Source organism: Sus scrofa, chromosome 1 (genome assembly GCF_000003025.6).
Source record: "Sus scrofa isolate TJ Tabasco breed Duroc chromosome 1, Sscrofa11.1, whole genome shotgun sequence".
Lineage (NCBI taxonomy): Eukaryota > Metazoa > Chordata > Mammalia > Artiodactyla > Suidae > Sus > Sus scrofa.
Window position 1 is genome coordinate 242,335,509 of NC_010443.5, and position 60,948 is coordinate 242,396,456.

General features: G+C 39.3%; 1 long non-coding RNA gene across 1 annotated transcript; it reads right to left on the bottom strand.

Moving 5' to 3' along the window:
* LOC110255983 lies at positions 34,375-41,520 on the bottom strand. The gene is made up of 3 exons (XR_002337058.1): positions 40,622-41,520; positions 40,214-40,292; positions 34,375-34,460 (listed from the first exon to the last, which is right to left on the bottom strand). It is a non-coding gene; the product is annotated as an uncharacterized LOC110255983 (long non-coding RNA).

Sequence of the window (60,948 nt, forward strand, 5' to 3'; positions counted from 1 at the left end):
CTTGGAAGGGTACTCAATTTTCAAGAATATGCCAAAGTTAAGAGAAAAGTGTAATGAATGCTTATGTCTCACCACCAGCCTTAACAGCCATTAATCTTTTTGTTAGTAACATTTCATTGATTTTATCCCTTTTCTGGAGTATTGTAAAGCAAATCCTAGATACGATACCACAGCTCTGGTCCACAGCTCTAATTGATAAAGACTTTAAAATATATATCTATTATATTTATGTAACATATATGTTATATTTATATACCACATGGCACTATCACACCTAAAAAAAAATCCCCATATCATCTAATTCACAGTCCTTATTCAAATTTCCCTACTTGTCTTAAAAATGTCTATTTATTTACAAGTATTGGTCAAATGAGGACCAGATAAGCTTATACGGGTAGGAGAGTCCTTCTTTTTTTCCTTTTTCTCCTATTCCAGCTTCTCCTCCTTCCTCACTTTCTCTTTTTTTCTTTTTGGGCCACCCTGCAGCATACAGAGTTCCTGGGCCAGGAATCAGATTTGAGCCTCATTTGCTGCCTACACTGCAGCTGTGGCAACACCAAATCCTTTAACCTACTGTGTGGATGAGGGATTGAACCTGTGTCTTGATGCTACAGAGATACTGCCTATCCTCTTGTGCCACAGCAGGAACTCCCTTTGCTTTCTCTTTTGAAATACAACTTTTACCATTTATTTAGAAGTCTGCACACAGGAAAAAGTGAAGGGAGCCACCATAGTCAAAACCTAGTTGTCTTAAATCATGAGTTTTCCAGGTTACCTTTAATTCATGATCCCTGCCACCTCCATCCTTTCCAGAAGTTGTTTTAGGATTCACTGAGGAGGGAATCTTTGTACTCATAAGAATGATTATATAGCATACATTCAAAAAATGCTTTTAGCTGACTGTGAAAATGGGGAAAAAATGACAAACAGGATGAAGTATATATTTGAATGGAATACAAATATACCTTTTGAAAAATAAGGGAAGTCATAGTAAACAAGATTAAATATACATCAAAGGAAATTCAGACATATATTTGAAAAGAAGTCACAATATTCCTATGGTTTATAATTTTTAAGATAAGAGCTTTAAAACTCTTTCACTTATGGCCATACTGATTATCTCCTCATTTTTTCCCTGTAAGATCCACTCTGCATACTAATAGTTATATATTTGTTGGGCTATAATTACAGTCAGAGACACTTCAGGAGGTTATGATGCTTTAACTGTTCTCCCACATTGATTCTGATCACTGCTTTCTGCCATTTCTACCTCACAGCCAAAGTGATTTTTTTCTTTTTAGGGTAAGTGATCTAATCACTTCTCATTAGTGGTTTCCCATTGAAGAATAAAACCAACATTTTTTAGCTTGGCTTTTAAGGTCTTGGATGGTCTATTCCCTGCCTGTTTCCCATACTTTATTTTGGACCATTCTCCTTTTCGTTCTTTTGCTTCAGGCACAATGTTCTCTCAGTTTCTACACAATGTCATGATCCCTCCTGCTACAAGCCTTTGCCCAGGCCATATTTTCTGAGCAGAATACTCTCTCCATCACCTTCCGTCTGAGTTGGGTATCTTGTTTTGGTAAGAGAAACATGTTCTTGCCAATCCCAGTTTGTGGTTGTTAATTCATTAATGTGACATTTGGTTACATCTCTATTCCCCGTTAAAGTTGTGCATTATACTACTTCTATGAATGGTGGCCTTTCCCTGCTAGAACACAAACTTCCAGAAAGTCAGGACAGTGTCTTTATTCATGTACCGCTTTATACCCAGTACATAGAAGAACTCAATATACATTCGCTGATTGAATAAATGAATAGCTACCAAAGATGTCTCTTATTCAGTTTCATTTCTATAGCTGAAAAGAATCAAAGTTTCTAAAGTTTCTTTGACTCATTTATATATATAATCTGCTCTTGTTATCTGATGGTAGTTTCTTCTATAGGGGGGCCTGGAACACTGAATAACTGAGAACTGCACAGTTGCTCCTAAGGGAAGTATAGGGTTAGATTCCTGAGAGCCTCTGGTCACAATATTTTTGTCAGTTGATCAATATATAACATTATGTTATGGGTGTTTCTATTTAAAGACACTTTATTTAATATCATTGTTGATTTACTAATATTGAACTCATAGCTAGCAGCACTATAACTCATGCTGAAGGAAGCTTATCTAACCTAAGTATTTTTTCTGTCAGGCATATCAGAGCCTTCTTGGACTTAGAAACTTTAGATGGCTCTCTAGCACTATGCTTGGGGCTCACATGATAACACCAATTAAAATCACAAAAATGTGAGAAACATGGCACAAAATAAACCATGAAAAGGACATTTGTCTACAGTTGGAGAGCTGAAGTAAGAAGAGGGAATGTTGCTTTGTTCAAATGCATCTGAGAAAGAGGGCATTGGGCAACTCAAAATTTTCCCTGCTTTTCAAATGTCACTGAATGAGACTACAAGAGTGTCATGATTATCGATTTGGGGTTACAAATAAATTTGGGCAAATAGACACATTTGCAAATATGAAATATAAGAATAATGAAGATCAACTACATATATAATCAAATATACTATATAAGTGCATTTCACATATATTTATATTTTATATGTAAATAAATAATATATAAAAATATAATAACACAATTGCTACTGTCTTACACATAGTGTGGCACTGCTTGGCAATATATCACATGCATGTCAATAAACATTTGCGAATATATTCCAAATTGTGTTTCTCAGACCGGTGTTAAATGTGTGTTGGGTAATAAGGATTCTATGAAAAGTCAGTTTGCGAAATAATGATTGTGTCTGTGGCATTTGAAAAAAGTCAGGGCCTCAGATTCTTATAGTTAGGCTTTGGCAGGAACAGGGTCACATGTGCCAAAATAGAGGCTAGATGCTCTGTGTGTGTGTGTGTATGTATGTGTATATATATATATTATAAATGTATAGTTTGGCTGTGCCCCTAGCATGCAAAAGTTCCTGAGCCAGGTATCAAACCAAGCCACAGTGGTAACCAGAGCCACAGCAGTGACAATGGCGTATCTTTAACCTGCTGAGCCACCAAGAAACTCCTACAGTTGTATATTTTGACCGTCTTTTGTTACCTCACTTTTCCAAGCTCTCATACATAGGTCATTATACTGTATCCTAATGGATGGACACAATCTGATCTTTTTGACAAACATTGATAAACATGATTAAGCAAAATTAGGGCTGCCTGTTTTTCTCATATTTAACATGAAACTTTCACCTGAAAAGGTACAATGTAAAAGTTCAGTAAATACCTTGGTTTAGTCAGTGCCTCAGCATCAGTTCATTAAATCTTGGATTCCTGCAGATCTTGTTCTGGGCTTCCTCTAGGCATCTAACAGGAACTTAATTCACCAAGAAGCCATGGCCATCCTCAATTGGAATAATTTCGAATTCTCTCATCACACGGCTCTTTTGGATATGTCAACAATTTCTAAACTGTCAACACTACAATATAAACAATGCTATATACACTGTTAGTCATGGAAGTAATTTCTGGTTTCAATAAAACAGACCCCAGGGAAGTTTGCTGTGGTGACATATTTTTCACTTGAGGTTGCTAAAGACTCAACTACAGCTGGTGTCTGTTCACAGCCTGGCTTTGAATTGTCTCATTTCTTCAGACCTAAGCATTGTAGATTACATCTGGCATGTTAAAACATAATTTGATAATGGGTGCAATATCATTTCAACTACACACAACTTCTGCCAGTGAATATAATTTTTGCTTTTAGAATTTCTATTCTCTTCCTGCTCCCATATTTTTTCTTTTGAATTGGGAAAAAGTCCAACCATTCTAGTTGAGAGAATATTTTCATGGTATGGTTTTTATGTGTTTTATTTAATATTCTGTAGTTATTAAAAATTGAAATCTGGAGTTCCTGTCATGGCGCAGTGGAAACGAATCCGACTAGGAACCATGAGGTTGCGGGTTCCATCCCTGGCCTTGCTCAGTGGGTTAAGGATCTGGCGTTGATGTGAGCTGTGGTGTAGGTTATAGACGCCACTTGGATCTGGCATGGCTGTGGCTGTGGTGTAAGCCGGCAGCAACAGCTCCAACTAGACCTCTGGCCTGGGAACCTCCATATGCCGCGGGTACGGCCCTCAAAAGACAAAAAAATTTGCAACCTAACAGGTAATGTGAATGGCAATCATGCTCTCCTGATTTTACTTTTTCTTATATATTTATATACTAAATCCAGATACTATGAAAAACAAATTGCAGATGCAAACATTGAGAAGATAATGATGAGAAAAATCTCTGTAACAGCTGTAGGATATGACCAAAACTAGAATCAGAGATGAATCCATAGCCCTCATGTTTTCATTATTAAAAGAGAGTGAATGTAAATAAACCTAAGCAGAATTAAAAGGTAAATAACAGCCTCTATAAAGAGCTCTTATAAATCAATATGTAAAAAATACAGTAAGAAAAATGGGTGAAAGAAGGGCTGTCAAGAAGAAAGCCCATGTGCAAAAAATTTTTGGGTCCCCAGAAAGGGAAGACAAGCTAAAAAATTTTTGGATGGTATTATTTGGATGAGGTAATCGAGAGGATGTGACTACCAGTTGACCTGTGGGCTGGACCTGGGCCATTAGAGGCTCCTCACCCCGTCCCCTGTCCTTGAAATGTACATTCTCCCCACCATTCCCACAGCGGGACCGTGTTCAAGGCTGTAGCCCTAGGAGAGCCATGTGTTGCTGAGACCATCTGGTCAGCATACATGGCTGAACCCCAAGGCTTCCATATAAACTTTAAGATTCTGGCTGGCAGTGCTGACATCTGCTAATTTTGTAGCCACCCAAGACGAGTCTCATGAGTAAGTTCCCTTGCTTTTTTAGTTCTATATATTATATATAGTTATATATATTATTTTATTAAAGTATAGTTGATTTGCAATGTTGTGCCAATTTCTTCTGTACAGCAAAGTGACCTGGTCATACATATATATACAGTCCCTTTCTTGTATTATCCTCTATCATGGTTTATCTCAAGAGACTGGATTTAGTTCCCTGTGCTGTACAGTAGGACCTCATGTAATTTCCCTTGCTTTTTAAACCTGCCACTACCACTCTGGAGTGTGGAGCCTCTTTCTTTGGTCTCTGCTTGCTTTCCATGTTTGGGGCCAGTTGGCAAACCAGCGTGTACTTGCCTTGGGGCCCTTGACCACCAGGACTTCGTGATTTGCCAGTTTGCCTCCCTCTCTTCTGCTCTGGTAAAAGAAAAAGGCAGATACAATATAGAAAAAATTCTTTCATTATTATTATCATAGATCTGATAAAAGTTCATAATTAATAAATAAAATGCAAAGTAAATATAATACTGATTTGCCATTCTGTCCTGCCAGATTGGCAAAACTATAAAAGGATGATATTCAGCTGGACAAAGGTGTAGGGTTTTTGGATGTGTAAGCTGATTTAGCTTATGCAAAGGACCGTGGGCCCTGTGTGTCATAAATCTCTTTTGGCCCATCAATTTCATGTGCAAGATTTTATCCTAAATAGGGATGTGTATAAAGGTAGATAAACAAGGATTTTTTCTTTTCTTTTCTTTGATCTTTTTAGGGCCGCACCCTAAAAAGGTTCCCAGGCTAGGGGTTCAATCGGAGCCATAGCCTACAACACAGCTTACACCACAGCCACAGCAATGCCAGATCTGAGCCACGTCTGCGACCTACACCACAGCTCACATCAACGCCGGATCCTTAACCCACTGAGCAAGGCCAGGGATCCAACCTGCATCCTCATGGACACTAGTCAGATTTGTTTCCGCTGAGCCATGGCAGGAACTCCACAAGGAGTTTTCTTGCAGCATTTATAAGATGAAAAAATAGGTTACTATTCAGTCATTAAACATATTCATTGCTATCCTTATCAATATTTCCTAGATCCACAGCATTGTACTAAGCAAACAGAATATCCCACCACTGGGGTCAATATTTAAAAAAAAATTGTAGCATAACAAGGTTATAATAATTTATCAAAGGTAATGTGGTTAAGAATTAATAAAATTTAAATGAAACCTTAGTCTTAACTACTATAATTAATGTCCTCTATCATGAACGAGTGACATAAGAAGATAACATAAAGAAATGTTTCTATAGTACAGTGCTGTATGAAAAAATTCAGGCTATACTTGGTTTCTCTAATGGATATAGGACTATGCAGATTTTCTGATGCTTTTGCTAAGTTATGTTTTTCTAGGAATTATCATTTATCATTTAATTTATAATTTCAAATTTATCATTTCAAATACATTAGCATAAAGTTGTTAATAATACTTACTTTATATTTTAATATCTGTAGACACTGTAGTTGATGTCCTTTTTTAATCCTGTTTTTTGCCATTTTTCTTGGTCCTAGCAGGGGTTTGTTGATTTTATTATGTCTTTCAAGGAACCAACCTTTTGCTTTGTTGATCCTCTCATATGGTTATTTTTTATTTAATTTATTTCTGATCTTATCTTTATTTTTTCCTCTCTTCAGTTTTCTTTGGATTTAATTTGACGTTGTTTTCTTTTTCCAGTTTCTTATGATGAATGCTGAGATAATTGATTTTTAGCCTCTCTTTCTCTCTCTCCCTCTCTTTTGGCTGTACCCACGACATATGGAAGTTCCTGGGCCAGGGATCAAATCTGATCCGCAGCTGTGACCTATGCCACAACTGCGGCACTGCAAGATCCTTAACCTGCTGTGCCACAGTGGGAATGCTAGCCTTTCTCATTTTTAAACTATGCACATTGAAGACCATAAATGTACTTCTAAGTGTGGCTCTAGTTCTTCACCTGCAAAAATGCATATATAGTTTTAAAGAAATTATTGTCATTCACTTCAAATATTTCTCATTTTCATTATCTTCTTTAGCCCATGAAATATTTAGAAGAGTATTGTTATTTTCCAAACATAGGGGGATTTTTTTAGTTATATTTTTGGTATTAATTATTAATTCCACTGTGGTTAGTTGGGACATAACCTATATTATTTAAATCTTTTGAAATGTATTGAAACTTGATTTTTGGCTCAGATTTTGGACAACTTGGTAAATGTTCTGTGGTATTTGAAAAAAATGTATATTTGACACAATAGGTGCACTGTTCTATATCTGTCCATTAGGGTCATTTGCAAATCTATATCCTTACTGATGATGTATTTGTTTTTTCTCTTAATTACTGAGAAAGATGTGTTAGAGTCTCTAAGTATGGGAGTTACCATCAAGGCTCAGCGATAACAAACCCGACTAGCATCCATGAGGATATGTGTTCAAACCCTGGCCTCAATCAGTGGGTTAAAGATGTTATTGCCATGAGCTGTGGTGTAAGTCGCGGATGTGACTCAGATCATGCGTTGCTGTGCCTGTGGAGTAGACCAGCAGCTGCAGCTCTAATTCGACCCCTAGCCTGGGAACCTCCATTTGCTGCAGGTGCGGCCCTGAAAAACAAAACAAAAGTCTCTAAGTATGATGTGAATTTTTCTATTTCCTTTTTTATTTTTGTCAGTTTTTTGTTTTGTATATTTTTAAGATAATGTTCTTAGATTCATACAAATTTAGGCTTATTGTAGAACTACTCTTCTGTCATCATAAAATGTTCCCTTTTTATGTCTGTCTAGTAATACTTTCTGTCTTAAAATCTGCTTTGTCTCATAGAAGTGAAGGCACACCAGCTTTCTATTGGTTAGTGTTTGCATGGCATATATGATTTTTCCATCCATCCTTTTACTCTTCAACCTCATTTGTTTAGGGTGAATTTTTCTATGTGATTAAGTTGCTTTTTTTTTTTCTTTCTCCTTTTTAGGGCCACACCTGTGGCATATGGAAGTTCCTAGGCTAGAGGTCGAATCGGAGCTGCAGCTGCTGGCCTACACCACAGCCATAGCAATGAATGATCTGAGTCACATCTGTGAACTACACGACAGCTCACGGCAACACTGGATTCTTAACCCTCTGAGCAAGGCCAGGGATCGAATGTGTGTCCTCATGGATACTAGTCAGATTTGTTTCCACTGAGCCATGACAGGAACTCTTGCACTTTGCATTTTGATAGCAATTCCAAATTGCCATTTGAATGCCTTGTGTGATTCCCACCACTGCCCCCACCTTCAGCAGGAGTTTTAATCTCCCACCAAACTCATCAAGACTTAATATTATCAAACATTTGAATTCCTGCATTCTGATACATGAAAAATGTTATTGTTTAATCTGATTTTTCTGATTATTCAATGTAGTATTACCATTATCTTCTTTTTTGCATTCCTTTTGATTAATCAAATACTTTAATTAAAGTATTATATATCTTACTACCTTTACTAGTTCTGGAAAATACAAAAATGGTAGAGCAGCCCCTTCCTGCCTTATGTGCTCTGAATGTCAAGGATATTAGTGATATATTTCAAACTCCATATGACATTATTTTGTAGTTGACTTTATGTAAAATAACCAACATATATACCCTTTTCTTTGTTCTACAGTCTAGTCTGCCTCTTGGCACTTCTTTCTGAGATTGTTTTCCTTTCTCTTGAATTGTATGTCCACGAGTATATTTCTGCTGACCACACATCCTCTCAGTTTTTGTTTAAATGTATTTTACCTTAAATTTTGAAGAATATTTTTGATGGATATAGAATTCTATGTTGGGAAGTGTTTTCTTTTAGCATGTTGAAGACATTATTCTGTTATCTTCTTGCTTTTTTTTCTTTCCTGTTGAGAAATCAGCTGATGGTTTTAGTACTTACTGTTCTTTCAAAGGTAATATATCTCTTTTCCTCTGGATGACTTTAACGACTTCTCTTTGTCTTAGTTTCTTAGCAGTTTGACCATGATGAGTCTAGGTGTGGTTTTCTTTGTATTTGTTCCTCTTAGAGTTTGCAGTACTTCTTGGTGTTTTGGTCATGTTATGGGAAATTTCTGGCAGGACTCTTCAAATATTGCTTCTGGTGTATTCTACTCTCTTATTCTTGAACTTTCACCATATCTCATGTGAATTTTATGTTCATTTCTGTATTTTTTCCTTTTGATTCTCCATGTTCAGCCTATATGTTTTTTTCTGATGTTTTACCCCACTAGTTGTCTTTTCAGTTGTATGTAAACTCCTATTAAATACCTCTCTTGTTAGTTTACATTGTTTTGTTTTTTTCAGCTATAGTCTTTCATTTATTTTCTGCTTTCCAGTTCTTCGCTGAAATTCTCCATAGGACATTAAAATGAGTATATGTAATAAGATACTACTAGCAGAATTTATCTGTTATTGTTTAGAAATATTATTGTTATTAGTAAAAGATATATAAACCAGAACATAACCCATAATCCCCTCACTAAACTTACCTTTTTCATTGTCCACACTGTGCCTTTATTTCATGTACGGGTGAAAGAGTGCACATGTTAGGTGACTGTTCATAGCATTGAATTTTAATGATACACTTTGTAAAAAAATAACCTCCCCATGTTTTTTTTTTCTAATTCCACATTTCTAATTCTGGTCTAATCTCTCTCTCTCTTTTTTGTTTTTTTGCTTTTTAGGGCCACACCCACAGCATATGGAGGTTTCCAGGCTAGGGGTCAAATTGGACCTACAGCTGCCAGCCTACACCACAACCACAGCAATGCCAGATCCAAGCCGCATCTACAGCCTACACCACAGCTCACGGTAATGCCAGATCCTTAACCCACTGCGTGAGGCTAGGGATTGAACTCACATCCTCATGGATACTTGTTGGGTTTGTTAACCACTGAGCCATGATGGGAACTCCCTTTTTTAAAAAAATTTTTTTAACATCTCATCATTCTTCTCCTAGAATTATAAAAATTGGAAATGGTATAGATTTCTTGTTCTATCTACTAGGTATATCGTTAAAATGCCACATAAAATGGTTAAAAAGATTAACATCATCAGAAGATGTATATGGTATCTTTCTACAGATATTTTTCCTTTCCAATCAGAAGGGGCCTAGGAGAATTTTGCTTCTCAAATTCAAATACTACATTTGACTTTGCCTGCCTTTGAAATCTTTCTTTCAATCTGGATAGATTAGTTTCCACTCTTCTCTATTTAAAATCCATTTATCAAACTCCAGATGTATTTCCCTTCCCAGAACAATGCCTATATGTCATTAATGGTGACAGTATCTTTAATAATTCTTAGACTCTGATGACTTGAAATCTTTTGATGATATCTCTATTATCATATATAAACTTTAAAAAGCCAAATTTTTTAGTAGATTCACATTAATATTGGTACATTTATAGGCTTCTTAATGAAATTTACTACAATATAAGAGAAAGTTTAATTTCGATTGATGATTGCCCTTAAAATGGAAGGATTCAAGATTTTAGGTAGTCAGCTAATATTAAGTAGATGAAAATAGGAAATAAAATGGGCTTGTTCTTGGAAGTAAAAAGTTTTAAACATTAGTGAACTGAAAGACAGTTTTCTCTCTGAAGGTGGTACTAATAATTCTTTTTTTTATCTTTTTATAGCCACATCTGCAGCAGGCTAGGGGTCGAATTGGAGCTGCAACTGTAGGCCTGCACCACAGCCAGGGCAATTCTGGATCTGAGTCACAACTGTGACCTATGCGTAACTTGCAGCAATGCCACATCCTTAATCCAATTAGCAAGGCCAGGGATGGAATCCACATCCTCACAGACACTATGTTGGGTTCTTAACTTGCTGAGCCACAGCAGAAACTCTGATAAAACATCAGTCATATTATGGAAAAAAAAAGGTATTAATATAGGGCAGATACCTACTCCCTTGAAGGCAGGATGACTATAAATTATGTAGGTGAATCTCATTTCTATGAAAGGCTCCAGTAAGGAGCTCATATAAAATGCCAGCTTTGGACACTTAGAGGTCATAGAACCTTAGCTACTCATTTTCTAGTTAAGACTCAAGGGGTTATTTCAGACATCAGATTTTTGGGCAATTTCATGAAAATGCTTGTTGTAGTAGTTGGCCTAGAGCATGTTCTATAAATGTTAGTTTCTTTTCCTTTTTTCCCTAGAACACAGAAACCTAGTTCCCCCATTCTTGGGATCATTAAGATTTGTTTGTTGCATTAACCATCTAACCTGTGATTAAAAAAAAAAACCCCAAATTTTAGTAGTGAACAACAACAAAGATTGTTGTCTTTGTCTCATTGTACGTACTCTGTGGATGGGCTGAAGATCTCCCACCTTGCTGCAGGTTGCCTGCAGGTAGCCTGCAGGTGCAGCTGTGGCTGGGGCTCTGTTCCAAATGGCTGTTTTCCATGAGGCTTCATGTTGGAATCCAGGCTAATGGGGCATCCCATCTAGGATATGTTGTTCTTCAGTTACAGATGAAAACACAAGTGCAACCCTCTTCAAGAAGGTCCTGCTTGGAGTAAGCACACTTTCATTTCTGCCAATGTTCATTGGCCAGTCCAGTCCATGGCCAAGTGGGACAATATGCAGCAAGATGTGTTCCTCTTGCAGGAGTCATGGCACACAGCGAAGATGTGTAATTGTCTTGCAGGGTAGGGAACAAATAATTGTCAACATTAATATGAGAAGCTATGCAATTGACAACTATTTTAACGTGGTATCTTTATTTTATTTATTTATTTATTTATTTACTTACTTACTTATTTTTGGTCTTTTTTGCCTTTTCTAGGGCCGCTCCCGCGGCATATGGAGGGTCCCAGGCTAGGGGTCTATTCAGAGCTGTAGCAGCCAGCCTATACCAGAGCCACAGCAATGCGGGATCTGAGCCATGTCTTCAACCTACACCACAGCTCACGGCAACACCAGATCCCTAACCCACTGAGCAAGGCCAGGGATTGAACCTACAACCTCATGGTTCCTAGTCAGATTCGTTAAATGTGGTATCTTTATTGGGTCTAATATTCCTTCTCAATTCCAGCTTGGCAAAAATGCAAGATATCAGCTCTTGCTTAATATTGGCAGTTTCTATGGTTGAGCTGTATTCTCATTTTTTCACATTAGACTCACAACGCAGATCACTTTGGCTACTCAGGAAGAATGTTTTCAAAGCTGCAACAGAATTTGAGGACCAATTGATTTTCCTTTGAATCAAATTGTTCTTACTAAACTTGAAGATGTTTACCTTAAAAAATGCTTGATGGGAGGGGGATATTGTGTGCAGGAGACTGCTGTCTTTTATCTTCTGAAAGAAGGTTTGCAAGGCCTTCAACTTAGTCCTTGGAGAAAGTTTAAACTTTAGGTGGTTAAGAATTTGCAGTGGCACGCATATAAAGATGAAAAGCCATGAGAAGAAAGGCTGTGTTTCCACAAATTCTTTTAAAAATGTTTTTAAAAACTCAATTTAATAATCAATAGGGTTTTGACTATCCCTTTTAAAAATGTATTTTTAAGGAGAGGAAGGCTCTGTGTAAAGTATGCAAAATGAGTGGGGAAGAGAAGTGAATCTAGAGTTTACTGTACTTCTCTTACAATTCAGCCATGCATTTGAACTTCACAACAATACTTTAATGGGTGGTGGGTTGAAAACAGGAGTGACAGTAAGAGAAGGGGAGAAGGGTCATCTTCCTCTGGCCAGAGAATTGCATGATCTTTTCAAATTCTCATGAATACAGTCTGTCCAACTATCAGGTGTCTACTGAGTGCTGAATACCTTCACTTGTAAATTCTTTTTTTTTTTTTTTTTTTTTTTTTGTTGTTGTTGTTGTTGTTGTTGCTATTTCTTGGGCCGCTCCCATGGCATATGGAGGTTCCCAGGCTAGGGGCCGAATCGGAGCTGTAGCCACCGGCCTACGCCAGAGCCACAGCAATGCGGGATCCAAGCCGCGTCTGCAACCTACACCACAGCTGCCAGATTGTTAACCCACTGAGCAAGGGCAGGGATCGAACCCGCAACCTCATGGTTCCTAGTCGGATTTGTTAACCACTGCGCCACGATGGGAACTCCCCACTTGTAAATTCTTTTCTGAGAAAGGAAAGAACAGAAGTTCAGACAATGTAAAGGGGAAACCACGGAGAAGTCTTCTTGCCAAGGTTCCACCAGCCAACTAGTTCCCTTCCAGGGAGGCAATCTGTGTTGTTTATTTCTAGAGTATTTTAGGGCCTTTACAAATAAATACTTTTGGATAGATATTTCTTCCTTTTGTGTACAAAATATACCACTTATCTTTCACTTAATATATTTTGGAGATCACTTCATGTAATTATACAAGTCCCCTCCCCATACCCTCATGTCCTTTTTTTTTTTTTTAAAGGCATCATATGTCTTAACTTTGTAAAAGTACACCATCAGCTACTAAATGGTAGTGTGCCTCTCCTTTCTGGAAATATGTGTTGTCTTCTCTGTCCCCAGAATAGAGCCACCCAGAGGACACTTACTAGGGGACCTCAGGAGGCTTAGCAATTTGTAACTTGCACGTATTTGTTCCTGTGGCCAGTTCCTGCTTGTTTCCCCAGAGTGATGAACAGCAAGACCTTCAAGAATGCTCCCTGGGCTTCCTTTGTGAGATTACACCCAAGGAAAGGAGAAGGACCCAGGGAATGGAGCTCTGGACTATGGTGCAAGGGGAGACGCTCCCCGAGCAGTGGTCTGGTGGTAGCAGTAGTTCTAAAATGGAAAGGATAGCAGGTGAAGCCCTGACATGGAGGTGAAATGGGCTTCTAGAGGAGGAGAGGAGAGGGTGGAGGAGAGAGGGTTGAGTGAGAACAGGACAGGCAGCTAAGACCAGAGGTCCCTGTGGTCCCTAGAAGCTTCCCTTTACTGCATATGTGAGCATTAGTGTTCGTCCTTCAGAAGAGCTGCACTGGGGAAAAGAGCGTGTTGTGATTTTGAATGTAAATGGGAAACGTGCATCTGTTCAGAGTGCTGTTAGAGGGAGAATCACATCAAATTACAGGGTATGAAATGGTAAGTCATTTGAGTGAATTACCTGTTAAATGTCAGCCATGACCTAATAATATGCTTTCCTTCATGTACAAAGGCAGTGACTCTTCTCTGCTATTGGTAGGGCTATTTCCTCCCTCTATCTTGCTTTGTTCCCCTTGCCGCAAGCTGGGATGAGGGGTCAGGTGGAAGTCATAAAACCCAGTGTCCCTGAAGAGCCTTCCTGAGAACCGATCCCTGGCCATGGCTTCATTAGCACCTTGTCTGGTGTTCTCCTGAGGTTAATCAGCCTCAGGCAATACTCTGATAGTTTAATAATTACATAATGCGGAGTTCCCATCGTGGCGCAGTGGTTAACGAATCCGGCTAGGAACCATGAGGTTGCGGGTTCGGTCCCTGGCCTCACTCAGTGGGTTAATGATCCAGCATTGCCGTGAGCTGTGGTGTAGGTCGCAGACGCGGCTCGGATCCCATGTTGCTGTGGCTCTCGTGTAGGCTGGTGGCTACAGCTCCGATTCGACCCCTAGCCTGGGAACCTCCATATGCCATGGCAGCGGCCCAAGAAATAGCAAAAAAAAAAAAAAAAAAAGACAAAAAAAATTACATAATGTATGGAAATAAGAACATGGGTTATTAGGAAAAAATGTGTACAGTTTTTTTTTCTCTTAATTGTTCTAGGTAGGACTTTTATAGATGGCACAGAGTGGTATTGACAGTTAACATGAGATTTCCAAGTCTGAATAACATTCAGTTCAGATGAAAGAATTTTACTCTCTCTTCTTTAGTCTGAGTTTTTGAAAATATCTTTTCTTTAGAAGAGGTTGCATCTGCTAGTAAGTGGGCACAAGTGTCCTTTGCATTTGTTGGTTCGGATCATCTATCTACTTAACAACTTAAAAGGACCACTCAGGTGCTCAATTGCCAAACCACCTTTAGCTTCTCATGCTTGCAGCTCGACAGACCTTCTTCTGAGCTTGTCTTCTGGGTAAAATCCAGAAAGTATACACTTTGCAGAGCTGTGTTCTCCAGACCTATGCCGTGGCATTTTCAAATACCACGGCACTCTGTGAAAATACTTATTTCCTCATCCTATGAAGAGCGTGCACTACGTGGTGGGCTTCAGCATATGGGTAAACTCAGTGTAACCATACTGGCTTCTGAGCTTTCCCGTCTGCCCCACCCCAGATTCTCTGACTTTACTTTCTCCCTTAACTTCCTGCAGCTGGACTCCAGAAAGCCCAGGACTGTTCTAGCTCCCCAGCCTGTTCCAGTGGGGGTGGAGGAAGCAGCTGCCTTGGCCTCTGTTTTGTGTAACTTAGAGTTAAATGCTGCTTCAGACGGGACCTTGGCTGTATCTTTCCAGAGGTGGGTTTCTGCAGCAGCTTATCTATCTACTTGCATTTTATATCCAAGTGCACGAGGGACCTCAGGATCTCAGTCTAGTCCCTTTCCTTGTTGGCCTTGTGTTGTTACTGTTGCTTCATGCCTGAGCCTGAGTGCTTTGACATTTTCGTTGTGACTGCAATGCAGCCTAATGGATAAGAGTTTGGGTGGTGGGGTCTAAGGATGACATGATTTTAAATTCTGGTTCTACAATTTACTGGCAGAGTGATCATGGGCACGTTGTCAATCTCTATACGTGTCGGCTTTCTCATCTGTGAAATGGGGCTAACAATAGTACCTCCCTCAGGGTAGTTTGAAGATTACGTAATGTGCGTCAAACGCTCCTGATGAGTTTCCAGTAAGCATTAGCTGTTATCATTCTGACTAGGACCTTGACTGTTTTCCCCAACCAGCACGGGGAGCTGTGACTCTGGAGCTTCTTACCGGTGGAGACTATGAGAGGTCCAACTGGCATTTTAGTTCATACTTGTTAAACCAGTAAATCATGGGAATGCTCCTTTTATGTAGTTAGTTAGCTTGGAAATTAGAGGCTGCACTAAACATGAGCTCGTAATTGAAATGTACAAAACATGCATGGAAAAAACTCACCTAGAGTCAGGGTCACCAGAAACAACAATTAGCAGAATTAGAACTTTGAAATATGCATGATATAGTTATTGGTTACAAAATAAAACCTATGATGCTTTTTAAAAAAAGGGTGGAATAGAAACAAGATGTGATGATAGTGTAGTAATTTTCTACAATCTTCTTTCTCCCCCTGTAAGATTTCCTGGCAATCATTTTACAGTTAATTCTGTTTAAAATTTTTAAAATTTTAATATTTTTATTTTTAAAACTTTGTCGAAGTATAGTTGATTTATAGTGTTGTGCCAGTGTATACTGTACATGTATATATATAGTACTTATATTCCTTCAAGTTCTATCCCAAGAGTTTGCATATAGTTCCCTGTAACACAGGATATTGAATATCATTCCCTGTGATATAGAGTAGGACCTTGTTGTTTTTCCATCATATACATACTAGCTTGCCTCCACTGACCCCAAACTCCCAATCCTTCCCCCCCTACTTCCGAAATCACTTTATCATCCTAAGAGAGCACATGACCAGGATATAGTCAGCTTATCACTTCAGCATCATATGCAAGAGAAAGGAGAGAGAAAGCACACTCATATGCTGACCATTTTATGCATGGTGGCTCTGCCCACTAGCAAATGTGGTCTGATCTGTGTCCAGGAATATAACTTAGATTTTCCCCTCTTTGGAGACAGTGGGGGTGGGGATGGGGTTCACAGCAGGAGTGTGTGAGGACGGTAGGGGAAGTGAGAGAGAAGCCTTAAAAAGTATGTCTAATAAAAGACTGCAACATCAGAGAGTATGTTTAGAGAAAAAAATTTCATTGAATTGTTTAATTTTAATGAATTTATTCTCGCTGTTTATATTGTAATTATGTTAATTAAAAAACAATTTCAAAATGCATTTCAGTAATGAAGACCCTTGACCCGTTTATGTGATGATTAAAAATTAAATTATCTATAATCCCCACTCAGAGAAGTCCTTAGGAGTGCTCAGTTTGTGAGCTGATAATAATGAATGTTTGCCAGCTTGTGGCAACATGAGAACACTCCATGTGTGAACATTACAGATCATCGGCTGTGTGTTCTTTCCAGCCTAGGGCTTCTGCTCATCCTCTCCCGTGCTGCTAACTTGGCTTTTGATCCCTGCAAAGAGAAAAGGCACTGCTCCATGGGCATGGGCATTTCTCTCTGAATGGAGATTTAGGAAAGCTCCCTCATCCCTTAGGAGTTCCGAAGCGTGCTGGCTTCTTCCTGCCGAGGTCTTTTCTGCTTCTTCACGTGGCTCTCTTGGACAAGATCTAAGAAGACCTGTGCTAGTCCTGTGCATGATCTCCATCTGGTCCACAGGAAATAATCACATATCCTTTGTTCCACAGACTCTGGGGACATAGGCTGCCCCTACCAGGTGCCTCATTTTAACTTTTCTATCAAACCCATTAGCAGCTGATAGTTCTTGTTAGATTTTTCAGGTGGGAGTCATTCTATATATCCCCATCTCTAAGAAGCCAAACATCAAACTCTCTAAGTTGTCTCTTTAAAGTCCCTCTGTTTTGATTTGTAGGCATGGGGGAAACATCCCTTAGTTTACTATCTTGGGAGCAAGGTCAGATCTCTTGGTACACCAACAGCTTTCTCCGAAAATCTCCTGATCTCTGACTTATGACCCTTTTATGTACTGAAATAGCTGAGGGCATAGGAGACATGTAATTTTTAAAAAATTTTAACCTTTTTATTTTGACATAGTTAATAAATTCACATGCAGTTGTAAGAACTAATTCACAGAGATCCCATGTACTCTTTATCTAGTTTTCCCCAAAACTGTAATATAATATCACAACCAGGATTCTGACATGACTTGCAGTCAAGATGCAGTCAAGTCCCATCCTTAGAAGGTCCTTTGGCTAGAGAGCAAAGGCTGTTGGGGAGCTTCTTACTCTGTGCCCATTGGTGTTTCTGGGTTGCTGGCTTCTTCAGCTCCTCCTCTGGGATTTATGAGGCAAAAAGAAAAGCCAGGAAACTCACCTCTGTGTTACTCTCTAGCTGGTCTATCAGTGTCTCTCTACCTTTCAGAGTCTTCTTTCATTTGTTTTATATATAATGTCCAGATGTTTAGTCATACTTACTGGAAAGGACAGGGAAAATATGTCAACTCCATCCTCCCAGAAGTGGAAGTCTGTGCACTGTTTTTTGATCATCTGTTTTACAAGTTCTCAGCATAGCTTTGTATTTGGAATGTGACATTCATTATCTTGGTGCCTCAGCCAAAGTTTCCTATTAGCATTTAGTCATAGACCTATGAAGAAGAAAGGGTTACAAAATACATTCTCGACAATCATGATTATGAAAAGCACCTGGATTTTCATTGTTTTAGTAACATCACAAAAGCATGTTGCTAGATGATCTTTCTTATGGCTTCAGGGAGAACATTCTGGAGAGGTAGATCTTATGACCTATGAAAGAAATGACTAAACTCCATTTTTAAAAAAATGAAAATTATTATTATGCATTCTCCTTCACTTGTTATAACTAAATAGCTATTTGTTACTTCTAGTAAAGTGGTAGCCAGCATATAGTATAGATAGTGGTGGGATGGAGTCAGCTAGGACCAGCTGTGAGAGGTGATTTTTTTTTTTTTTTTGGAATTCTGCAAGGCAATAAGCATAGTGATTATTAAAAATTAAATTATATAAAATTTCAGGAGTTACCGTCGTGGCTCAGCAGAAACAAATCTGACTAGTATCCATGAGGATGAAGGTTCAATCCCTGGCCTAGCTTAGTGGGTTAAGGATCTGGTGCTGCCATGAATTGTGTTGTAGGTCTCAGATGCGACTTCAATCTGGCATTGCTGTGGCTGTAGTGTAGGCCAGCAGCTACAGCTCTGATTCAACCCTTAGCCTGGGAACCTCCATACACCATGGGTGTGGCCCTAAAAAAAGACACACAAAATCAATAAATTGCATTAAAATCAAAGGTAACAAATCCTCAAAATTCATCACTTTCTAGTAATTTTACTATTATCTATACTATTGTATGTGGGGTAGGAGTACTGTTTAATGGTTTCCTATGGTAGATTTCTTTCCAACTTGGTGTTCAGTGATGTTGTATTGGTAGCTTGAAATCAGTCATGGTGAGAAGATTTACACCACAGAAATTGGAAAATATTATAAATCCAGGTTTTCCCCTGAAGAGCCTGTTAAACATTTTTTAGAAGACCCAATGTGTATGAGCCATTTTCTCAGGTTCTCCCTATCCCTGAAGATAATTGTTCTTGTTCTGCAATAACAACATTCTCCTATCTCAGGAGCTTTTGAATCTCCAGGGCTAAATTGCTTGCATTTTATATAATGCCATAGCAAGATAAGAGCAAGTATTTCTTCAACACTCACAATCCACAGTGGGAAACAGATATGTTTCCCATTATTCTGCCTTTTGAGAAGCTTGATGATGGAGCTGATGCTGTGTTCAGATTAACTACGTGAGCAGAAGAGGTGGGGGAAGGGGGAAGACAAATGACTTGTTTTTTCAATACAGCTGCTCCAGCTATTGTCTTTAATTACACTCCTGCTGGACTGATAAGGGAACTGGCTTCTGGCAGCTGCCACGCCATGAAGCTTAATATTTCTTTTTGGGTCTAAGTGATGTCTTGTGCACTAAGGAACATAGAAATGAATTATTTTTGAGAGTCATGATTGGCTGTGTTTCTCCTATGTTTAGGGCCTTAATTTCCTTAAAGTGACATGGCCCCCATTTGGAAGTTTACTTATTACATCTAGTGAGGTAGGAGATTTTAGCAGTTAAAATGTTGATGCATTTTTCAAGCTTTTCAACCTACTTCTTATTCCTGTGCCTTTTTACTCGGCATTTAAACAATAAGCTGGTATCTGCTTGAAGACATAACTGATAATTATCTTGGTGTCTTTCCAGTTTGGCCAGAATTCATCTAGGTGCTTCTGAATATCCCCATAATGCGAACCCAAAGCAAAGACATATGATGTAGAGAGCATGTGCTGTTTAATTTTTTTGTTTTTTTGGATAAAAAAAGAACAGTAGCAGAATCCCATGTTTCAGTCTTTTACCCTTGTTATCCTCACTTCCTTTATGGTAAGTGGCCAAATGGCCAAGGGAAAAAGCATTATAGAAAAGCAACATGTGCTACTGTGTGACCCAAGTGCCAGGAAGCATGGCCTGGAGAAAAGATACAACTGCTGCCCTTATTGTGAGCTGCAGGGTAGAAATTCTGAAGCAATAAAAGTAACTGGTGATTTCATTTATTAAAGTGTTTTGAATTTAGAATTTAGAATCTACCAAATGTGATTAAAAAACTCTGTTCCCTATCAGAGTGTTCTAGAGTAATCTATACAAAACTGGGTATGAAATAATTAAACATCTTAAGTGGGATTTTAAACGGTTTTTCATAGGGAATGTCATTGCCTCTGTGCTTCTGTCCAAGGAGGACGTCACTTCAACTTTCCACTTCAAGCAGATATTTAATCTTCATGGCAAAGAGCCTTTGAAATATGCTAATCCAGTTGCCCAAACTCAGCTACAAAGCAGGGATCATGGAGGCTGAGAGAGCCAGCTGCACGGCACCGAGGGTGGAGGACCAGGGAGCTCCTGTACCAAGCTTGTGCATAGCAACCCCCAGAATCTGTGGGAGGGAAGACAGGTGAGATGGGTAGGGATTTAGGGTATAGTAAAAGCCGTCCTTTGAATGAGTACTTGGCCAGAGACTAAAGTCTTAATAATAAGAGTCCGCAAATAAACCTAAGACAGGCTGATATCCCAGTAGAGGACAGCTGATGGGGTGGGAGCCACATATACTAGGCCATTCAGAAGGGAGTCTAGACAGTGCCACTTGAGAAAGTCTGGCCAGTCTCTGGCCCTGCTAGTTAATTCAGGCTAGTGTGGTGCAGAGGTTGTGGGCTTAGAAGTCAGAACACCAGGTTAATAGCCTGGATCGTCCATGCGATAACCATGTGACCTGGTGTTTCTCTAATTCAGGTATGTTATCTATGAAATATAAATCATGATAGCACACCTCCTGTCAAGCTCTTAGCAAAGTTTCTGAAGCCTAGTAATTTCTCCTAAATGTAGCTGCCTGAATGCTAATGCAATTATATTAATTCCATGGTGATGTGAGACTGATAACAGAATCCACTTAGTATTTTAATGGCTTTTAGTATATCAGCATAGTTAGTGAACTATATCTTGTTCTTATTACAAAATGAAGGTTTAGAAATTCCCTACAAATCTTTCTGTACTCATCACAGAGTTTCTAAGCAGAGGATCCTTAGGGTGTTTTTCTACAACGATACCTAGTTCAGGTGGACCCTACCTAACTATCGGACATGCCAGGGTGAAAACTAGAGTCACATAAGCAGCCCCCTTATAGAATGCAGGCTTAGCAAAGTCTATTTTTGTCTGCATTTGCTACCAGTTGCCTTTGTTTGTATCGTTGTGTGCCCCTCCTGTGTGATAAGGCACATGAGGACATGTGTGACAGAGCAGGCACCTCTCCTCTTTTCCTCATTCATTAATCATCCATGGATTCATGGATTGACTGATTGACTCATTCATGTATTAATTCAAAGATGGTGATTGACTGCCTTGAATGCATCAGTCACGGCCCTAATCTCATAATTATTTTCAAGAAAGTCATATCCAGTAGTGAAGACAGAAAAAGTAAACAGGAAAATCAAATCCAGTGCTACTCGCTAAGAATAACCATAGTGAAGACATTTTATAATAATGACTCAATGAGAGCAGCTCCTAATCATAATCATAGGTCTTGGGAAAAATTTTACTTATACGACAAATGTTTATTTAACACCTATTATGTGCTAGACAATCTTTAAAGATCTAGGCGCATAACAGTGAAAAAGACAAGGCTCCTGCTGCCATAACTTTTACATTATCCTGGGGTGGGGGGAACAAAATAAACACTAAAACAAAAAATATCAGATAGGAATATACACTCTGTAAAGAATTGAAATAGGGAGATGTTTTAAGGGGACATTTGGATGGCTGTTTTGTATAGGGAAGACAGGAAAGACTCAATGTGAAGGTGATATTTGAGATGAGACTTAAATATTGAGAAAGAAAATTAGGGGGAGAGCATTTTAGGCAGAGAGAAAAGCTGGTACAAATGTCCTAATATGGAATTCCCATCATGGCTCAGCAGAAACGAATCAGACTAGCATCCAAGAGGTTCGATCCCTGGCCTTGCTCAGTGGGTTAATGATCCAGCATTGCCCTGAGCTGTGGTGTAGGTCGCAGACGCGGCTTGGATCCTGCGTTGCTGTAGCTGTGGCTTAGGCCAGCAGCTACAGCTCCGATTCGACCCCTAGCCTGGGAACCTCCATGGGCCATGGGTGCAGCCCTAAAAATACAAAAAAAAAAAAAAAAAGAAATGTCCTAATGCAAACTGGAGATTGGCATGTTCCAAAGAAGGCCAGCATGGCTGGCACTTGGCAAGCCAAGTATGTGACAAGGATGGAGAGTTAGGAAGAACCAAGAAAGTCTCTGAATGCCAGCAAAGGAGATTGACTCTCATTTTAAGTGCAATGAGATGTCACTGATGGGTTTTAGGCAGGGGGGTGACATGGACTAATTTACATTATACAATGTTCTCCTGGTTACTGTATGGAGAATAGATCATTGGAGGTGGTTGCAATATTCTATGTGAGAGATGCGGTGGCTTGGATTGCAGAGAAAGCAGTAGATGGGGAGATATGAACACATTTTTGTTTTGAAGATAGACATGCTAGGACTTAATTATAGGCTGAATGTGTTGAATGAGGAGAAGAGGAATGAATGCAAGGTAAGCTCTTAGGTTTTTTGGCATGAGCAACTGTTAATGGTACCATTTACTGGGATCAAGAAGCCTGGGAAAGGAACAGCATGGTTTGGCTGGGGTAAGGGCAGATGCTGGTGTGTGGGACGAGGTGGAGAAATTAGGGGATCCCAAATGGAAGTGTGGATTTTGTGATATCTTAGACACGCATGATTGCACGTGTTTATCCACTCGTGGGACTGGCGTAGGAGTGACACATTCTTATTTGGATCAATAATGATTTTTGGGAGTTCCCATGGCGACACAGCAGAAACGAATCTGACTAGGAACCATGAGGTTGTGGTTTCGATCCCTGGCCTCGCTCAATGGGTTAAGGATCTGGCATTGCCGTGAGCTATGGTGTAGGTCACAGACATGGCTTGGATCTGGCGTTGCTGTGGCTCTGGCATAGGCTGGCAGCAACAGCTCCGATTTGACCCTCTAGCCTGGGAACCTCCATATGACGTGAGTGTGGCCCTAAAAGGACAAAAGAAAAAAAAAAAGAGTTTTGGATGAAAATATGTAGATGTATCCTGCTCTGTCCCATCCTCTCTATTATAAAATACTGCGTCACACACAGGGAGCACAGAATACAGACTAATTCAATAAGTAACAGATTCAGGCCAAAATAAGCTTAGATAAGTCTGCATTTTGTAAAGGGGCTGCTACTTATTTCTTTTCCCTTGCAGGTAGTAATTTAGACATAAAATCTGGAGTACTGGGGAGAGGTCAGATTTGCTGAGAAAGATCTGGTAGTCTTGGAATATAGATAGTTTTTAAAGCCACAGGATGGCTTGGGCTTCCTTTGGAAAAACATGTAGTTAGAGAAAGGAATGGGGACTAAATTAGTGTCCTATTGTGGCTGTAACAAACTACTACAAACTTAGTAGCCTACAACAACACAAATTTATTATTTTATGGTTCTGGAACTCAGAAGTCAAAACTGGATCTCACTGGGCCAAAATCAAGGCTTTGGCTACACTCCCTCTGGAGACTCTAGTACCTAATCCATCTTCTCACCTTTTCTACTGTCTCCTGGAAACTTGCTTTCATTGCCTGTAGCTCCTTTCTCATATTCAAAGTACATTAGTCCAGCCTCTATTTCCATTATCATAGCTTTTTTTTTTTTAAACTCTCCTGTTTCCCTTTTTCCTTTATAAGGATTCCTCTGATTTTAATGGGCCCATCTGGATAATCCAGGGTAATCTCCCATCTCAAGAGCCTTAATCATATCTGCAAAGTCTTTTTTTGTCATCTATGGTGAAATATTTACATGTTCTGGGGATGAGGATATGAACAACTCGGCGGGCATTTTGCTAACACAGGACCCAAGACCAATCCCTAGAGTGCTCCTCGGAGGTTGAATAGGGAAGAAGCAGAAGAGGAGGAGGAAGGTCCAGTGAGATAGAAGGAAAACCAGGAGTATGTGTGACAGAAGCCAAAGGCAGACATTTTTACGAAAGAAGGAGTCTAATTGTATCAGATTTGAATTTGGCTGTAAATAATGGAAAAACCTATTACAGTGGTTTAACCAAAGAATGGGTTTATTGTGGTCATAACAATAGGTCTAGAAGAGGCCATCCCTGGCTGGACTCCTAGTGCAAGTTACCTCTGACTTCCTCCTCTGCTGTGTTTAGGGTGGAGCTTCACATTTCCAAGACAGTGGTGGCATCTCTAGGCTTTGATTGTGTCTTTCATTCAGAAGAATGAGAAATGGTAAAGAGCAAAGGTCAAAGGGTAAAAGGTCAGCTAATGGTGGTTCCTTTTCGAAAAACTTCCTCAAAAGCACCTTCCAGTCACTTCTGCCTACATATCATTGGCCAGGCTACATGGCCACCTCCAGAGGCATGAGAGAAATCTGTGGGCTGGGAAGAGGGAAGAATGAGTATAAGATAGGCAGTTAAAAGCATCTGTTGTTGTAATTGTTAACCATAGAATTTTTGTAAAGAAAAAGGCATCAAGAGGTCTTTCATTCAGGATCACTTCTTCCAAGGAGGTTGTGGCTTTAAAAATGAACTTTACTCCTTTTTAAAAGACTTTGATGATTGGTGGTCTATAATCTCTGTAGAAGCTCTTATAACATCTGATTTATATGACTTATGAAGCTTTTCCCTTCAGTCTCAGAATTTCCTCTCTGAAGCAATTTAATCTCATTTCTTTTTGTTCACTCTTCTGGAGAGAGGGAGTAATACTAGTCAGCATCAATCAATTGTCTGGACCCTTGAAATAGTTTGAATGAGCAATTCTCCAGTGAATTAGTGGAAAAAGGCATTGGGAGATGAAATACAGGTGTAATTCTGTTAGAGCTTATTGAGGATATTAGTGAAATACAAAGTGAGGGAAAGCATACTCGTTTGTATTGGTAAAGAACTCGTATGAATTTTCATACAAATTGGAGAGGGTGTTATATATGGTCTTTATTTATGAGGATGGAACTTTGAATATATAAGATGGAAATGTAATAAATACTTCAAAACATTGCAGAAAGATGATTTCAAGGCAAGAGAAAATTGTTGGTTGTGCTGAAGTGTCACCCTCAGGAGGAGAGAACACAGTGCTTCAGCACTTCTGTGCCTGAATTAACTCAAGCTGCCATGTGTCAGTCTCTTTTGACAGTTGGTATTTTTCTGGGTTGGTGGGTTTTTATCTCCTGTGTGTGCTCATTGGCAGGACGAGGGCTAGTATTGAGCAACCATTATAAGAGAGAAACATTTTAAAATGTCATCTTTTGCTGAATTTTCCTAGTATGCCCTAAAAGGTGGAAACAAATGTCCTTTGAAATTCATTTTTTTTTTTCACATGCTACTCTGGCCAATCTATCAGGCTAGAAAATTGCTATTCTCTCCTTCCCTCGCCACCAGTGATCCAAGCTTTAATTTTGGAACTTTTATAAAATGTTATCAAATGGTTCCACAATCCCAGAAATTTCTTCTGCTCAGTATGTGTTACTCTCTCTCATTTCCCAACATACACACACATGCACACACACTGCTGAGTGCTGGTGATGTTAATCTTAACTTGGAACCCTCATGTTAAACACACACACACACACACACACACACACACACACACACACACACACAGAGTTCGGGGTAGAGTTGAGTGAAAGTGCACCTCTGCCAGGTAAACTGGCTGTCTCCTGTTAATGAGAATTGCTTACAGTAGATCCTCATTAGAAGGCCAATGAATAGTTGATGTTTTTATTTTTCATTGATTTGATAGCATGAAATAAATGCCTGAGTATTTGGAAATATAAAAGGGCTTTAATCTTTAGTGTTCTACAGATTGATTTTCAAAATTGATATTGTATCTTCATGGCCCAGAGAAGGTGATATTCGAGTTGCTGTGGAAAGATTTGGATAGGAGACAAGGGAAAAAGAGTACTTCAAGCCAAGGATGCAATTGCACTGTATACACAGAAAATGGCAGATAAACTGGTGAGGCTAGTGCATTTTGGGACATGAAGTTCGAAATATACTTCGGAACCATGTTTCAGAAGGCCTTGGATACCAGACTATGGGGTTGAGTTTTATTCTTTAGGCAAGAAGATTTTTGAAGAGGGAAATGATCTGATTTATGAACTGGGAAAATAACTTAAAAAGTAGTAAATGCAATTTTTAGGGTATAGGATTGTCATATGTGTATAGAGTTCTGAAGTTTACATAGATTTGTTTTGTGTTGTCCCCATAGGAAAGACATAAACCTCAGATTAATTCAACTCCTCTGAAAAGTTTTTAAAAGTTAAAATGACAGAAAATGCAATTAAGTAAAGAGTAACTTAGAAAACACCAAAAGTTACCTCCCAAAGACAATCATTCTTAAAAATTTGGTGCATTACTTTCCATTCCTTTTGGTACACATATTCATCTTTCCATCTATTCACTCACTTATACAACAAATATTTATAGCTACTATGGTAGACTATATAGATATAAGATAGATAAGACAAACGTGATTCCTGTTTCTTTGGGCCTTATGGTTTAGTTTATTCTTTTTACAAATGTACCATCACATATTAACATCCTTTTTTTTGAATTAACATTTTAAATTATCATTATATCATATGCACCTGCTATACCATCATAGATACATCATTTGATAATATTTTACCTTGTGGATACCATGTTTTTTTCCTTACTCTTAGACATTTAGTGACTCTCAGTGTTTTTGCTATTATACACAACTTTGCAATAAACAATGTACCTTATTTTTTCCTACATTTTAGATTATTTCCCTAGAAAAGATTCCTATAAGAATTGCAGAGTCAGGAGTTCCTGTCGTGGCGCAGTGGTTAATGAATCCAACTAGGAACCATGAGGTTGCGGGTTTGATCCCTGCCCTTGCTCAGTGGGTTGACGATCCGGCGTTGCCGTGAGCTGTGGTGTAGGTCGAAGACGCGGCTCGGATCCTGTGTTGCTGTGTCTCTGGTGTAGGCCAGCAGCTACAGCTCTGATTAGACCCCTAGCCTGGGAACCTCCATATGCCGAGGGAGCGGCCCAAGAAATGACAAATAGACAAAAAAAAAAAAAAAAAAAAAAAAAAAAAAAAAAAAAAAAAAAGAATTGCAGAGTCAAAGGAAGTAAACATTCATAAAGGCTTTTCACGATGGTTATTGCTTAATAAAAAGTGCATAAATTTATTCTCTATTTAGCAGTACAAGTCCATTTCACAGCAACCTCACTACATCCATCATTACCATGAAAAATTTAATTTGACTTGGGAAAAGGAGGCCAGTGTTCTTACTCATCATTAGAGAGAACTATTAGATGACTCCCATTGTCAGGGCATATCTTGTGCTGCTGTGAACTCCCTGTGACTGAAGATGTTCAAGTCCAGATGACACAGTCCTGTGATTATCAGTCTAGAATCACTTTAAAGTTCCAATTACTCCTGTGGAATTTCGATTCTCTTCTATGGCAGTGATCCAAAATGATCACTAATGAAAGTTGCTCTTTTATTGACGATGGGGAGATGGTCATTTGATACAACAATGTGGAATATGTATGAAAAAAGAAACTTTAAATAATCCTAATAGGATTTAATTACAAACAAGAAAGAGGCTTGTGAGAGCTGGTGAAGAGAAGCACCACAAGGAGAAACGGAAGCACCTACAAAAGCAGAAGGGAAGGAAATCAAATGCTCAGCAGTTCAAAGAGACAGAACAGGTCACTGGGGCTTCTGATACAGTTATGCCATGAGTATTAATTGCTTTGTTAGAAGAGAAACGGCCTAAAAAATATGTGAAGGAGGCTGGGCCCTAGAGGTACTAATGGCAGTGGAAATGGTTGCCATGACAACAGCAAGGAAAAGTCAACCAAAGGAATTACTAATACATATGAGTGTAAATGTGTCTGACATTGAATAATGTGAGCCGGTTCCTTGGCAGATTCCAACACTATTTTTGAACCTGAAAAAAAATATTTCAGCATTTATTGCATGCGGGTTTTATTTTATGGATTTCACAGTAAGGAATAATTAACTTTTTCATAAGAGGTGGGCTTTGATTTTAAAATAACCTTTATTATAAGAATATTAAAGGAACATTAAAGGGTATTTTCCAAAGAAAAAAAGAGAAATTGCTTATCATCCTCCCTGTTAGTACAACAGCTTGTCTTTTCCTTCTCTACATCCAACTGCATTTTTACATATCTGTAATCTTAGTGTTCTGACAGGTTTGCATTCTGATTTTATTATTAAACTTCATGTTTAAAGCATTTTCCACATTTTAAAATCGTCTTTGTAATTAACAATTAAAATTTCTGTGCAATGATTTATCAATTGCATTGTATCATTTACTCAACCATTTACTTGTTGGAAGGAATTTATGTATTATTTACAGGTTTTGTTATAGGCAATGCAGAGGGAATAGGCAGAGTTCAGACTGATGTTAGTGAAACACTGACTCTCAACATTACATAGAGGTGAGTTTGTGTTTGGGCCTTGGTGCATTGCAATACACAAATATCTGCTAGCTGGAAGGTGGGAGGGGTCAGTAATTCTTGATTATCAGGTAGTGCCAACCATTAATAGGATAGGGATGAATGCTTTTCTCATTACGCTACATATTGCTTTATAATGCACATCTGCTCCCATATCCCAGGCTCTGCTGCAATCCCCGTGTTTTTCTGATAGACCATTTCTTACCCTAAATGAACCTGTCAATAATAATTATTATGGTAAAAGTGAAAAAACCCAGCTAACATGATTGAAACATTTCCTCGAAGTCTGCAATGAAGAAAAGTAACTATCACAGCATGACAACTGTCTCTTGCATTCATGGTAAATCAGGTGTCTTTTTCATCCTGGATTGGAAGGGACTCTGGCCTCATGTACTGTACCATTCTTTTTGTCTTGTATACATAATTGTGCTACTGGCTCAGAATGACTGTACCAGTGTTTCAGGTTGTTAACAGAGCTGCTTGCTTCCATGAAAACACCTTCAGAATATGTGTCTATTCTATTGCGTGATTAGCAAATCAAAGGGCAGCCCCATAAGTCACTATGTGAGGTACTGCTTCAACTTGGGAAATTCAGTGCAAGCTTAATACCCCAGTGATGTATTAATGGCAGATTGAATAATGGAAACTATTGTCATCCAAAGTATTATTTCGAAGACCATTCGATTGCTGAAGAGTTAATTCAAATTGATTCAAGGATGTTGGTTTTGTGTAATGGGCACTAAAAACACATGCTGAAGAGTTATAAATTAGCATTTTGTATTCCCATAAATTATCTGGCTGGAAGGAAGAATAGAAGGATTTGAGGAGGTCAAGGAATAAACAAAGAGTTGGGAGAATGGGGTAAACACAGGAAAGCCAAGAAAGAAAAAAGATGAGGTAGTTGATCCCAATCGCCAGACCCACTCACTTAGGAAATTTTTTTGATACTTGAAGTTATTAGCAAACCACCTGGTCAGAGGAGTGTTCTGGGTTTCATCTTTGTTCAGAATTGCCAGGGGCAGCATTTGAGAATCAGACTGAATTTCTGTCACTTAGCAGAAATGTTCTTGGTTTATTTTCCTCAAATCAGGAAGGGCCAGTAAGGAAGAATTTATTTTCTTGTGATGGATATGTTGGTAATGTCTCTGCCAGGAAGGTAAAATCCGGAGGAAAAGGGCATTTCACTTCTCAATGCAAGAGGTACCCAAGGGGTGAAAAGGGGCTTCAGAGATGTCAGACGAAAGGGTTGGAGGAAGGAGAGGTTAGAGCAATGGCTTTCAAACTTGAGCCCCAACTCACTGTAATGAACACATTTTATATGGTGACCTAGTGTGGGTGTATAAGCACATACACCAAATGAATGTTTTATAACAATGCTTATACTTACTATCAAGACTGATTACTTTTCATCAGATGCATCGCCACCACCAACCTACCAATAAGGCAACATACACTAGTTCATTTGAGTCCTCCCAATAAACAGTATATGTTACTGTTTTCTAGATGAAGAAATGGTTTTGAGAGGTGAAATCACTGGCCTTTTTCATGACAGTTTAAGTAGGAGCTGAGTGTGTATCTGCGTGCCCAGAGCTGAGCCCTTCTCTGGTGTGCTCAATGGCCTTTCCCCAGGAAGTGCTGAAACGTTGGTCCTATAACTTCCTTAACCATTAAAGGAAGGAGAGAAAGATAATCAATTGAAAGAGCAATAATAGCCCAAGAACTGCTCAGAAACACAAGCTTCCAGAATTAACATGGAGGCAGCAGAGCCCTGTGATTCAAGACTTGGGTTCCAGGGGTCAGACAACCCAGTCTGACTATTGCTGCCCCACACTGACCAGCCCTTGCATTTTGGGCAAGGGAAAATTCTCTAAGCATCGCTTTCCTCATCTAGAAACTGCTGATGTTAACAGCAGTCTCCTTGTAGGTTTATTCTAAAGATTGAAAGAGGGAATCCCTAGAAGTATTTAATATGGTTGAGAACAGATTTGGCATTCTGTGAATGTTAGTTTTCACTATGGACATAAGAAGGTACATGAGTGTTTGAGAAACTGCTTCATTCAAAGCCAGGACCCTTCAGCTATAACTCAGTAACTCTTTTTTGTTTGTTTACAGCAATCCAAATCCTACTGAGAAGTCAAATGTATTATTTGAGCCAATTAGGGCTAGATGGAAATTCATAAGAAACATTTGCTAATCATGCAAAGAACCCTCAGCAGTTACAGAGATGATGGGGACAAAATTGCCTCTAGGTCATTATTTTCATTATAGCTTCTATAATTCTGACTAAAACCCATCAGGAATTCTCTTGTTGATAGCCCCACTTATATGAATTAGTGGATTCAGTTCAGTTTCCATTACCTAAGTCTCTCAATCACAAAATTATAGATTCCAAAATTTGAAACTTATATTCCAAATTTGAATGAAGTTAGAAAGCTTGGGAGAAACTTAGTATCTCGACTGTGACAAATTGTTAAAAGAACTTGTTCCTAAGATACACTGTTAGAACAGCAGAGGGGTGATGTTCTTTGATTTTGATTGTGCTTAAATACTTTATTAAACCAGTCACCTGTGCCAAGCATTAGAGGAACTTGGACAGAATATAGAAATGAGAGTAACACCTTCTCTCTAGTTGAAGCCTCCCAGGTTTATCATCTAGTGACAACCCAGTCCACAAGGTATGGGAGTTTTCATCAAAAACTGATAAATAATACTGTCATTGGTCCAAAGGAAACCAAGCTAGTGAGGTAATTCTGTGCATGAAGTTTCAATTTGTTAGCTAAATATTATCATAAATATTTCCACATCTGCCTCCAGCTATGGGTAAGTTGTATAAACCTTAATGAAAGCTCTGCTTGTTATCTCCTCAAATTCCTGGAACAAATTATTTTGGACTTGAATGACTTCATCCATGAGGACCTCTGGTGGACCTACTATTTGGAATGAATTCAAGGGGACAAGTGCAAAGATTGAATTGACATAAGAAATTTGAATCTTATGTACTTGAGATTTCCAGAACATGTTCTGTACCATATAGGTGCTTTTCCTCCAAATACATACTGTGTGGCACTGATCAGCTCTTAAAGAATCAAGAATTGCAATATGGGTGATAATAATGGTTACAATTTTTTGAGAGCTTAGTATGTGCCAAGCTTATGATAAGTACTCTACATTCAAAATCTCATTTCCTATTCACTATATTTCTTAAGGTCTTTTACTGTCTCTAGTTTACAAATGAGAAAACCAAGGCACAGAGAAGTTACCTAATACCCATGGTCATGCCACGATGGACTGTCTCATGGTTTTTTTTTTTTTTTTTTTTTTTTTTTGTCTCTTTGCCTTTTCTAGGGCCACTCCCATGACATATGGAGGTTCCCAGGCTGGGGGTCTAATCGGAGCTGTAGCTGCCTGCCTACACCAGAGCCACAGCAATGCCAAATCCGAACCACGTCTGCGACCTACACCACAGCTCACAGCAATGCTGGATCCTTAACCCACTGAGCGAGGGCAAGGATCGAACCTGCAACCTCATGGTTCCTAGTCGGATTCATTAACCACTGAGCCATAACGGCAACTCCAGGACTGTCTCATGTTGACATGCTGTCAACAGTGGTTTGCCTCCTCTTTCTCATCCTTAATTGCCCCCTTAAACCACCTGAAAAATAACCACATACTACAGTGGTTCCTTGTCACCCAAGAGGTCTTCCAAAATATATTTCATTTTGCTTTTTCACTGTCAAATGGATGTCACTAACAATTTTTTGAAGGTGAAAGCCATAGCCTGAATAAGCCGTTGGTCCCAGGCCTCCTGTTCTACCAGCTGCAGTTCTTGTTGACATGAGTTTCTGCCCCTGCAAGAACATTTCTGATTCTAGAACCCAGAGGCCACTGAGTCCTACAACAATAGATAGCCTAGGTGCACAGTAGTGCCTCAGTGACCTCTATGCCCACCAGGATTGTACCCAAAGTGGCTTGCATCTCCTTTCTTTTAAGACCCAGGCAGGAAACGTGCCTTTGTGAATCCTTCCATGACCTCTCCATGTCTTCCGAGCCGAGGTAGCAGGATGTACCTCAACAGGCGTGTTCTGGGCAACTGTCTGTAATACCTGGATCCTGGGGCACCTGGCGGGGGAGGGTATCAACAGAAGGGGACTTAGTGATTAGGGAGGACCTTGCAAGCTGTTCTAGGAGGTCAGGATTTTATCTGGAGGGCAAGAGGGAACCACTGATGGGTTTTAAACAGGAATCAACAGAGGCATATTTCCACTGAGGAAGGTCATTAAGGGAAGATAGAGTAGCAGGGAAGGAGGCAGGACAGGAGGCAGGGAGATAAGCTAGGATGCTATTGCCATAAAGTAGTAGTTTTCAACCTAGTAGACAATGGAACCCCCCAGACAGCTTGTGACAGCACAGACTCCTGGAGCCCACCTCAGAGTGCAGGGGAGAGTGGGTCTGGGATGGGGGGCTGAGAATTTGCACTTCCAGACAGTTCTCAGCTTACGCTGATGTTACTGGTCTGGGAGCCCTACTTTGAGAAACTAGAGAACTCCTGCTATAGAGGAATAATGATGATTTGAATCAAGGCTGTGACAGAGAGGTTACGGATGAGGGGACATATCTGGGAAATATTTGAGAGGTAGAACTTGGCTGTGTTGGGGATGAGGTGGAGGAGGGTGAGGAAGAGGGGGGCTTTGAGCTGGGTGAGGTGGGTGGTGGAGGGCAAAGGCCTCACCCAGGTGCTGGGGCCTCAGGAAAAGCAGAATCCTCACAAGTGCAGTCCTCTCAGGGTTAATGCCTTTTGCTTTACCTCACACTGAGGGTTTCCTTTTAGAGATGACTCCATTTTTCCACTCCAGCGATTTCTACCTTTCTAAGGATTATGGAGGTATTTTATGAGGGCCTTTCAATAAATTAAGTGGCTTGTGTGGATGGTTTTATGTTACCGAGTAGGAATGCGTAAGGGAGAGGAATTCCAGGGACGATGAACGAGACTGTCAGAGGGGATGTGTTTGGGGCTACATCACATTCTTTGCTCCTTGTCCCCTGCAGCCCTGTGATTACAGCTGCAGTAGGAAATCCCTGCAAACGGATTCTCCTGATCAGCAGCAATGACGAATATTATCTCTCAGCAACCACGAAAGTTGTTCACCATTGAAAAAAATGATTAACAACAATATATGGTTCAAATGTGGCGTAAGGGAAATAGTGATTTAAAGCCGACTCGTAAGTGGGAATCGAAGTCAGCAGCAGGATTGCAGATTTCCCTGCTTGCAACCAAGCCGGAAAGAAAAAACTCCCACGTTCATGATGGCTTTGAGAAAAGAACATAAATCCACTGCCTGGTAAACTCTCAGGTAAGGGATTGGTCAGCAGATGCAGAAGCTTTTTTCGCCGGGTCAATTCCACCGGAGGCAAGACCGTGACCGCAAACGAGAAAGGATACGCTTGTGAAAGATGCTTGTTGGCCAAGCCGGTCATAATTCATGCTCCAGCGACACTATGCCTGGAGGAAGGGGAATGAAACATTTATGAAAATGGCTCTTTCCCAGCCGCACATCATGTTCGTCAAAGGGAAGAAGGCAAAAAAAGCAGGAATAATTTCCCGAGAAACACCAGGCTGGTAGTGATTTGTTTCTTTGTATCTTTAGGACTAGATTGCATGTCTGAGGTTTTGGACATGAACACACTGAGTGCTTCATATCCTTGATTTTATTGTTTCACTGCATCTCAAAACATCCTCCTGAACTACCCAGGAGTGAACTTGATCTGCAGAGAGTTGAGGTGTAGCCTGAAGCATCCCCATCCGAAGCGAGACATTTTCTTGCCATGTCACTTTTAACCCTAAAAAAGAAAAAAAAAAAAAAAAAAAAAAAAGAAAAAAAAAAGAAAAAAAAAAAGAAAAAAAAAAAAAGCATGCACAGTTTGCATTCTATCCCATGATATCCCCACACTTGTAGCAGTAACAATCATCTTACTCTCCCATTGGAAGCCCAAAATTGAAGACACTCTCCCAGGGTGACACTAAGGCAATTTAACATTCTGTCATTCTTCCTGCCACTCATTAGGCATTGTGAGGCCTTCTCTGAGACTCATGGTAATTTGATCCAAGGAGAAGGGCACAGTAGTTCACAACAAAGAGTAGAATCCAACTTTGGTCAGAAAATAACGAGGTCTCTTTTGGGTAAGAGCAGTGGTTTAATCAGCACTGGCCCTGTGCTGACGCAGGTTTGCTGATGTTGTTTTCCTCAAAGAGTTTTAACAGCACTCAAGCTTCTGGTATTATCTGAGGGTGTGTGTGGAAACAACACTGCGTTTTGCGTTTGTAAATGAAGTGCTGTCATGGATGAGCCTTGTGTGCGGAAAGCCACTTCACCTTGCTCTCCTCACCCATAAAATGAGAAGCTTAAACTTAGTGGTCTCTGAAATCAACCCCAGCTACTGAATCCCTGTTTTCAGAATAGAGAACAAGGCTAACTGTCGAGAGGCATCCACTGTACAATACTTGGGGAAGACAGTTGTGGCTAAAAAAAAAGCAGGCTCAAGAGTCTGAATTTGAATTGTATTTTCTTCTCTCTTGAATGATGTAACAGAGGTGTAGGGCTTGAATAATATTTATTTCTCAAACAAATATTTTTAAAATTGAAGTATAGTTGAGGTACAATGTTGCATTGGTTTCTGGTGTCCAGAAAGTGATTCAGATACACACACACACACACACACACACACATATTCTTTTTTCTTATAGGTTATTATAAGATATTGAATATAGTTCCTTGTGCTCTACAGTAGGACACTGCTGTTTATCTATTTTATTTATACTAATGTGTATACATTAAACCCAAGCTCCTAATTTATCCTTCCTCACTCCTTTCCCCTTTGGTAACCATCAATTTTTTATGTCTGTGAATCTGTTTTTGTTTTTCAAACACATTTTTATTTATTTTTGATTGAGAAACTACATTTTTTTTCATTTGTTTAAAATTTTATTGAAATAGAGTTGATGTTCAATGTTGTGATAATTTCTCCTGCACTACAGAGTGATTCAATTTTACATGTATACATATCCATTCTTTTTTAGATTCTTTTCCCATATAGGTTATCACAGCATATTGGGTAGAGTTTTTGATGGTATGCAGCAGGTTCTTGTTGCTCATCCATTCCATATACAACAGTGTGCATATGCCAATCCCAAGCCCCTAATCCACCCTCCTCCCTCCTTCACCCCATTTGGTAATAAGTTTGTGTTTGAAGTCTGTGAATCTGTTTATGTTTCAAACAAATTTAAAAAAATTTTAAAGTATAGTTGATTTACAATGTTGTGGCAATTTCTGTGTAGAGCAAAGTGAGCCGGTCATACATCTATACATATTCCTTTTCTTGTATTATTTTTCCTCATGGTCTATTCCAAGAGAATGGATATGGTTCCCTGTTTTATACAGTAGGACCTCATTGCTTATCCACTTTAAATGTAATAGTTTGTATCTACTAACCACAAACTCCCAGTCCATCCCACTCCCTCCCTCTTCCTCCTTGGCAACCTTAAGTCTATTCTCTATGTCTGTGAATCTGTTTCTGTTTTGTGGATAGGTTCATCTGTGCCATAGTTGAGATTCCACTTATGTGATATCATATGTTTGCCTTTCTCTTCCTGACTTACTTAGTGTGAAAATCTCTGATTGTGTCCATGTTGCTGCAAATGGGATTAACTCTTTTTTACAGCTAAGTAGTATTCCACTGTGTGTGTGTGTGTGTGTGTATACACCATGCCTTCTTTTTTTTTTTTTTTTTTTTTTTTTGTCTTTTGTCTTTTTGTTGTTGTTGCTATTTCTTGGGCCGCTCCCGCGGCATATGGAGGTTCCCAGGCTAGGGGTCCAATCGGAGCTGTAGCCACCGGCCTACGCCAGAGCCACAGCAATGCGGGATCCGAGCCGCGTCTGCAACCTACACCACAGCTCACGGCAACGCCGGATCTTTAACCCACTGAGCAAGGGCAGGGACCGAACCCGCAACCTCATGGTTCCTAGTCGGATTCGTTAACCACTGCGCCACGACGGGAACTCCTACACCATGCCTTCTTAATCCATTCATCTGTCGATGAACATTTAGGTTGTTTCCATGCCTTGGCTATTGTGAATAGTGCCGCAATGAACATAGGGGTGAATTTATTTTTTTTGAATTATAGTTTTCTCTTGGTTATATGCCCAGAAGTGAGATTGCTGGATCATACAGTAGTTTTACATTTAATTTTCTGAGAAACTGTTGAACAAATATTTTTAAATGAACATTCAGTTGGTGCCAGGTATTCTTCTAAGTTCTTTTCAAATACTCATTGAACATTCATGTTCTTACTGTGAGGTGAGGGCTATTACTATCCCACTTTTCAGATGAGAAAACTGAAGCATGGAGAGTTTAACTGACTCGTCCAAAGTTACAACTAGTCAGGGCAGTGCCAGGTTTTGAAGCCGAGAAGTCTGTCTCCAAATACAAGTTCCCACTGCCACACTGTGCTAACTCTCCAGGTAAAAATAGCGATTATATATTCTTCCCTTAGGTTGTGCTGCAAATTGTGCCACATGGTATTTACGCTCAGGGCATGAAGACAAATAAGATTTGGCCCTTCCCTTCTTGGAGCACACAGTTCAGTGGAGTAGGGAGGCACATAAACAGCCAAAAACAGTAGGAGCGCTTTCAGAGGCATGAAGAAGATCTGCAGGAGGCAGAGGAGGGAGTGATTCTGTCTGGTTGAGGGGAGATGGGGGGCAAGTGAAGCATGCAAGGAAGGTTTTGAAGGAGTTGTGGGCTAAGAATGATAGGATGCTGATAAATTTATCAGGGAGAGATGGGGAGCATGGGTGAGTCCAGATGGGAATTCCTGCCAGAGGGAGCAGAGTTCCTGGAATATAGTATGTGTAGGAAGGAAGTAAGAGGATTCAAAGTTCGAGGATTACCACCCAAGTTGAACATTGCCTAGAACTGGGAGTTAACATTTCTGTATTATTTAAACTTTTTACATTGAGCATGCACTTCTTCTACAAAATCAAAAATAAAGCCAATAGGAGTTCCCGTCGTGGCTCAGTGGTTAACGAATCTGACTAGGAACCATGAGGTTGCGGGTTCCATCCCTGGCCTTGCTCTGTGGGTTAAGGATCTGGCGTTGCCATGAGCTGTGGTGTAGGTTGCAGACGTGGCTCGGATCCTGCGTTGCTGTGGCTCTGGCGTAGGCCAGTGGCTACAGCTCCGATTCGACCCCTAGCCTGGGAACCTCCATATGCCGAAGGAGCAGCCCAAGAAAATGGCAAAAAGACCAAAAAAAAAAAAAAAAAAAGCCAATAAAGTCAGTTATTGTTTGTTTGTTTGTTTGTTTTAATGGCACATGGATGTTCCTGGGCCGGGGAGCAAACCTCAGCCACAGCTGGGACCTATGATGCAGCTGGGCAACAACAGATACTTTAACCCACTGCATCAGACTGAGATCAAACCCTTGCCTCCGCAGTGACCTGAGCCATTGCCGTCAGGTTCTTTACTCACTGTACCACAGTGGGAACTCCTAAAGCCATGTTATTTTAACCCACAATTGTTTGCTTTTTAAAATGTCAACTTTTCTCTGTTCTTTTAAAGCAATCAAAGCCCTATTATATATTTGACTTTCTTAAAATATGAGCTTTGAAGTCAAATCCAAGCTGCCACTTACTGATTGTATTTCCCTGCCTTTTCTGGCCTTCAGTTTACTTTCCTATAAATTGAGAATGTGCATAACTATTCTGCTGGCTTGATGGAAAAAATGAGTGAGACAATGAACATAAAATATAAAATATCTACCACAGCTTGACAGAGATCAATAAATATCATTTCCCATTCCCTCACCTTATAAAATAGATATCCCACCTATGCTGGGTCAAATCTCAGATAACTTAAGCAATTGAAGAGTGCTAAGAGCACAGCTTCATGGCCACAGATGAACTCGTCCTTGTAGCTGCTCAGCTCCTGTGGTATCAGGATGGACAGTCAGCAGGTACTTGAGATGCAGGTATCTTGGGCAGACTCTAATTAGCCTTCTCAGCTTGGTAGAGCTCCGGGTGAAATCCTGACGGACAGCCAGGAGCACTTCTCCCAGCGTGTGGGAGCCTCTCCAGAACCTCATTCAAACAGTGATGCACGACAAAAGTCAGGGCACAGTATGACCATCTCATCTGCTCTGTCAGATGCCTATGCTCGTCTCTTAGCTTTCCCCCTCACAGCAACCCAGGAATGCCCCGGGTTTCTGTGCGTATTGACTCAACTTCTATTGTCTTTTCACAAGGCTGCATTGCACAAAGATGCATTTGTTTTCCTATTTGTGATTTTCCACCAATTTTCTTTTTCTTTTCTTTTCTTTTTGCCATTTCTTGGGCCGATTCCGCCACATATGGAGGTTCCCAGGCTAGGGGTCTAATCAGAGCTGTAGCCACCGTCCTACACCAGAGCCACAGCAACGCGGGATCTGAGCTGCGTCTGTGACCTACACCACAGCTCACAGCAACACCGGATCCTTAACCCACCGAGCAAGGCCAGGGATGGAACCCGCAACCTCAGGGTTCCTAATCAGATTCGTTAACCACTGAGCCACGACGGGAACTCCTCCACCCATTTTCTTTACCATTATTTTCCAATACACTTTTAGGAAAGATTGATATGGTCCAAGCCCTCCCCAGGGAGACTATTGTGTAGCCTCCTCCTGCCATCCTCCTTTTTCCCATAGGCTGATTTCCTTCCTGCAGCCTGAGTTATCTTTAAGAAAGCCTCACCCTGCTTAAAGCACTCCAGTGGCTGCCCTTGAACTAGAAGAACATGTGAACACTCCACCCTGCCTTACAGGGCTCTGCCTGAGTGCCTTTAGCATTATCATTTGACGAGCTGGAGATGGACAGTGGCTGATTTCCTTTTTAACCCTGTACAATAATAAAATACAAAAGTGATTTTGTTCCCAGACTAAAGATGGTTTTATGAAGGAGCACATTTCTCTTGAAGAGTCTATTGTTATGCTAGACAAGCAGAAAGAAGCTCTAGGCTTAGAAAGAACATATACACACATTTCTTTGACATAAAATTACTTGTGAGGTCCTGTTAGGATAGCCTTATAGAAGATCAATGTTTAGAATATATCACCAAAGTGTGGGTTGTGACTGCAGTAAGATGTGTGTTTATGAAGCCAGAGGCAGAAGGCTTTTTAGATTGCCCAAAGAACAACCAAGAACAAAAAAACCGCTTTGTGCTTTAGCTGGTATGTAGTGAAGTGTGATCTTTTAACAGTGAAATATTCATTGAGCTCTCACTGTATAAAATGTAGGGAAATCGATCCTATGGGCAGTGGAAGGGAGTGTGTCTGGAAGATGGAACAGATATTTTCCTGAAGGCATTTATAATTAAGGAGAGAAACCATAGGTGCACTGTAAGCAGTTTGAGAACAACTATGAAGAAGGGACTCTATAGATTTCAGGGCAAGTAGCACAGATTTAGTGTGTATGTGTTGAGGGGTGAAGTAGGTGGGAGGGATGGTTGGCTGCTGGGGAAAAATTCTCATGAGAGGCAAATTTTAATTTTGAGCAGGTGCTTACATGATTCAGATTGCTGTCAATGATAGGGAGGTCATCTGAGAAGGTGGTAATGGCTTGAGCAGAAATCGTGAGAAAGAGCCTAGGGAGATTATGTATAGGAGAAAGTTCAGAAAGACAAGCTGGGGAGTGGGGCAGTTATGTTTGCAAAGAAAGTTGTACTTTCATAAACTACTGTCAGATATTTAGATAAGGATAAGCACTATGGAAACAAATTGAAATGTACAGGAACTATATTGGTACTCATAAACAAGAGGATTGCTTTGGGCTTTGAGTATTTTGCAATATAATTTCTGGGAAGGAGATTCTGAGTTGCCTTGCTGAAGTGTTCATTCCTCTGGCATCTGTTGAGTACTGCGTCCCAGGCATCAGGTTAGGTGCTCCGCCCTAAAATATCACATCAACACAAACCTGTTTTTGGAGCAAGGGATGGTGCAAAAGACAAGCAAGTACTTCTACTCCCTACCGTTGGTAGTAATGCATTCATCCTGAGCATAACATGGTGCCTGTGTGAATAAGGAAGAAAGATATTTTTAGAGAGCGTCCCTCCCCATTTGGAAATATGGGGACAACACCTGTTAAATCTGGCACAATATGATCATTGCTCCCAGCAGACATGCACATGAACAACTGACTCAGCGATGCGGGGCGATTTCAAAACCGACAACAATTTCTGAGCATAGGGTTTCAGCTCTGAGCGCCTGTGGTAACCCTATGCTAATTCCTTCAATATTTTTAGTAACTTGTAGTTGCAAGTACAAAACTGTTAATAGCAAGAGCATGAAGGACGGATTTTATAACCCCTGGAAACTAGTGCACTTCAGTTATTGAAGAATCAAGTAAAAAAATTTAAGAGAATATTCTTTCTCAGGCTACACTTAATTAGGCTGTAATATTTTCATCAAATGACTTGGAAGAAGTAAAACACATTTTTTTGGCCCATTGTAGTTAGCTCATTAATGAATGATCTTCATCATTTACTAGTATGAGCTGTTAATTTACAACCCAGATCACATTCTGCCCTCTCAGCATTCTTTTTATTGAACTTGATATCTTTTCCAAGAAAAATATCTAGGGAACATACTCACACATGGAAAGGAATACTTAGCGTGGGTGTTAGCTATTTTATTTTTCCTCAAATTCCTTAATTCAAGTAGAAAATTATAAAAAGCCCATATAAATAAAGATAATTACACCAGCAACTATGAGTGACACCGGTCTTCCCTTTCACCTTGAATGACATGTTCTGAATGATCATTCCTTCAGATTAGAGGAAGTGTTTGGTCTTGTGACAAAACTCATCCCTCTTGTTAACCTCAAACTAAGGCATGTGGCTGTTTGTAGCAATGTATCCTCATTTGACCTCTGTGATTTCCCAGGTTAGCATATCTACAACCTGTGTGGAATAGGCTCAGGTGTACGAGAAAGGATGGAAGATCCACGTGCAGCACATATTTCACTGGCTTTCATAGACCTCCTGGCTGGGTCTAATAGAAAACTGTATCTTTAAAATAGTGTTGGGTTAGTAGCATCTGACATACCCTTCCCCAACTTTGCATGAAAATGCCTATGAGGGAAGAAAGAAAATCCTAAAACTACATTATCCCACCTATGAAGATTAAAGAGAAAAAGCTTGTTAACAGAGGCTGGATTAAGAAATACCTCCCATGTTCCCTTCCTGGCACACCCATGTCTTACCTTATGAAACAGATCCAGGGAGTTCCTGTCATGGCACAGCGGAAACAAACCCGACTAGGAACCATGTGGTTTTGATCCCTGGCCTGGATCAGTGGGTTAAGGATCCCAGGTGGCCATGAGCTGTGGTGTAGGCCATAGACATGGCTTGGATCTGGCGTGGCTGTGGAGGTGGTGTAGGCTGGCAGCTGTAGGTCCGATTTGACCCCTAGCCTGGGAACCTCCATATGCCACGGGCGCAGCCCTAAAACAAAACAAAAAGAAAAAGACAACAACAAAAAGAAACAGATCCTATTTGGAAAAAAAAAAGAATATAGAAAAATACTATGATTCCTCCTACTTACCATCTCCCTTGTCTTAGGGACCTGGCGTTTGATCTTTTCTTCAGAATCGATGATTTTTAAGATGGCAAAAGTGTAAAATTCTACCTCCCTACCTTTTTATAGTCATTTACACAAAAGGTTACTAGAAAACAATAGAGTTGGAGGAAGGCAGTGGGTGTTAGCAGGGGCATGTAAAAAGAAATCCACACTTAACCATAGACCCACAAAGGGTTTGAATGAAGGGAAACTAAATTCTTGTATTTAGCACCTCCCCCACCCACCAAAAAAAAGAAGGAATAAAAAAAGAAAACCCACTGATCTGAGAGCTTTTCCCTCTGTCATTAAATGTCAGAAGGCAATGGAAGGACGTGTAGAGAGTTTTGAGGGAAAGAGGTTGTGACCAGGAAATCTGTCCCAAATAATAGCATCATCTTACATATGGTAGAGTCAATAGAAAAAAACAAAACAAAACTCATGTTATCAAGGACTCAGAAAATATTCTACTTAACTAATATTTGAAGGCAGATTCTAAACAACACATAGATGAAGAAAAAATAGGGAATTTTCAGTGATAAATAGAAAATACAAATGGTTGGCCAATGAGACTATAAAACCACAAAGAACAAGATTGAGCCCACTTTTCTTCTTTTTTTTTTTTTGTCTTTTTTTGGTCTTTTTTTTTTTTGGTCTTTTCAGGGCTGCACCCGTGGCATATGGAGGTTCCCAGGCTAGGAGTCTAATCAGACCTACAGTGGCCAGCCTATGCCAGAGCCACAGCAACGCCAGATCTGAGGCACATCTGCGAACTACACCACAGGTCATGGCAACACTGGATCCTTAACCCACTTAGCGAGACCAGGGATTTAGCCAGTAACCTCATGGTTCCTGTTGGATTCGTTTCCGCTGTGCCACGACGGGAACCCCGGGCCCACTTTGTTTTAACACCCACAGACTGATAAGAACATAGGCAAACCACTTTCACAGCAACTCCACTTAGACTTCCAAATAAGACCATTGATTATTCCATTAACTTCCTAAGTTATACATTCTGTCCAATTCCTGCCTGGAGCACACTTACTTCCATTCTGAAACTCTGTGAATAATAACCAGCATCTAAAACCCTGAAAGTTGCCCGGGTAGCCTCTTCCTGGTTTTTGGAGACCCTGTGACTTCCTCAAGGTGGCACTCTTTTGCTCAGCAAGTTTAATAAAACCCAGCTTTCTATGATCTATAGGCTTCCCCAGTGTCGTTGTGGGGATATGAAAAGCTTGGTAGTGAGTGCTGGAATATACTGAGCACAGAAAATCAGATTATAAAAGTGAATGCAAATGTCAAGAGTTTTCATGAAAACAAACATAATTAAGAAGTGTAACATGAAATAAAAAATGGAAAATTAGATGATTAGAGTAGTATAGTGGTTTTAAAAACTATGCTAAATATTTTTTTAAAATATGGTGCACTCTATATATGGTTATTCATTTTGATTTTTATAGCTAGAGAAATGTCAGTTTAAAATATTTTGAAATGTAAATGTAATTAATGGAATTATAAGAGTAGATATTCTAAAACACACATGAAAATCTAGTAAAGCCACATGCCGGTGATAATAGTGAATAAAAATGGGTAAAACTAGGAGTTCCTCTCGTGGTGCAGAGGAAGTGAATCTGGCTAGGAACCATGACGTTGTGGGTTTGATCCCTGGCCTTGCTCAATGGGCTAAGGACCCAGTGTTGCTGTAAGCGGTGGTGTAGTTCTCAGATGCAGCTTGGATCTGGCGATGCAATTGGACCCCCTAGCCTGGGAACCTCCATATGCTGTGGGAGTGGCTCTAGAAAAGGCAAAAAGACAAAAAAAAAAAAAGGGTAAAAAAAGGGTAAAAGTAGCTATCAATAGGTGAATGTATAAGAAAGAATATATATATATATTCCATATATGTATATAGTGGAATACTATTCAGCCATAAAGAAGAATGAAAATTTTGCCATATGCAACAACATAGATGGACGGGGAGGGTATTATGATTAGTGAAATATGTCAGAGAGAGAAAGACAAAGACAGTATGTTATCACTTATATGTGGAATCTAAAAAATGAAACGAAGGAATGAACATAACAACAACAAAAATCAATTAGAAGACTAAGTCTTTAAGATTACATACTAAAACATAATCTAGTTTCTTGTCTTTTTTTTTGTTTCTTGTCTTTCTAAACTGACACACTCAACTTAAAAACTGGCTTACTAAATGTGAAAAAGAAAAATAGGCAAAAATACACTGTAGATAAAAATAGTTTGTAATCAGATAATTTAAGTATTTGATGAAAAAAGGTAATTTTATTGATAAAAATATTTTTATGGTAAAGTTTTAACCATCATAATATTTTATGTGCTAGCTAGAAATGATTAAAGCAACAGTGAAATTTGATTTTCCCCATTAGATTGACAAAGAATTAAAAGATGCTTAGAGCTTAGTGTTAATACCCAGTGATATGGCTATGAATAGATAGGAATTCTCAATATTTATGTGACAGTAGAACTTGGCATCAACTTTCTCAAAATTGTTTGGCAATAGCTATAAAAAGCCTGAAATCTATGTATGTTGACCCATAAATTCCACATCTAATGAGTTCCTTCAAAGTCAAGTAATTGGAGAACTTAGCAGAGATGAACATAAAGGATATATATAGCAAAGTTATATATGGTAGTGAAAAATGAGTAGTCATCTCTTTAACATAGGGGACTGGTTAAATGAAGCACAGAATGTTTGTATAATGAAATATAATGTTGTCATTTACAACAGTGGTATTGAATGCATGTCATTTTTTTGGGGGGGTTATTAATATTTTTATTGTTGTTTGCTTCATTCCTTTCTCTCTGCAACCGACACACAATATAGCATGTAATTTTAATTGGTTCCACCTCTTAAGTGTTTTTCACATTTCTATTATTTAGCAAAGAAGGATAGATGGACAGACGATAGATTGGTAAAGAGATAATCACTTATTATGAGTTATGAACCAGGTATTCTTCTAAGAGCTTTACAAACAAAACTCACGTAAACTTGCCTTTGCTGGACTGTAGTATCTAATTATCTTGCCCTCTTTTAGACTCTGGTAATTTTTTTTACTTAAACCTCTGTTACTGCCCAGCTGCTTTGGTCTCCTGCTTTTTTTTTTTTTTTTTTTTTTTGTCTTTTTGCTATTTTTTGGGGCCACTCCCGTGGCATATGCAGGTTCCCAGGCTAGGGGTCCAATCGGAGCTGTAGCCACCAGCCTACGCCAGAGCCACAGCAACGCGGGATCCAAGCCGCGTCTGCAACCTACACCACAGCTCACGGCAACGCTGGATCGTTAACCCACTGTGCAGGAGCAGGGATCGAACCCGAAACCTCATGGTTCCTAGTCAGATTCGTTAACCGCTGCGCCACGACGGGAACTCCAGTTGAATGCATGTCTTGGACAAACAGCGGGCAATAGAACCAGGACTTAATTTCTTAGAAACTGCACCCAGATAAATGCAGGTTTTTTTTTTTTTTTGGAAAGAAGCACAATGTAATATTAAGTGAAAATGTTTCATGCAGTATAAAATAGGTAATCCAGTGGTGTGTGTGTACACATAGAAAAGAAGGGAAGGGTATACACTAAAAAGCAGGTTATCTCTGGATAGGGAGAGTAGGCTGGTTTTCATTTTCTTCTATAAGCTTTTTATATTACATGATTTTTTTAACATAATGAGAATATTTTACTTTAATAATCCATAAGACTACAAAATTATTTCAAGCTCTTTCTGAGTGTCATGAAAGGGAGATGTGAAAACACATGCAGACACACCAAATTCTTGAATAAGTTAGGTTGAGTGATATCAATTATTTTCCAAATATTGAGGAAAACTTTACAAAATAGTGATAACTTCAGGAGAGTGTTTTCCAATGAAATATTAAAATGTATTAAAAATCAGAACATAGAAAAAAAAGAATGCTAATAAGAGACATATCAATGGACTAGAAGGAAGAATCCTGAAACAGACTCATGTGATAAAGGTCACATTTAAAATCAGTGGGGAGGAGTTCCCACAGTGGCACAGCGGAAACAAATCTGACTAGGAACCATGAGGTTGCGGGTTTGATTGCTGGCCTCTCTTAGTGGGTTAAGGATTTGGCGTTGCCATGAGCTGTGGTGTGGGCCGGCAGCTGTAGTTCTGATTGGACCCCTAGCCTGGGAACCTCCATATGATGAGCGTGTGGCCCTAAAAAGCAAAAAACCAAAAAAAAAAAAAAAAAATCAATGGGGAAAGTGGGAAAAGAAGGAGTGTATCATAAATCATGTCAGACAGCCAGACTAAACAATTTGGGAGAAAGTTACCTCATACCACAATCAAAAGAAATTCCACCGAAATCAGCAATATAAATGCTTAAAAAGAACTGAAATAAGTAGGTTATAGAACAAGTAAATAAATGGAAAAGAACTGAGGTACATATATGAGACTATACCTTGTATCACCTGAAGGCATGAAGTCTAAGCATGACACCATAGGCAGAAACCATAAAATATAAGATGGACAGATTTGGTACATAAAGAGTAAATGTTCTCTATGTCAGAAACACCATAGATAAAAATAAAAGACAGATACATGACTGCTTTTATAGTCGGTGTTTTCTTTTTTACAGTAAGAATGCTACTTGGTGGTTTGTAAGAGGATCAAAGGTACATGTGTTGACCTAGAGGTAGAGCATGGAGGTTAAGAGGATTTTGGTGCCAGACAACCTCTGTTCCATTCCTGGATTACTTCTTATGTGACACTGGACAATTTAACCTAATGCCCCTGTGTCTCAGTTCTCTGATCTTTGTAATGAGGATAGGACCAATCCTAAAGTTGTAAGGATTAAATGTGTTACTGTATGCATGTCTTTTAGATAATGCTTATTCTATAGTTCTCTAAGACCTTCCTAGTTTCACATGATACAGTTCTGTGGAGGACTAGACAGTGAATGGGAGCTAGGAGCAAACTGCTCTTTTCCCAGTAGAGTATTTGACTTCAGAAGAGGGTAACAGATTCTAACAAACTGTGCTTTCAGCTCAAGGTATAGAAGCTTGTAGATCTGGACACTGGTCAAATACAGCCAAGCTGATAGGGCTGAAAGTACATCACTGATGCAGAAGATGAAACAGAACAAGAAACAGGATCTCCCTTTTATTATCTACATAAGCAAACCAGATGTATAAAATAGCATGAATTGTATGGAGATGGGAGGGAGTAGGTGAGGAGAAAAGTTCTCTGTTTGTTCTCACACATGGAAAGTAAATGCATTACTAATTTCCTCCAATTTTCTTCCTTACATGAAAGCTGAAGTTCTGGATATATCTGCAACAAATGATTCCTTTTCTCAACTTAGTCTTTTATTTCCTGTTTGACTCTGTGGCAACCTTGAAGACTGCTTCATTGTTTCTCCATGGTTGCCCACATGATACACACTTACCAGAGATGTGATGAAAATAGTAGATGAGCTGAGGAGAGGGCCAGTAATTGTAAATCTGCCTCATAGCCACATGATATTTGCACCAGGGACAAGAGAAGAGAAGTAGCAATTAACTGAAATACAGCTGTTTTGAAGTTGATTGGGAAGAAACATGACCAAAATACATACAGGGTTTGGAGGCTCCCACTTTTTTCTTTTAAAATTCTTGTATTCTTAGTACAAAAGCAACATATTATAATTGTAGAGAAAAAAGGGAATATAGACAAGAAAAATATTACCTATAATCTCAACTCCCAATTTTGTAGAGGATTAAAGAATGAATGTGTACAAAGAACAAACTGCTCTTTTAAGAGTAGAATGTTTTGATGTATATCCCTCTGATCTTTTACTTCATTTTTTTCCCCAAAACTGTAGTCAAATGATATTTGGTGTTTTATATTTTTCACTTAATATTATCACAAATATAAAACAATAGAATTGTTAAACATTTATGAACCGAATTTTTTTTTTAATTTATTTTTTTTTATTTTTTTTTTCTCTGTGTTTTTTTTTTTTTTTTTTTTCCCACTGTACAGCAAGGGGGTCAGGTTATCCTTAGATGTATACATTGCAGTTACAGTTTTTTCCCTCACCCTTTCTTCTGTTGCGACATGAGTATCTAGACATAGTTCTCAATGCTATTCAGCAGGATCTCCTTGTAAATCTATTCTAAGTTGTGTCTGATAAGCCCAAGCTCCCGATCCCTCCCACTCCCTCCCCCTCCCATCAGGCAACCACAAGTCTCTTCTCCAAGTCCATGATTTTCTTTTCTGAGGAGATGTTCATTTGTGCTGGATATTAGATTCCAGTTATAAGTGATATCATATGGTATTTGTCTTTGTCTTTCTGGCTCATTTCACTCAGGATGAGATTCTCTAGTTCCATCCATGTTGCTGCAAATGGCATGATGTCATCATTCTTTTTTATGGCTGAGTAGTATTCCATTGTGTATATATACCACATCTTCCGAATCCAATCCTCCATCAATGGACATTTGGGTTGTTTCCATGTCCTGGCTATTGTGAATAGTGCTGCAATGAACATGCGGGTGCATGTGTCTCTTTTAAGTAGAGCTTTGTCCGGATAGATGCCCAAGAGTGGGATTGCAGGGTCATATGGAAGTTCTATGTATAGATTTCTTTTTTTTTTTTTTTTTTTTTTTTTTTAATTTTATTTTCCCACTGTACAGCAAGGGGGTCAGGTTATCCTTACATGTATACATTACAATTACAGTTTTTCCCCCACCATTTCTTCTGTTGCAACATGAGTATCTAGACATAGTTCTCAATGCTATTCAGCGGGATCTCCTTGTAAATCTATTCTACGTTGTGACTGATAAGCCCAAGCTCCCAATCCCTCCCACTCCCTCCCCCTCCCATCAGGCAACCACAAGTCTCTTCTCCCAAGTCCATGATTGATTTTCTTTTCTGAGGAGATGTTCATTTGTGCTGGATATTAGATTCCAGTTATAAGTGATGTCATATGGTATTTGTCTTTGTCTTTCTGGCTCATTTCACTCAGTATGAGATTCTCTAGTTCCATCCATGTTGCTGCAAATGGCATGATGTCATCCTTTTTTATGGCTGAGTAGTATTCCATCGTGTATATATACCACATCTTCCGAATCCAATCCTCTGTCGATGGACATTTGGATTGTTTCCATGTCCTGGCTATTGTGAATAGTGCTGCAATGAACATGCGGGTGCATGTGTCTCTTTTAAGTAGAGCTTTGTCCGGATAGATGCCCAAGAGTGGGATTGCAGGGTCATATGGAAGTTCTATGTATAGATTTCTAAGGTATCTCCAAACTGTTCTCCATAGTGGCTGTACCAGTTTACATTCCCACCAGCAGTGCAGGAGGGTTCCCTTTTCTCCACAGCCCCTCCAGCACTTGTTATTTGTGGATTTATGAATGATGGCCATTCTGACTGGTGTGAGGTGGTATCTCATGGTAGTTTTGATTTGCATTTCTCTTATAATCAGCGATGTTGAGCATTTTTTCATGTGTTTGTTGGCCATCTGTATATCTTCCTTGGAGAAATGTCTATTCAGGTCTTTTGCCCATTTTTCCATTGATTGATTGGTTTTTTTGCTGTTGAGTTGTATAAGTTGCTTGTATATTCTAGAGATTAAGCCCTTGTCAGTTGCATCATTTGAAACTATTTTCTCCCATTCTGTAAGTTGTCTTTTTGTTTTCTTTTGGGTTTCCTTTGCTGTGCAAAAGCTTTTCAGTTTGATGAGGTCCCATGGGTTTATTTTTGCTCTAGTTTCTATTGCTTTGGGAGACTGACCTGAGAAAATATTCATGATGTTGATGTCAGAGAGTGTTTTGCCTATGTTTTCTTCTAGGAGTTTGATGGTGTCCTGTCGTATATTTAAGTCTTTCAGCCATTTGGAGTTTATTTTTGTGCATGGTGTGAGGGTGTGTTCTAGTTTCATTGCTTTGCATGCAGCTGTCCAGGTTTCCCAGCAATGCTTGCTGAATAGACTTTCCTTTTCCCATTTGATGTTCTTGCCTCCCTTGTCAAAGATTAATTGACCATAGGTGTCAGGGTTAATTTCCAGATTCTCTATTCTGTTCCATTGGTCTGTCTGTCTGTTTTGATACCAGTACCACACTGTTTTGATGACTGTGGCTTTGTAGTATTTCTTGAAGTCTGGGAGAGTTATGCCTCCTGCTTGGTTTTTGTTTCTCAGGATTGCTTTGGCGATTCTGGGTCTTTTGTTGTTCCATATAAATGTTTGGATTGTTTGTTCTAGTTCTGTGAAAAATGTCATGGGTAATTTGATAGGGATTGCATTGAATCTGTAGATTGCTTTGGGTAGGATGGCCATTTTCACAATATTGATTTTTCCAATCCAGGAACATGGAATATCTTTCCATTTTTTTACATCTTCTTTGATTTCTTTGATTAAGGTTTTATAGTTCTCGGCATATAGGTCCTTTACCTCTTTGGTTAGGTGTATTCCGAGGTATTTGATTTTGTGAGGTACAATTTTAAAAGGTATCGTATTTTTGTATTCCTTTTCTAATGCTTCATTGCTGGTATACAGAAATGCAACTGACTTCTGAATGTTAATCTTATATCCTGCCACTTTGCTGAATTTATTAATCAGTTCAAGGAGTTTTGGGGTTGAGTCCTTAGGGTTTTCTAGGTATAGAATCATGTCATCTGCATACAGTGACAGTTTGATCTCTTCTCTTCCTATATGGATGCCTTTGATTTCTTTTGTTTGTCTAATTGCTGTGGCTAAGACTTCCAAAACTATGTTGAAGAGCAGTGGTGAGAGTGGGCATCCCTGTCTTGTTCCAGATTTGAGTGAGAAGGCTTTCAGTTTTTCCCCATTGAGGATTATATTTGCTGTGGGTTTATCATAAATGGCTTTGATTATATTCAGGAATGTTCCCTCTATACCCACTTTGGCGAGGGTCTTGATCATGAATGGATGTTGAACTTTGTCAAATGCTTTTTCTGCATCTATTGAGATGATCATATGATTTTTGACTTTTTTCTTGTTAATGTGGTGTATGATGTTGATTGATTTGCGTATGTTGAACCATCCTTGTGAACCTGGGATGAACCCAACCTGGTCATGGTGTATAATTTTTTTGATATGTTGTTGGATTCGGTTGGCTAAGATTTTGTTGAGAATTTTTGCATCTATATTCATCAATGATATTGGGCGATAGTTTTCTTTTTTGGTGGTATCTCTGTCTAGTTTTGGAATGAGGGTGATGGTGGCCTCATAGAATGTCTTTGGGAGTATTCCTTCTTCTTCAACCTTTTGAAAGAGTTTAAGGAGGATGGGCACCAATTCCTCTTTATATGTTTGATAAAATTCACCTGTGAAGCCATCTGGTCCTGGACTTTTATTTGTAGGGAGTGATTTTATGACCTCTTCAATTTCATTTCTAGTGATCAGTCTGTATGAACCGAATTTTAATAGCCACATAAAACTCTTTTATAAAATCTGTTATAAATATCATCATTTACCTATTTCCTGATTTTGAACGTTCAGATTACCTCTGTCCTGTGGCTATTGTTGTACAGAAATCTTTGTACACATGAGTTATTTCCTTAGCATAAATTCTTAGAAATTTAATTGCTGCTTTAAGCTTTGTGTACATTTCTTTTTTTGTTTGTTTTTTTCGTCTTTTCAGGGCTGAACCCTTGGCATATGGAGGTTCCCAGGCTAGGGGTCTAACTGGAGCTGTAGCCACCGGCCTATGCCACAGTCACAGCAATGCCACATCCAAGCCGCGTCTGTGACCTACACCACAGCCCACGGCAATGCTGGATCCTTAACCCACTGAGCGAGGCCAGGGATCGAACTCGCAACCCCATGGTTCCTAGTTGGAATCATTTCCGCTACGCCACGTTGGGAATATTTCAAGGAACATGATACTTTGCCAAATTCCTCAGAAGAAAGGTACTCTCAGTTTATGATTTACATTTATACACCAACTTGTACAAGAATGCCTGATTCTTGGAGTTCCTGTAGTGATGCAGTAGAAACAAATCTGACTAGGAACCATGAGGTCGAGGGTTCAAACCCTGGTCTGGCTCCGTGGGTTAAAGATCCGGTGTTGCAGTGAGCTGTGATGTAGGTCGCAGACCTGGCTAGGATTTGGCATTGCTATGGATGTGGTGTAGACTGGCAGCCACAGCTCCAATTTAGACCCTTAGCCTGGGAAACTCTATATGCCGCGAGTGCGGCCCTAAAAAGACAAAAAAAAAAAAAAAAAAAAAAAAAAAGAGGCTGATTTTTTCTTATCTTTGACCACTATAGGTGTTGCAATTATTTTTTATCTTTCCATTCAGATTGGACTAACCTTGCCCTCACAAAGATTTAGCAGTGCTGGAAGGGCTGATTAAACATGTGGAAAAAGGGGGTGTCCCTGCTATGCAGCAGAAACGAATCTGACTAGCATCCAGGAGGACACTGTCCTTGCTCAGTGGGTTGGGGATTCAGTGTTACTATGAGATGTGGTGCAGTTCTCAGACTTGGCTTGGAGCTGGTGTTGCAATGACTATGGCGTAGTAGGCTGGCAGCTGCACCTCCGATTTGACCCCTAGCCTGGGAACTTCCATATGCCATGGGTGTAGCCCTAAAATAAATAATAAAAAAAGACAAAAAAAAAAGTATTAAGGACACAAAAAGAGGTTCAACATCATGAGTTATTAGGAAAATGCAAATTTAAATCACACTGAGAAGCTACCTCAAACTTACTAAAATAGCTAAAATTACAAAGACTACATACACCAAATGCTGATGAGGATGTGAGGCAACAGGAATTCTCATATTTTGCTTGTGGGTACAGAAAATGTATAATCATTCTAGAAGAGGTTTTGGCAATTTATTAAAAAGTTTCAATCTTTATCTACCCGGACATGTCATTCTACTCCTAGGTATTTCTCTGAGGAGAAATGAAAACATCTATCCAATTTATCCAAAAAAAGATGTGCTTGTGAATGTTCATGGAAGCTTTAATAAGATCTCCAAAGTGGAAACAACTCAAGTGTCCATCAATAGGAGAATGGATAAACAAACTCTTACTTATTCATACAATGAAATACAGCTTAGCACTGACATGGAAAAAAAAATCTCAGAAACATTGTATTTGAGTGAAAGAAAACAGACACAGAAGAGTTTCTATTTTATGAGTCCATTAATATGAAGTTCAGTGATGGACAAAACTAAAGAATGTGATAGAAATCAGAACAGTGATTGTCAGTGAGGTCTGCTAATTGGTGGCAAAAAGCCACGTGAAAACTCTTTGGAATGATGGAAATATCCTGCATCTCAATAGGTTTTTGTCTATATAGGTATACACATTCATCAAAGCTCGTAGAATTGTATGTTTAAGATCTGTGTTCTTCTCTGTATGTGAATTTTACCTCAATAAAAATGTTTCAGATATATTAAAGATTTCAAAGTAGTAATATGAAATAATGAAATTTAGGAGCATATTTTTATAACCTTGGGTGGGATGAACTTCTAAGCAAGACAAGAAACCCAGCTGCAATAAGAGATTGATATATTAAACTTCAAAAAGCTTAAAAATGTTTATGTTTAAACATAACATAGATGAAAACAAAAGAAAAAGAGATGAAAAGGAAATGAAGATTTCAACATCTGCAATGGGTAACATTCAACAACTCTAATAAACAATAACTTCCTATAAATGGGTAAGAATACGGTGCATGACCTAACAGAAAAAAATGGCAAAGTATATGCACAGAAAATTCACATCAAGACAAATGCAAATAGCCAGTAAATACATGAAAAGAGGCTCTGTGTCACTAGCATTCAGGAGCATAAAAATGAAACAATTAGTATGGTAAGTATGGGAACTTTTGGAAACAGCGTTGGTGAAAAGGGAAAATGGATAGTCAAACATTGCTAATTGGAATTTGAATTGCTGGAAGTTTTTGGGAAAGCTTCTGGCAATATCTGTCAATACATAAATACATCATATCCCTTGATCTTGTAATCCCTTTTGATAATCTCTGCTATAGAACAAAAGCACAAGTACTTAAGGATATATGATTAAGGATGTTTAATGTTGTTTGTAGTGGTAAATAAACAAGCTGGAAACAATCTGAATGAACATTGATAGGAGACTGGTGGAATAAATTATAATAATCTTTACTACAAACTGTTATACCAAAATTAAAAAGAGTGAATCAGATTTACATATATTGACCTAGAGGGATCCCAGTGACATATTATTATGTGAAAAAAGCAAGCTGGAGACTAATGTAGAACATATTATCTCATTTCATATTAAAAAATTGCAAATACAAATATGCACCTTACTGGAGTGTAAACATGCAATGCTTCTGTTTTCTTCAATAATTGTCACTTTCATATCTTTTTCCAATTTCCTCCCTGCTGAGTAACAGGGATGTTTAGTATTAATATTCAGCCCAATTCCGAAACTTTTCAGTTTTTAGAGTCTCAATTTTGGTTCTCAAGACTGAACCAAAGATATGTCTGAGCTGTCCATTTTACCCAATTTCAGCAATCTGATAAGATGCTCCTTCTCTTGCAGAAGAGCAAGAGTGCAGAATGGTTGACAGAAATTCCTCAAGAGGGAGGATGTGTTGGTGAAAGTTCCTACTTTATGAATACACACAGCATTTCAAGGGAAGAAAGGGATTGGCTCATACACATCCATTGTTGAGCAAAGATAGAATTACTAGACTGCTGCTAGTGATCATTCCACTTCTTTTTGTACTATATCAATTTTATTAACTCCTTGCCAAATTGAGATTATTTATTGTAGTAAAAGATAAATATCTTACTAGAAAACTAGTCCCTGTAGGAGCATAATAGAAAAAAGACTATTTGGTAGAAAGAATCCTCTAGTGAGGGAAGTTAATAAAATGTCCTCCTTTTTAAGCCTGGGGCACCTTTGTTCCCTGGGGGCTCCCAAAGAATCAGAATTGATCTTTTTTTTTTTTTTTTGGTCTTTTTAGGGCCGCACTTGTGGCATATGGAGATTACCAGGCTAGGGTCCGACTGGAGCTGGAGCTTCCGGCTACACCATAGCCACAGCCACATCAGATCTGAGCCACATCTTTGACCTACACCACAGCTCACAGCAACGCCAGATCCTTAATCCACTGAGTGAGGCCAGGGATCAAACCTACATCCTTGTGGATGCTAGTCAGATTCGTTTCCACTGAGCCACAATGGGAACTCCAGAATTGATCTTATTATCATAAATTGATAGGTCTTAGAGTGTTTGGACTATTTTCAAGTGAGTTAGGTCTGATATTTAGATGCAGAGAGTCAATCACATATTCCTACTTCTTTTCTATCTGATCTCTTTTCCTCTGGTTCACGTGAGTGTCCCTCTTCCTTCCCCCACTTTATGTAGCAACTGTCATCACCCACTTGACCTGTGTATTCTCATACCAATGCTGGGATATCTTTGCTGACTTTTGGGTCTCTTCTGTTCTTCTTTAGTCCAAGGGTGACGTCTCCTTCATCCTAGGTCTTTGCTTTTATTCCGTTTGTTCATGGTTCATTTCCTCTCCTCCTCCTCATGTGGCTCAACATCACTCTTCAAAGTAGCTGAGAGCTTGGCACAGTAGCCGAAGTCTCCACCTGATACTGTTCCTGGCCTTAATTCTGACTTCTGATGGTGGTCCACAAAGCTGGCAAGCTACATGGTGCTGAGGATTTGCTGCACATAAAATCATGTACAGAAAATGAGCACTGGCTTTCACTCTTGGCCTGATCCTCGTGACACAATACCCACTGTTGCTGCCCAAGAGAAAAATATTGAAATGTATATAAAAAGTCATGATTCATAAAATGCAAATCATAAGGAAAAGATATTTAGAGCTGGAAGGGACAGAAGCCAAATCCTCTTGTTTTACAGTTAAGGAAGGATAAGCTCAAGTGACTTACCAAGGTCACACAGCTGCTGACCAGAACCAGGAGGCATGTCTTGGTACTTGGTGAGTTTTTCACTTGTGAAAGGGAAAACAGGAAAAGTATAGGAAAGCAAACCCTGATAATCCATGGGTTTTCCTGCTCACTTAAAAATACCTCCCCAAAAAGCCTGAAAGTTTAAAATTGTACTTAGTCACTGTCTGTTCCACCAATTTGAGGGCCATAAGAAGGAATCCTAAGTAAAATGCTTAGGTCTTTTGTGTGTTAAGGTACTCTCGATCTTTCACAGATATTGTAAATTATCTCATTAACTTTTTTTGCTTCTTAATACCTTTCCATTTTCATTTAGGAAATAGTTGGTAATTTTGTCATGTGCAGGAAGGGGTTGAATTTTGGGATCATCTGTGGAACTTTAAAAAATTATCGATGTGCCCAGGCCCCACCCTTAGAGACTGCGATTTGATTGGCCTGGAGGGAGGCTCAGGAATGAGTATTTTAATTTAATTTAACTTTTATTTATTTATTTATTTTGTCTTTTTGCCTTTTCTAGGGCCGCTCCCATGGCATATGGAGATTCCCAGGCTAGGGGTCGAATTGGAGCCGCAGCCACTGGCCTACGCCAGAGCCACAGCAACGTGGGATCCCAGCCGTGCTGCCACCTACACCACAGCTCACGGCAATGCCGGATCCCTAACCCACTGAGCAAGGGCATGGATCGAACACACAACCTCATGGTTCCTACTCGGATTCGCTAACCACTTAGCCATGACAGGAACTCCTAATTTAATTTAGTCTTTAATTTAAAAAAATTGAAGTTAGTTGATTCACAATGTTGTGTTAGTTTCTGGTTGTTCAGGCATATATATTCTACATATATGCACACATACTTTATATTCTTTTTCTTAGGTTTATTACAGGATATTGAATACCATTCTCTGTGCTATACTGTAGGACTTTGTTGTTTATCTATTTTATATATAGTAGTTTGTTATTCCCAAACTCCTAATTTAGCCCTCCCCCATCCCCTTCCCCTTTGGTAATCATAAGTTTGTTTTCTATGTCTGTGAGTATGTTTCTGTTTCATAAATAAGTTCATTTGTGTCATATTTTAGATTTGACATATATAAGTGATATATGATATTTGTCTTCCTCTTTCTGACTTATTTAGTATGATAACCTCTAGGTGCATCCGTGTTACTACAAATGGCAATATTTCATTCTTTTTTATGGCTGAGCAATATTCCATTATATATATGTGTTTATATATATGAAGCTAAGGTTCAAAAAACCACTAGTCTTACCCAGGATGGGCAAACTATGTGGCCTATTTTTTTTTTTTTTTTAATGGCCACACCTGTGGCATATAGAAGTTCCCAGGCCACAGACTGAATCCAAACCACAGCTCTGATTTGAGCCATAGCTTTGGCAACCCATTGTGCTGGGCCAGGGATAGAACCTGAGCCTCTACAGTGACCTGAGCTGCTGCAGTCAGATTCTTAATCCAGTGTATGTGGCCTGTTTTTGTATATAAAGTTTTATAGGAACATGGCCACGCTCATTCCTTTATATATAATATGTGACACAGTTCAGTGACCCACAAAGTAGTATGACCCACAAAACCTGAAATATTTACTATCTGGCTTTTAAAAGAAAATGTTTGCTGACCCCTGAACTATGCTTTTCAAACTTTAATGTGCAGATGACTCACCTGGGGATCTTGCTATATTGCAAACTCTAATTCAGGGGGCCTGGGATGGGGCCTGAGATTCTGCTTTCTGCTTCCTTGTGCTCCTCAAGTTGGACAATACTTTGCAGAGCAAGTGTCTAGAGCAATGCTACCCTGTAGAAATACAGTGTGAGCCACAAACATGAGCTGTGAGTATAATTTAAAACTTTTTAATTGCCACATTAAATTTTTTAAAAAGTGAATTTTAACATTTTATATGACCCAGTGTACCCAAAAATATTATCCTTGAAACATCTACTCAATGTGCAGAATATTAATGAACTATTTTACATTTTGGTATTAAGTCTGAAGTTCAAGTGCTCGGTTGCTATGTATGACTTGTGGCTACCAAAGTAGGTAGTGAAAGTGTACAGCTTAACTGGTGGTTGGAGTGGTGGAGGATTTTAGATTTAGTTAAGAGGGTAATAGAGAGATGAGCCTAAGGAGAAAGATACCAAATACGACTTAACTCCCTTCAGAATTTTGCCCATGACCGAGTGTATTAACCTCTTGTGCCCTGGAATGCACAGGGATTCTACAGTGTCCTTATATTATAGGTGAGTAATGTGTTTAATAGACTGAACTGGTACACTGTTATTTATAATAGTATTGTAGAAAAATGTGATATAAATTTGAATCCTCAGACGCTTCTGTTAAGAAAGAGGATGTATTCCAACAATGTCATTTTCATGATCTTTAAGTATTTGAATCCCTTTATAGTTGAGTTGGGAAGGGTTGAGTGAATAGCTGAGTGAAAAAAGAATAGTTTCCATGAAATGGGGAGAAGTTCTAGGGCTGGAGCAAGGGGAGTTTTAGTTTTGAGTTACCAGTCCATGGAGACACCATGGCAGAACATGAGCATCCTAAACACAGTTTAGAAAACTAAGTCAAAAGATCAAGGGCCAAGAGGCCAGGCTGGTGAGTTAGCTGGGCTAGAAAGAGAAAGTGGGAGGGGAGATGGAGAATGAAAATTGGGTTGGCATAAAGCAGAGTTGGAAAGAGAATAGCCAGAGGCAGGATGAGGTGCTGACAGATTGGAGGGAAGTTTAAGTTTATTATAATAATCTACTCTGATTATCCTGCTACTCTTTCACTTTGTGTACAGAGAGTATATTGAAGAGTACCAGATATAATAATAAGATGGAGGGAGTTCCCACTGTGGCGCAATGGGATCGGCAGTGTCTTGGGAGTGATGGGCCGCCGCTTCAATCCCCAGCTAGCACAGTGGGTTAAGAATCTGGTATTGCTACAGCTGCAGCTTAGGTTGCAACTACAGCTCAGATCTGATCCCTTGCTCTTGACTGGGAACTCCATATGCTGTGGGGTGGCCAGAAAAAAAAAAAGATGGAGGAATGGGAGTCTGTTCCAAAACTTGGATGCCTTGCTTGCTCTGTCTTGATCTTCCATTTGTCATAGAAGTGAAGTCAAGCTTTTAAGCAAAAATATGGTTGGTTTAAAGAGCCTGGTTACATAACTTTAGTCAGGGATGAGGCTGGTTGGCAAGAGGAGAATTTGGGCAGGGTGAGAATATATACTACTGAGGGGGAATCAGAAGGTATATTAGTTTCTTAATGCTGCTGGAACAAATCACTGCCAATTGAGTGGCTTAAAACAATACCCATTTACGATCTTGTGGTTCTGGAGGTCAGAGTCTGACCTTTTTCCAGCAGCCAGATGCCAGCTGCATTCCTCTAACTTCAAAGCATGTCAACCACCGTTCTGTCCTCACAACTTTTGACTCTGCTCCTCTTGCCTCTGGCTGATAAGGGCCCTTGTGATTACATTGAGCCCACACATATCATCTAGGATAATCTCCTCGAGATGTTTAATTGAATCACAGTTGTAAATTCCTTAACCACATGAGGCAGCATAGTCACAGGTTTGGGGAATTAAGAGGTGGACATCTTTGGGAGCTGGTAGTCAGGCTGCAACAGGAGGGCAGTACTGAATCCGTTTCAGTTATCAGTCCTTTGGTCAGTGTTAGGAACCTGTGTCTGGGTCTCAAGGAGAGAGTGTACAACAGGTAGCTTAAATTCAGAAGCCTACAGGAGTCAGGCAGGTAATGAAAACATGAGACGCAGAGGTAAGACACTAGGGAGTGGTGAGGACTATGCATAAACCGGAGGTTGTGCTTCTGTCTAAAGGGGAACAAGACTACCTCAGCTCCAGCCAACTCAGTTACTGGGTGGGTGTACAGGTACAGTATTACCAGATTTGATATTTCAAGAGAAGCCTGAAAACAAGGATATTATACACTGTGTGCTGGTGTTTAACAACAAAATGTGTATGTATGCGTGTGTGTATGTATGTACACGTACATATTATAAATATACATTTATGATATATACATTAAACTGATATAAAGTATATAGTAATACACAACTTACAAATATTCATAAAGTTTAACATGTTCTGTGTGACTTGCTTTTTTTTTTTTTTTTTTTTTACCAAATCCACCTTCAGTTTTTATAATTTTATCATCAACAATAGGGTCAAAAATAAGACTATGAATAAAAGCTTGATTAGAGTGTAATTCTGACATACATCTCTGTTTCAGCTTTGTCTGAATTGATATGATGAATGAAAATATCAACTAATACTGCTAAGTACAGTTGTTCATCAGTGATGTGAATGGCTTCTGAATTGGATAATAGTTTTCAAATACTAGAAGAACATTTCCTCAATACTTGGGTGCTTTTCACAATGTAAAGCCTACAGGCACAACACACTTAAAGTTTTATCTGCATGATTAACATTTTCCCCTTTACATTTTTTTTTTTTTTGTCTTTTTGCCATTTCTTGGGCCGCTCCCATGGCATATGGAGGTTCCCAGGCTAGGGGTCTAATCGGAGCTGTAGCTACCAGCCTACGCCAGAGCCACAGCAACGTGGGGTCTGAGCCGAGTCTGCAACCTACACCACAGCTCATGGCAACGCCAGATCGTTAACCCACTGAGCAAGGGCAGGGATCGAACCAGCAACCCCATGGTTCTTAGTCAGATTCTTTAACCACTGCGCCACGACGGGAACTCCATCCCCTTTACATTCTTATGTCTAGGCAATCAACAAACATG